At 47.3% G+C, this 72,089-nt stretch overlaps 1 long non-coding RNA gene across 1 annotated transcript; it reads right to left on the reverse strand.

The window, feature by feature from the left end:
- Positions 1–23,035: 23,035 nt before the first annotated feature.
- LOC147111514 (uncharacterized) lies at positions 23,036–44,736 on the reverse strand. Its single transcript, XR_015079704.1, has 3 exons — positions 44,540–44,736; positions 42,485–42,598; positions 23,036–25,475 (listed from the first exon to the last, which is right to left on the reverse strand). It is a non-coding gene; the product is annotated as an uncharacterized LOC147111514 (long non-coding RNA).
- Between the last annotated feature and the right edge of the window lie 27,353 nt (positions 44,737–72,089).

Genomic DNA, 72,089 nt, shown 5'->3' on the forward strand with positions numbered 1-72,089 from the left:
TCCATTGACTGGGATATGTTTCGGAATGCCTCGGACAATGACATCAACACATATACAGATTCAGTCATTAGTTTCATAAACAAGTGCATAGACGACGTTGTTCCAAGGATTGTTGTACGAACATTTCCCAACCAGAAACCATGGGTAAATGGCAATATCCGTGCTATGCTAAAAGCACGGTCCATCGCATTCAACTCTGGGGACATGGATGAGTACAAGAAATCAAGGTACGACCTCAGAAAAACCATCAAAAATGCAAAAATACAATACACGGACAAAGTGGAGTCACACTATCATAGCTCAGACGCTGTTGCAATGTGCTGAGGCGTTTGAGGTAGAGAATCAGTTGGGTTTCTGGACTCCACAAGTTGATCAGCATGTCGTCTGATTATGCCGTCCCCTGTATCCACTGTGTACATCAAAAGTCCCTGGCGGGCCTTTATCGTACCAGACCGCCACTTTTCATTTCTATAATCACGGGCCAACACTTGCTGCCCCACCTTGAAGCTCCGTGTCTGTCTGTCAGGAGCCCTACGAAATACTCGGTTTTCCACATCTCTCCGGATGTTTGGTCTGAGCAATTCAAGGCGAGACCTTAACCTTCTATTAAAGAACATGACGGCGGGGGCCTGGTTGGTCACCGTATGTGCAGCATTACGGTACGCAAATAGGAAATTGTCCACCTTGTGTTGCAGTGGCAACCTTTCCTCCCCCATCGCCTTGATGGCCTTTTTAAAAGTCTGTACAAAGCGCTCTGCCAGCCCATTTGTAGACGGATGATATGGTGCGGACATATAATGTCGCACTCCATTCCTTTTTAGGAATGCTTGAAATTCTTCTGCCACAAATTGTGGCCCATTGTCCGAACAGACTTGCTCGGGCACCCCGTTTCGGGCAAAAATGGTCCTTAAGACTGCGACCGTCTTTTCGGCTGTCGTTGATGACATCTTTATGACCTCCGGCCATTTTGAGTGGGCGTCCACTACAATAAGGAACATCGCATCCAGGAAGGGCCCAGCAAAGTCCACGTGGATCCTTTGCCACGGCGTAGTGGGGCTTGGGGTGGTACGTTCTGTACCATCTGGCACCCTTGGCACGCTTTTGCTACTTCCTCGATGTCCCTGTCAATGCCGGGCCACCAGACGTAGGCTCTGGCGAGGCTTTTCATTTTGACACCCCCAGATGACCTTCGTGTAAGTCCCGCAACACTTTATGTTGTAATTTTTGAGGGACCACCACCCTGGCTCCGCACATCAATGTGCCCCGGCAGACGGACAACTGGTCCTTTCTTGCCGAAAACGCCGGCAATGATGCGTCACCCTGTGCCGGCCAGCCTTTCACGGTCAATTCGTAAACCCTTGCCAGTGTCGGGTCGTTCTGTGTTTCCCGCTCGATACATTGGCTGGTGATGGGCAAGTGTTCCATAACAGCCATATGATATATTTCCACGGGGTCCTGTACTATCTCTTCGATCTCGGCAGGCAATGGTAGCCGCGACAGGCCATCCGCATTGCCATGCTGTTTGGTACCCTTATATTCGATAAGGTACTGGTGTGCGCCTAAGAACAGTGACCATCTCTGTAGCCTTTGGGCCGTCATCAGGGGCACCCCTTTTGTTGGATTAAATATCGACACCAACGGTTGATGATCCGTCAGTAGTGTGAAACGTTGCCCATGTAGGTAGTGGTGGAATTCTTTTACACCCCACACCAGACTGAGGGCCTCCCTGTCGATTTGCGCATAGTTTCTTTCGGCTGTAGTTAACGACCTTGAGGCAAATGCTATTGGCCTCTCCGTCCCATTGGGAAATTTGTGTGACAACACTGCCCCTATACCGTATGGGGAGGCGTCACATGCCAACCTCATTGGCATTTTTGGGTCAAAGTGTGCGAGCACTTCCTTTGATGTAATGAGTTGTTTACCCTTTTTAAAAGCAGCCTCACACACTTCGTCCCAATTCCAGGAGACTCCCCTTTGCAGCAATGAATTTAGTGGATGTAAAATGGACGATAAGTTCGGGAGGAACTTATGGTAATAGTTTATAAGGCCTAAGAATGATCGTAACTGAGATACATTCTCAGGGGGCGGGGCCTTCACTACTGCCTTGATCTTTTCCGGGGACTTATGCAGGCCTTCCTTGTCTATAATGTGACCACAGTATGAGATACGTTCCTGGAAAAACTCACATTTCTGCTTGTTCGCCCTGAGTCCGTATTGTTGTAACCGCAGAAGTACTCGCTCCAGGTTAGCGAGGTGGTCGTTATCCGTTTGTCCTATCACCAGGATGTCATCCAGGTAGCATTGCGTTCCTGGAATGCCCTGTAAGACCTGTTCCATGGTCCTCTGCCATATTGCCGGGGCGGACGCCACACCAAATACCAGGCGATTGTACTGGTACAATCCCTTGTGTGTGTTAATCGTTAGGAGCTTTTTCGAGTCCTGTTCCACCTCCATCTGTAAATAAGCTTGACAAAGGTCAATCTTCGTAAAGTGTCTACCCCCAGCTAACGATGCGAATATGTCCTCTATCCATGGCAGCGGATACTGTACCGTGTGCAGGACTGGGTTAATAGTTATCTTAAAATCCCTGCAAATGCGAACCTTCTTTGGTTCCCCCGGTGTGTTATTTGTAGATTTCTTTATAACTGGGACGATGGGCGTGGCCCACTCACTCCACTCAATCTTTGTAAGGACACCTGCACTCTCTAAGGCATCCAGTTCTGCTTCCACAGCTGGCCGAATGGCGTAAGGCACCGGTCTGGCCTTACAAAACTTGGGGTTTGCGTCTTGAGCAATAGTTATTTTTGCTCTAATGTCCTTTAAGGTCCCCAGCCCCTGTTGGAACACCTCTGGCGTTTTTGCCAATATTTTCGACAGCCTGCTTGTAATGGTTGTATCATCCTTGGTGGTCTCTACTTTTAACTCGTGTATCGACTTCCAGTCGAAATGGATTTTTCTTATCCATTCCCTACCCAAAAGTGGTGGTCCACCGTTTGGTAGGACGTATAAATAAAGTCCTGGCACTTTTCTGCCGTTGTATTTAACTGTTACTTGCATTTTTCCCTTCGGGTAAACTTTTTGTCCCGTACATGTTTTTAATTTAATTTCCGTATCCTTTAAGGGAATGCGTTTGAACAGCCTGTTATAATCTTGTTCATTAATTACTGATAGGGCTGAACCCGTGTCCAGCTCCATATTAACTTCGACGCTTGCTACCTTCATTTTAACCCACATTGTGCTGTGGTCCTCCGTTTTGTCTACGCCATATAACTTGAGACATCCCAGACCTTTAGGCTCTGCTTTTGTGCCTTCCTGTGACTCGTCTGAGCTACTGTCAGACATCTTATGTATTTTTGTCCTTGCCTTGGTACTGCTCGGACTGCCCCCACTATTGGGTTTCGTACCCGACCGACAAACTTTCGCTATATGCCCCTTTTTCCCACACTGCCGGCATATTTTATCACGAAACCAACAATTACTTTGGTCGTGGGTGGTTTTGCCACAACGGTAGCATTTACCTTTGTGAAATGTCACCTCATGGGTGTCATAGCAGGTTGTGTTTTGTCGCATTTGAGCAGCACCCTGTGCTGCTGCTTCATGGGCCAATGCTATTTCAATCGCCTGATCTAGGCTGAGCTGTTTCTTGGCTAGCAACCGTTTTCGTGTACTCTCATTTAACATGCCACAGACAAATCTGTCTCTGATCGCGTCCGCCAAAAAGGCTCCAAACTGGCAATGTTTGGACAACCTTCTGAGCTCAGCCAAATAGGCTGCCTGCGACTCATCATTCCTTTGGCCGCGTCTGTAGAAGCGGTACCTTTCCGCTTTAAATGGTGGCTTAGGGTTTAAATGTTCCCTTAACGTATCAACAATTTGGGCATACATTTTGTCTGCTGGCTTTTCTGGAGTAAGAAGATTCCTCAGCAGACCGTATGTTTTTGCCCCCATAAGATTTAATAAGGTTGCTGCCTTTTCGTCATCTTTCACCTTGTGTACTATGCAATAAAGTTCATGCCTTTCAACATAGGCATCCCACTCTTCTGTGTCCTCAACAAATTCTGACAACCAACCTTCTTTAGACATTTTAAACTGCTGAAGAGCTTTTCCCGCCTTTGTCCACTAGATGGCGTTTTTGTTATTTTTTTATTTTAAACTGCTGAAGAGAAAAAACTTTCCCCTTTGTCCACTAGATGGCATTTTTCCCGCCTTTTCTCCTGCTGCTGCTAACGACCTCTCTCCAGCGTCGTTATTTTTGGCCCTTGCTGCTCCCGTTATTGCCACCGCCGCTATTAACAACGACCTTCCCCTCTCGTGGCTTGCTAGTCCTCGTGGCTCCATTTGTTCCCCAGATCGCCTGCCCGTTCTGGCCCTTGCAGCTCCCGTTCCCTGGGAAGGATTTCAGTTTACCTGGCCCTGGGTGGACTTTTGCCCCATGGCTGGAGCGTCCATTCAGCCTCTTCTCTCAGCTGCTGCAGCTTCTGTTGGAACCCTCTCTATCTCTCTCTGTTGCTGCTGCTCCTCCCGAACCTGGAGTGCTGGGCGGTTTCCTTTGGTCGACGCTGGACTCTGCAGGCTGGCTGGTAAGAAGCCTCTCTCCTTCTCTCTCCGTACTGCTGCCGTTCCTTTGTTGCACCGTGTACTGGTGAGTTCGAACCTTACTCGTCGCCAGTGTAAAGTATGTGTCTATACTTAATCCAATAATGAAGAGACAGCTTGGAAGATTCAACGTAGGTCTTTACTTAATACCAACAGGCGGGAACTGAGGGGAGATCAGTACCCACAGTACTATTTATACCCCTATGGCCAGGAGTGGTACTATGGTATCACTACGCCCTACAAAGTAGTGCCGCCCTGGCCATAGGTTTAAAGTAACATACATATTACATACACAACAATGTGGAGTGGACTACAATCTATTACAGACTACAAAGGGAAACCCAACTGTGTCATGCCCAGCAATGCCTCTCTCCCGGATGAGCTTAACACTTTTTACGCCCGGTTTGAGGCCAACAACAACTGGCCTGTTACAAGGGCGCCCGCGGCTCAGGACGACCGGGTCTTCTCAATCTCTGTGGCTGACATGAGCAAAACCTTTAAGAGAGTGAACACCCACAAAGCACCCAGTCCAGATGGAATCCCTGGGCGTGTCCTTAGAGCATGCACTGACCAGCTGGCAGCCGTGTTTACGGATATATTCAACCGTTCACTGTACCAGTCTGTAGTCCCCACCCGCTTCAAGGTGACATCAGTTATTCCAGTCCCCAAAAAAACAAAAGTAACCTGTTTAAATGACTACCGCCCCATAGCACTCACTTCTGTCATCATGAAGTGCTTTGAGAGGCTGGTCAAAACCCACATCAACTCCTTACTAACTGACACACTGGACCCACTCCAATTTGCCTACCGCCCAAACAGATCTAGGGATGATGCCATCGCCACTGTACTGCACACTGCCTTATCACACCTGGATAAGAGGAACACCTATGTGAGAATGTTGTTCATTGATTATAGTTCAGCATTCAATACCATTATCCCCTCCAAGCTTGTCAACAAGCTCAGTGAGCTAGGACTTAACACCTCCCTATGCAACTGGATCCTGGAATTCCTGACGGGAAGACCCCAGGTGGTGAAAATAGGCAGAAACACCTCCTCCACACTGATCCTGAACGCGGGAGCTCCCCAGGGTTGTGTGCTCAGCCCCCTTCTGTACTCCCTGTTTACTCATGACTGCGTGGCCACGCACAACTTCAACTCCATCATCAAGTTTGCTGATGACACTACCGTTGTAGACCTGATCACAGATGGCGACGAGACAGGCTACAGGGAGGAGGTAAGAGCCCTAGGAGAATGGTGCAAGTACAACAACCTCTCCCTCAACATCAGCAAAACAAAGGAGATGATCGTGGATTACAGGAAGCGGCAGGGGGAGGGACACACCCCAATCTACATCGAAGGAGCTGAGGTGGAGAGGGTCATCAGCTTCAAATTCCTGGGTGTATTCATTACGGAGGACTTAACGTGGTCCCATCACATCGATGTTGTAACCAAGAAGGCATGCCAACACCTGTTCTTCCTCAGGAGACTGAAGAAATTTGGAATGGCACCCCAGATTCTCACCAACTTCTACCGGTGCACCATCGAGAGTATCCTGTCAGGCTGCATCACTGCCTGGTATGGCAACTGCACCGCCACAGACCGCAAGGCTCTACAGATGGTAGTGAAAGCTGCATAACACACTATAGGAATTAAACTACCTGCTGTGCAGGATATCTACCCCGAGAGGTGCCGGGGGAAGGCCCTGAGAATCATTAAAGACACGAGTCACCCCAGCCACAACCTCTTTGCCCTGCTCCTGTCCGGTAAGAGATACCGAAGCATACCATCTCGTACCAACAGGTTTCAAAACAGCTTCTACCCCCAGGCCATAAGACTCATGAACAATTAATTTATTATTATTTATTACTGTTGTTTTATTTATTATTACTGTCTTTCTATTAGTATTTCTATTAGTATTTTTATCATTGTTATGCCATATTTATTCCAATGTTGGGAGGACTCGTAAAAATCAACATTTCATTGTGCAGTACACACGTCTGCTGCATATATGACAAATAAAAATTGAATTGAATTGTAATTGGAGAGTAAAGAGATGAGTTAAATATGCCATATCAAGAATGGATACAGATACAATTATGCACATGAAGACCACTCAATGGCTGCAATTAATGCGAGGAGCATTCAGAATAAGGTGGATGAATTCGCTGCGCAAATAGAGGTAAACGAATATGATATGATTGGGATTACAGAAACATGGCTCCAGGGTGGCCAAGACTGGGAACTCAATATCCAGGGGTATTCAATATTCAGGAAAGATAGGCAAAAAGGAAAAGGAGGTGGGGTAGCATTGCTGGTTAAAGAGGGGATTAACACAATTGTAAGGAAGGATATTAGCTCTGATGATGTGGAATCTGTATGGGTAGAACTGAGAAATGCTAAGGGGCAGAAAACGTTAGTGGGAATGGTATATAGACCTCCAAACAGCAATGCGGAGGGCGGGAATGGCATTAAAAGGGAAATTAGAGAAGCATGCAATAAGGGCACAGCAGTTATCATGGGTGACTTCAATCTACATATAGATTGGGCTAACCAAATTAGTAACAATACTGTGGAGGAGGAATTCCTGGGGTGTATACGGAATGGTTTCCTGGACCAATATGTCGAGGAACCAACTAGAGATCAGGCCATCTTAGACTGGGTATTCTGTAATGAGAAAAGATTAATTAGCAATCTTGTTGTGCGAGGCCCCTTGGGTCGGAGCGATCATAATATGATAGAATTCTTCATTAAGATGGAGAGTGAAGTAGTTGACTCAGAGACTAGGGTCCTGAATTTAAATAAAGGAAACTACGATGGTATGAGGCGCGAGTTGGGTAGGATTGATTGGGGAATGTCACTCAAAGGGTTGATGGTGGATAGACAATGGCAAACATTAAAAGATCGCATGGATGAACTACAGAATTATCCCAGTTTGGCATAAAAATAAAACAAAAAAGGTGACTCAACCGTGGCTAACAAGGGAAATTAGGGATAGCATAATATCCAAGGAGAGGACATATAAATTGGCCAGAAAAGGCAGTAAACCTGAGGATTGGGAGCAATTTAGGATTCAACAAAAGAGGACAAAGGGATTAATTAAGAGGGGGAAAACAGATTATGAGAGTAAGCTTGCAGGGAACATAAAAACTGACTGTAAAACATTTTATAGATATGTAAAGAGAAAAAGATTGGTGAAGTCAAGCATAGGTCCCTTGCAATCAGAATCAGGGGAATTTATAATGGGGAACAAAGAAATGGCAGACCAATTAAATACATACTTTGGTTCTGTCTTCACAAAGGAGGACACAAATAACCTCCCAGAGATGTCGGGGAACATAGGGTCTAATGAAAGGGAGGAACAGCTAGAAATCAGTATTTGTAGGGAAATGGTGTTAGAGAAATTGACGGGATTGAAGGCCGATAAATCCCCAGGGCCTGATAATCTACATCCTAGGGTATTTAAGGAAGTGGCCCTAGAAATAGTAGATGCATTGCTGGTCATCTTCCAAAATTCGATAGACTCTGGAACAGTACCCATGGATTGGCGGGTAGATAATGTTACACCACTGTTCAAAAAAGGTGGTAGAGAGAAAACGGGGAATGACAGACTGGTAAGCCTGACATCAGCAGTGGGGAAAATGCTAGAGCCCATTATAAAAGATGTAATAGCAGAGCACTTGGAAAACAGTGACAGGATCGGGCAAAGTCAACATGGATTTACAAAAGGTAAATCGTGCTTGACTAATCCACTGGAATTTTTTGAGGATGTAACTGGTAAAATAGAAAAGGGAGAACCAGTGGATGTGGTGTATTTGGACTTTCAGAAGGCTTTCGATAAGGTCCCACATAAGAGATTAGCGTGTAAAGTTAAGGCACATGGGATTGGGGGCAAGGTATTGACTTGGATAGAGAACTGGTTGGCAGACAGAAAGCAAAGAGTTGGAATAAACGGCTCTCTTTCCGAGTGGCAGGCAGTGACTAGTGGGGTACCGCAGGGATCGATCCTTGGACCCCAGCTATTCACAGTATATATTAATGATCTGGACGAGGGAACTAGATATAATGGCCTAGAAATTGAGTTTTGGCGCAGCCAGGGCTTTAGCGCCGGAAGTTAGTGCCGGAGCTAAGTCGCGCTGGTCGGGCCCAAAATTCAATAGTTCTGCGCCCAAACGGCTGCCGGCGCTGCTGAGAGGTGTTTGCGCCTGAAAACTGGCGCTACGTGCTGAATATCGGCGCTATTCCGGCGCTGCGGCGCCCGCTGCGGTGCGGCAGGTTCGGGAAGTGCAGGCCTCCTCCTTCCCTTAAGGAGGAGCTGCCTGCACCCGGCCGCGGCCCGCGAAAATCGTTCTAAAAATGAGCCCGGCACCTCGGACAAGTGCCGGGCTTGCTTCTGTTCCGGGGGGGGGGGGGAAGTCCAGGGAGGGAGCTGCGGCCAGGCGGCCGGCGGGAAAGCGGCCGGCCGCCGCAGGGCCTTTAATGTGCCGGCGCAAAGTCAGGTAAGACTCTGTTGCCAGAGTCTTAGTTGCGGCTGCCACGGGCGAGGCGGCCGCAACTGAATTTTGGCGCTGGGGCCCGTCGCCATGGCAACCGGGACGCTGCGCACACCGATGACGTCATTGGTGCCGGCGCAGCGCTACCGGTCTAGCGCGGCGGAAAGGCCCCAGGCAATTTCGGCGCCGGCGCCAATTGCAGCGCTAGGCCCTCTAGCGCCGCAAAAGCGGCGCTAAGGCAACTCAATTTCTAGGCCAATATCTCCAGGTTTGCAGACGACAAAAAGCTGGGTGGGCGTGTGTGCTGTGAGGAGGATGCTGAGAAACTCCAGTATGATTTGGACAGGTTGGATGATTGGGCAGAAGCATGGCAGATGCAATATAACGTGGATAAATGCGAGGTTATCCACTTTGGTGTCAAAAACAAGAAGGCAGATTATTATCTGAATGGCAACAGACTGGGAGAAGGGGAAGTGCAACGAGACCTGGGCGTCCTTGTGCACCAGTCGCTGAAGGTAAGCATGCAGGTGCAGCAGGCAGTTAAGAAGGCAAATGGCATGTTGGCCTTCGTAGTGAGAGGGTTTGAGTACAGGAAAAAGGATGTCTTGCTGCAGTTGTACAGGGCCTTGGTGAGACCACATCTTGAATATTGTGTGTAGTTTTGGTCGACTTATCTGAGGAAGGATGTACTTGCCATGGAAGGAGTCCAGCGAAGATTCACCAGGCTGATACCTGGGATGGCAGGAATGACGTATGAGGAGAGATTGGGTCGATTGGGCTTGTACTCGCTGGAGTTTAGAAGAATGAGAGGGGATCTCATTGAAACTTATAAAATTCTAACAGGACTAGACAGACTAGATGCAGGAAGGATGTTCCCGATGTTCGGGGAGTCCAGAACCAGGGGTCACAGTCTAAGGATAAAGGGGTAAGCCATTTAGGACAGAGATGAGGAGGAATTTTTTCACCCAGAGAGTGGTGAACCTGTCGAATTCTCTACCACAGAAGGCAGTAGAGGCCAATTCATTAAATATATTCAAGAAGGAGTTGGATATATTTCTTAAGGCTAAAGGGATCAAGGAACATGGGGAGAAAGCAGGGACAGGGTACTGAATTTGGATGATCAGCCATGATCGCATTGAATGGCGGAGCAGGCTCGAGGGGCCGAATGGCCTACTCCTGCTCCTATCTTCTACGTTTCTATCAGTCCCCAAATGAGTGACTGCTGTATGCCACGTAGCTGTATGATATGCAATTCTGTCACCATGTTGCTGAGATATCCCTCTCTCTCCGTCTTCCACCTCCAGCTGCTTGGCGAGTCCAGATACTTCTAAGGCAGCCTCCTCTGCTGTTGTAAGGGTGGCCGATGGTGGAGGGCGACCTCTGGTTCTCGCCCTCTCCCTCTTATTGTGGGCTCTCTGTTCCTGCAAGGAGTGAAAGAAGCGAAGGTTGAATGTGTAAGATTTGCAAAATTTCTGCATTTCCCAGAAGGCTGTTATTAATAAACGGGACCCTGCGTGGACCTAAAAGGTCCCCACGGACGTCCCAGCCGAGAAAGCCATGGTCACCAGCCCTCCAGTTACCAAGGGCCGCCCCTCAAGTCAGGGCGAGGTCCAAGGACACAGGTCCTCAGCCAGCAGCCACGGGCTGCGAGGGATCAACAGTGAAGGACGGTGCGGTCACACCGGGGGTAGCGGCGAGCTGCAGTCCGACCAGGGATTAGCCTGGCCGCCCAGAGCCGGGCGGCGGATGTATATAGTTTTAGTTTAAGTTAAGGTTTTAAGTAAGTGTAATTATTTAGCTTAAGTTTGGGTGTTTATAATTTAAGTTAAATAAGGTGATGGGTAGTTTTATGTAAGTAGTCTGTTAAGAGTGTATCTTTGGGTCGAAGTCGCGGGACCTGACCATGCTTCACCAAGCCAGAGAATCTCTTAGGGACCTGGCTGCATGTTCTTTTACATCTTTTTGCAGAATGATTTTCAGAATGGAATGGATCGTAATCCTATTCGCCCTGTTCAGGATGAATGCGGAGAGGAGGGGCGACGTCCAAGACTCCCACATCTATGGGTGTTCGGGAGACAAGGCGCCCCTGGCGATCGATGGGAGCGGTGAACGGGATGCGGAGGAGACCGCCGTTTACTGCCACGAGGGAAGGTGGCCAGGATGGCTGGGGTCCAATTCGTCTCAGTACTCCAGCCAAACTGGATTCACGTACGGGGAAGCCTCCCTCTTGTGCCCCAGGGTACGAGTCGTTACCACGAGGGTCAGCGTCACCGTTGGAAAGCGAATATGTTTGACGTGTAAAGGACACATTCCACTGGATAGGTGGTGGTGGCTCAGGAAGTTGAGCAAGGACATGAGGAACCCTGAAGTCGAGTGGGAACGGTTGGGGAACAACACCCATCGGACGATTACCGGGACTCATGGAGGACTAAGCGTGTGCTGGGACAGGTGGTGGGAACCGGATCAAGGGATTTACATCTGTATGTGGGGGTCAGAGACGGTCTGCCCCGCAGGCATATCCATCTTTTTCCACCGACAGTGGCAAGATGCCGGGGAGGGGATGAAGTGGGATACCAGCCTGAAGGCGTGCGCAGTCTCATACTCTCCGAGCCCAGTCAATGCCACCGAGCTGGTAACCCGCCCCCATAAGCCCTTGCCCACGGCGCAGGTGGCGAGGTTTCCCAGGGAAGGTTGCCCCACCGCCACCAAGGGACCAGGGAATGGGTTGGTACTAGTCCCCACCGATCAGATGCTGTACCAGGGGATGCACTACGCGGTAGCCTCCATGATTTTAAATCTCACCGAGGTACATTTACCGGAGTGATGCCCCAAAGAAACAGAGCAGTTATACTAAGCCGTATTAAAAGACATGTTCAAGAAATTTTACGAGTTCGATTTTGCCCACGTGGACAAGACCGAACTCTACACCACACACCGAGAATTTTTGGGTAATGCAGGGAGACAAAGAAGGGGAGTATGGAATGATGTTTTTACTGCGTTTAATACTGGGTCCTCTGTCATCAACAGCTTGGATGACATAGAGCTCAGACCCAGATAAACGGTTTAAAAACACGGTTAAAAAGGATATTACTGGATGAGAACAAGGTAGCGGGCTCGGAGCTGCATGAGGACCAGGCCATGACGGTCCATTTAAAGGAGATCATAGCCAAGTTGGAAAGGCACGCAAAGACGGTAAATGCTCTCATAAGGGAGGACAGAAATGCTTCTGACCAGGCTGCGCAGAATGAGGTGTGCGTGTTATACGGGACGTGGTTACTGGGCAAGGGCCCCAGTAATCTGGAGGATTTAAAACAGGGTTTGGTCCCCTCCTGGATTAGCAACAAGCACCTCGCAGCCCTCCACCCTTTTGAGAATGCATTGAGCCCATGCCAACTCTGGCTAGCCTCCGAAGCCTATCCAGTCGCTGTGGATTGTGGGCGGTCCAACCACACAATCATGGGAGTAGTAGTTAGGATGCCGGTCATGGGTAGGACAGCCCGACCCGCACCGGGATACAGGGTGGAGAACATTGTAGTCATTCAAGGGGCTGCACACATTCGTTTCACAGCGGTCCTGCCTTATGTCATTAAGTGGGAGCATGCTATGACAGGTATTGTTAATTGTTATTTCTCTTTAAATCATTCTTGATAAGATTACTTCAGCAGTTTAAGTAAAGGGGAAACGTTAAGTATTTGGGATTCTGTTGGTTTAAGAAGAGTAAAACAAGGTTACACTGCAGTAGGAGTTAATTGGCACAGCAGGCAGTGAAAACCAGTTTTCTAACCAATCAGCAGGGGTGACTCATTTGGCTGTAAACAGACAAACAGTATAAAAAGACCATTGCTAGTGCGAGCAAGCACTGAGTGCGAGGTCATCAGAGAGTGCTGTGAGTTTGGGTAAGTGTGAGTTAGGGTAAGTGGGGTGTTAGGTGCTCTTTTCAAACTTTAACTCTGTGGGTTGTAGTTAATAAGGCCTTTCTGCTGCAGAGTGACTGTTGGTAAACCATTTAACTGGTGTAATTAGAGGGATTGATTTAATTTAAATCCAATTAATTAAAGGGGATACTAGCATCTAAAATCGGGCAGAGGGTGTCCATAACTAACAATAAAAAATTTAATTAATTACATAGAATGGAGCAGGTGATGTGCTACTGTTGCGAGATGTGGGAGCCGGTGAACCCCATTGAGGCTCACGGTGATTACGTCTGTGACAAGTGTCTGCTGCTACAGGAACTCCAGCTCCGTGTTGATGAGCTGGAGTCTGAGCTCAGACACTGCGACGCATCAGGGAGGGGGAGAAGTACCTGGACTCTGTGTATCAGGAGATGGTCACACCTATGAAGTTAAGTAATTCAGATGTAGCCCCTGGTCAGGGACAGGACGGTGTGACTACAAGTGAGGCAGGTACGGGGATCCAGGAGGTAGAGCTGGAGGAGCCGCAGCCCTTGCTCTTGACCAACAGGTTCGAGGTTCTTACTCCCTGTGGGGACAGGAGCAGGGATTGCAGGGAGGATGAGCAACCTGGCCACAGCACCGTGGAACGGGGGGCCATTCAAGAGGGGGGAGTAAATAGAAATGTTGTAGTGGTAGGGGATAGTATTATTAGGGGTATAGATATTCTCTGCAGCCGAGAGCAAGAGTCCCGAAGGCTGTGTTGCCGACCCGGTGCCAGGGTTAAGGACATCTCCTCTGGGCTGGAAAGAAACTTGCAGTGGGAGGGGGTGGATCCAGTTGTCGTGGTCCATGTTGGTACAAACGACGTAGATAGGACTAGAAAGCCGGTTCTGTTAAAGGAGTATGAGCAGCTAGGGGTCAAATTAAAAAACAGAACCTCAAGGGTAATAATCTCTGGATTATTACCTGAGCCACGAGCGAATTTGGCTAGGACAAATAAAATTAGAGAGCTAAATGCGTGGCTCAAAGACTGGTGTGGGAGAAATGGGTTTTGCTTCCTGGGACACTGGCACCAGTACTGGGGCAGGAGGGAGCTGTTCCGTTGGGACGGGCTTCACTTGGCCAGTGCTGGGACTAGAGTCCTGGCAGATCATATAACTAGGGCTGTAGAGAGGGCTTTAAACTAACTAGTGGGGGGGAGGTTCCTAGAGAGCAAATAATAAAAATGACAACAGAGAAGGTCATAGACTTAGGTAGCAGTGGGGAAATTAAAAACCAGAGCGTGTCAGGAAGGGGCAGAAGGTATGGAGTAAAAGTAATAAAAAGGGCAAAAGCAGGAACTAAGTGTCACAAAACATATTTGAAAGTTCTCTATCTGAATGCACGTAGCATTCATAGAAACATAGCAGATAGGAGTAGGAGTAGGCCATTCGGCCCTTCAAGCCTGCTCCGCCATTCAACGAGATCATGGCTGATCATCCAAACCCTAGCAACCTGTCCCTACACCGACAGCCATCGCACCCAAGCCCTATACCCGTAACCCTGTAACCCCACATATTTAATCCCCCCTAAAACTAAGGGTCAATTTTTATCATCGCCAATCAACCTAACCCGCACATCTTTGGACTGTGGGAGGAAACCAGAGCACCCGGAGAAAACCCACGCAAACACGGGGAGAATGTGCAAACTCCACACAGACAGTCACCCGAGGCCGGATTTGAACCCGGGTGCCTGGCGCTGTGAGGCAACAGTGCTAACCACTATGCCACCATGCTGCCCTATTCGTAACAAAATAGATGAGTTAATGGCACAAATAACTACATATGGGTATGATATTGTGGCCATTACAGAAACATGGCTGCAGGGTGACAATGCCTGGGAATTAAACATACCAGGTTATTTAACGATCAGGAAGGACAGGCAGGAAGGAAAGGGAGGTGGGGTGGCTATGTTAATAAAGGAAGGAATCACTGTAATACAGAGAAGTGATATTGGGTCAAAAGATCAGGATAATGAAACAGTTTGGGTGGAGATAAGGAATAATAAGGGGGGAAAAAACACGAGTAGGTGTAGTCTATAGGCCTCCGAACAGTTGCAACTCTGTTGGACAGAGTATCAGTCAGGAAATAGTTGAGGCTTGTAATAAGGGAACATCTATAATTATGGGGGATTTTAACTATCATATTAATTGGACAAATCAAATTGGGCAGGGCTGCCTTGAGGATGAGTTCATTGAATGTATTAGGGATGGGTTTCTTGAGCAGTATGTAACTAAACCGACCAGGGGGGAAGTAACCTTAGATCTGGTCCTGTGTAACGAGACAGGATTAATTAAAAATGTCCTGGTAAAGGATCCCCTTGGAATGAGTGACCATAACATGGTTGAATTCCATATTCAATTAGAGGGTGAGAAGGTTGGATCTCAAACAAGTGTGCTAAGCTTGAATAAAGGAGACTATGAAGGTATGAGAGCGGAATTGAGTAGAGTGGATTGGGAAAATAGATTAAAGGGTAAGGCGATACATGATCAGTGGTGTACATTTAAGGAGTTATTTTACAACTTCCAAAAAATATATATTCCACTGAGAAGAAAAGGGTGTAAAAGAAAAGATAGCCATCCGTGGCTAAGTAAAGAAATTAAGGATAGTATTCAACTAAAAACAAGGGCATATAAGGTAGCCAAATCTAGTGGGAGGATAGAGGATTGGGAAAACTTTAAAAGACAGCAAAAAATAACAAAAAGATTGATTAAGAAAGGGAAGATAGATTATGAAAGTAAATTAGCAAAAAATATAAAAACAGATAGTACAATACAATACAATACAATACAATACAAATCGCTTTATTGGCATGATAAGGTACATCGTATGTTGCCAAAGCATCAAAATACATTTATGGTTGAACACATAAACGCGGTTCCATTCATATAGTGTATAAACAGGTATATCCCTGAGTTTATAAATATATTTTCGCCTTGTTTATATATTTATATAAAAAGAAAAAGCGTGGCTAAAGTAAATGTTGGTCCCTTAGAGGATGAGACCGGGAAATTAATGGTGGGAAATATGGAGATGGCAAAAACACTGAATGAATATTTTGTATCAGTCTTTAAAGTAGAGGACACTAAGGATATCCCAACACTGGACAAACAGGGGGCTATAGGGGGGGAGGAGCTAAACACGATCAAAATCACTAAGGAAGTGGTACTCGGTAAAATAATGGGACTCAAGGCGGATAAATCACCTGGACCGGATGGCTTACATCCTAGGGTCTTGAGGGAAGTGGCGGTAGGGATTGTGGATGCATTGGTAATGATTTTCCAAAACTCCCTGGACTCGGCAAAGGTCCCGGCAGACTGGAAAACTGCTAATGGAACACCCTTATTTAAAAAGGGCAGTAGACAGAAGGCTGGAAACTATAGACCGGTTAGCCTAACATCTGTGGTAGGTAAAATTTTGGAGTCCATTATTAAGGAGACAGTAACAGGACATTTGGATAATCATAATTTAATAGGACAAAGTCAGCATGGTTTTATGAAGGGGAAGTCATGTTTGACAAATTTGCTGGAGTTCTTTGAGGAAGTAACATATAGGGTGGATAAAGGGGAACCAGTGGATGTAGTGTATTTAGATTTCCAAAAGGCATTTGACAAGGTGCCACACAAAAGATTATTGCTTAAGACAAAAAATCACGGGATTGGGGGTAATATTCTGGCATGGATAGAGGATTGGCTATCTAACAGAAGGCAGAGAGTTGGGATAAATGGTTCATCCTCAGACTGGCAATCAGTAACTAGTGGTGTTCCGCAGGGGTTAGTGCTGGGTCCCCAACTCTTTACAATCTATATTAACGATTTGGAGGAGGGGACCGAGTGTAACATATCAAAGTTTGCAGATGATACTAAGATGGGAGGAAAAGTAGTGAGTGAGGAGGACATAAAAAACCTGCAAGGGGACATAGACAGGCTAAGTAAGTGGGCAGAGATTTGGCAGATGGAATACAATACTGGAAAGTGTGAGGTTATGCACTTTGGCAGGAAAAATCGTAGAGCAAGTTATTATCTTAATGGCAAGAAACTGGAAAGTACTGAAGTACAAAGGGATCTGGGGGTCCTGGTGCACGAAACTCAAAAGGTTAGTATGCAGGTGCAGCAAGTGATTAAGAAGGCCAATGGAATGTTGGCTTTCATTGCTAGGGGGATAGAATATAAAAATAGGGAGGTATTGCTTCAGTTGTACAAGGTATTGGTGAGACCGCACCTGGAATACTACGTACAGTTTTGGTGTCCATACTTAAGAAAAGACATACTTGCTCTCGAGTCAGTACAAAGAAGGTTCACTCGGTTAATCCCGGGGATGAGGGGATGGACATATGAGGAGAGGTTGAGTAGATTGGGACTCTACTCATTGGAGTTCAGAAGAATGAGAGGCGATCTTATTGAAACATATAAGATTGTGAAGGGGTTGGATCGGGTGGATGCGGGGAGGATGTTCCCGATGATGTGTGAAACTAGAACTAGGGGGCATAGTCTTAGAATAAGGGGCTGCTCTTTCAAAACTGAGATGAGGAGGAACTACTTCACTCAGAGGGTGGTAGGTCCATGGAATATGCTGCCCCAAAAAGCTGTAGAAGCTACATCATTACATAAATTTAAAACAGAAATAGACAGTTTCCTGGAAGTAAAGGGAATTAAGGGTTACGGGGAACGGGCAGGAATTTGGACATGAGTCTAGGTTCGGATCGGTCATGGCCCTGTGGGTAGCGGAGCGGGCCCAGGGGCCGTGTAGCCTGATCCTGCTCCTATTTCGTGTGTCTAATTCTGTTAGATTCAGGAGATGGTTCTGTGATAGTAGATTGGCGGTTAGGATCAGATCAGCCATGATCTTATTGAATGGTGGAGCAGGCTTGAGGGGCCGATTGGCCTGCTCCTGCTCCTATTTCTTATGTTCTTATGTTCTTATGTACTGACCTCTCATGGTGCCGGAGCCGAGGAGCACACATAAGCCTGTGTCCCCAGCACTTGAATGCCTTTTCAAAACCACAGTGTGGGTTCAGAGCTGCTGACACGAAGCCTATAAATTATACCATGGAGGCAATGGCACAAGGCCATGTTCCCCCGCAGGTAGCATATATAGGGGATGGGACATATTGCGTCACCACCGGCGCATCCCACTACCAGCATGGACAGCATAGTTGGTGTCCGGTTAGTGACAGCAGTTTCTGTTTTAAACCTGAGGCAGAAGTTCAAGTGGCCCAGGAGCGAATTGTCCCCATTCCTGAACCCTCCACTGTTCACCTCACTGTGAAGGAGAATTTTACAGATTTGAAGAACTACGTAGCACACTTTGGCTACGAAATTCCCCCTCTCCCTGAACATCTTACCAAAATACTCAAAGCCGTTATATTTTCGCAGAAACATTTTTATACACTTGAACAGAAAACAGTAGAGATAGGGACTAAGATATTGGATATTGTGACTCCACCCTGGTGGAACATTTTTAGTAATATAGAGGTCCCTTCATGGATCAGACTGGCTTCCCACATTCTCGTGGTTTGCCAGTTAGGGATAGTGTTGTATTTAGTTTGTATTCAGTGTAAGGGAAAAGGTCGGTGGTCAGAATTCCGAAATCAGAGGATTTGGAAGGAACACTATGTAAAGGTGGAGGGAGAAATGCCGGTTTAAGTCTTTTTCCCTGTATTTTGATTAAAGGGTTGTCGTTTTTTTTGTGTTTATTATTTTTAATAAAGGTTTTTCTTTTGTTGTTTTTTTGCGACGCAGTTTAATAAAGATATGTGTACCAAGTGGTGCAGGGGTGTTGGGCCCCTCCATGCTTGGATGTGTGTGTAAAGTCTGTAATTTTACTCTCTGTATGCTGATGTACACTACATTTTCACGGAAGACCTCCGGAGGGAAGGCTCCTGAGGAAGACCGGCTGAAGAAGACCAACTGAGGAGACGAACTGAGGAGAGGCTTCGAATTTTCGGGCCTTCAGCCTCGGCCGACCTTCGAATATCTGTACACCAACTCAATCTGTCGGCTGTCGACGAAGAATCATCCCTGCAAGGTAAAGTGCCCAAACAGAGACTTTAACTTTGGGGTACTCAAACCTGGACAACGCCCTTGCAGTGCCCGGAGACCACGTGACGACGGCAGGCTCCAGAGAGCACCAAGAGCGAACCCCGAACCCAACTGCTGTTTTGAGTCTAACAAACCTTTTGATTGGTGAGCATGAAGTTCTGACCCCTCATAGCTTAATCTAGTTAGGTATAGGGGGTGGGATAAGGATAAGGGGATTGTTAAGATAGTTGTTTTCCCTCGATGTGCAGTGTGTTCCTCATTCCCTGTATAAGTATTATTATTATTCTTTTGTATTTTCGCCCGTAGAAGTGTACACGAGTAATTTTTCCATAAGATTGCATCAAGTTTTCCTCTTCAATAAAATCTTAGTTTTTGTTTACATCCAACCACCTGTCTACTCGAGTCTTCTCTGTACCGCCGCCTTGTACCTAAGTCCGGTGTCTAGAACCCAGGGGCGTGGGAGCGATTCGAACCACTCAGAAAACAGTCAGGGGCATAACTGACTGGGCGTACGTGCCAAACACCACCACCACACGCCACCCCCTACAAATGAGAGTAATGGGATGAGTGTAAGCAATGGATGAGTTAGATCTTTAAAGGGAGTCTACGATGGAGTGGGATGCCAATGCCAAGTGGCCTCCTTGTGTGTTGTTAGTTGGTATAATTGCATTAGGATGAGACTGAGTGTGAGGAGTGGCTAGTCAGATGGGGATGTGATAATGTAGATAGAGAGAGGGACAGGTGAAGGTGCAAGGTAAGTTGGTGTGAGTAAGGATGTGCAGAAGTAAGGTTGGGAAGGCAGAGTGATGGGGATGTGATGAGAGGCACAGCAGGATGAAGTTGAATGTGGCTTTGTAGTCACCTTTCTTGATCTAATGAAATCATTGAAACATTTCTGGCACTGCATCCAGGTCCTCCTGACGACATCCCTGCTGTTAACCTCCTCTGCATTTTGGAGCCAGGCTCTTTTTGTCACCTGGGGAGGTCTCTTCCACACATTCGAAGGGAAGAGGACCTCACTGCATGCTCTAACTCCCTCCACAAGCATATGGAGGGAGTCATCAGAGTACCTGGGTGCAGCCCTTTGTCTCTGTGCAGTCATGTTTGGCACTCTTTGCAGCAGTCGATTTGTCCAGTGTGCTGCCTGCACACTCCTAGATGAACCTTCAAGTGCAATGTGGCCATGGCTCCTTTAAATATCCCGGCTGAAAACACATCATGGATGACGTCATCAGATCCGCACCATTATTAGGGCTAGGTAACGTGCCTCTCATCACATCCCCATCACTCTGCCTTCCCAACCTTACTTCTGCACATCCTTACTCACACCAACTTATATTGCACCTCCACCCGTCCCTCTCTCTCTATCTACATTATCACATCCCCATCTGACTAACCACCCCTCACACTCACCCTCATCCTAATGCAATCATACCAACTAACAACACACAAGCAGGTCACTTGGCATTGGCATTAATAAGCCCCTATTAAGTAATGGGGCTTAATAGGCCCCATTAATGCAAAGTCGATTTCTGGAGCGGGATGGAAGCAACAACGGGGTCGCGACCCGCCATCGCTGTTTCACCTGGAAGGGTCCCAAACACCCCTTCCAGGTGAAACAGCGATTTACTTGTACTTCTCGCAATCTAGTATACTGTATTCGCTGCTCACGATGCGGTCTCCTCTACATTGGGGAGACCAAACGCAGATTGGGTGACCGCTTTGCGGAACACCTCCGTTCAGTCCGTAAGGGTGACCCCGAGCTTCCAGTCGCCTGTCATTTTAATTCACCGCTCCATTCCTACTCGGACCTCACCGTCCTTGGCCTCTTGTATTGTTCCACGGAAGCTCAACATAAACTCGAGGAACAGCACCTCATCTTCCGATTAGGCACTCTGCAGCCTTCTGGACTCAATATCGAGTTCAACAATTTCAGATCATAACCTTGGCCCCATTACACATTTTTTCTTGTAATTTTTCCACTCCTTTCCCCCCCCCCCACCCTTTCCTTTTGTTTCTCTCTCACACCTGGCAGCTATCTCTTGCCCTGCCAGTACACTTTACACCTAATCTCAGCCTATTACCATCTCGTCTAGCTCTTTTGTTTCTTTCACTTCTTTTGTCCGATCGCAGCCCTGCCTTCGATCTATTTTCTTTTCTTTCCAGTTTTGAAGAAGGGTTCGACCCGAAATGTCAACTCAAATTTCTCTTCACGGATGTTGCCTGACCTGCTGAGTTTTTCCAGCATTTTCTGTTGTTATGTGAGATTATAAATACAAGGATGCAAATTTTATATTTGAAGCATTGTGGGACAAAAAGCCAATATAGGTCAGTGCAGACAGATAAATGGCAACCGGGACCTGATGCAGGATGGGATACAGGCAGCACAGTTATGAATGGGCTGAAGTTTGCTGAGGGCAGAGGATGGAAGGTAGACCAGAAGAGCATTGGAATAACTGAGTCAGGAAGTGACAATACATGGATGAGGGTTTCAGCAGCAGATGGGCCAAGGTAGGAGTGGAGGTAGATGATGTTACAGTGATGAAAATAGACAGTTTTTGTGATGAGAGAATATGGGGTCGGAAGCTCAGCTCAGAATCAAATAGGATGCCAGTAGTCTGGTTCAGCCTGAGAACATGGGCAGTAGGCAGGGAGGGATATTAAGTCAGTGGTGAGGATATAGGCCTGAATTTTAATGGGGAGGCAGGTGGGAGCAGGGGGCGCTCTGAAGCAGTCGGGAAACCCAAACTTAGTGACAGGGCCTGATTCCTCTGTTTCCCACCCACAGCCAGCCAGATTGAGAGGCTGGCTGGCTGCAGGCGCGTTGTGGCACTAGTCCGCAGACACGAGAGAGGGAGGGATTGTGTGGGGATCGGGGATGGCCGGATGAGCATGGGAAAGGCCAGAGGAGCAGGGGGGTGGGGTTGTCGGGAATGATCGGAGGCCGGAGGAGCAGGGGGTGTGGGGGAGGAGAACTGGGTGGGGGGGGTGGAGGTGTTGGTAATGTTCGTAGGCCAGAGCACAGATCGGGGGCCGGAGGAGAAGTGTGGGGGTTTGGAGCATCATCGGAGGTCCAGGAGGAGCACGGGGTCCAGGAAGAGCGGGGGCTGGGGGTGGTGGGGGGAGCGGAGGAGGGGAGGCAAACGACATCAGAGGGCCAGAGGAGCATGGTGGGGGAGGCCTCATGGGGGGAATCAGAGGCCTGGGAGGATTGGGAGGAGGATTAGAGGCCTCATGGGGGGGGTCTCTGATCGCAGGGGGGTGGTTTAGGCAGGGATGCTGGATCCAGGAGGTAAGTGTAAAGGCACTTACCTACTGGATCCAGCAGTCCTCACCTTACTTTAGCTGGTGGGCGTCACGAAGCCTGTAAAACCTGACCAGCTAAAGTTAAATTCAAAATGGAGGTTAAATCAGAGGCTTCCAGCTTCATTATAATATTTAAATGGACAACCCACCTCCCGGGAGCAGTTTGGCTGCCCGCTCCCCCATCCCGCCTCCATTAAAACTGGAAGTTGGCAGGTTGGAGACGGGTTCTGGTCGGGCTTCAGATTTTTAACACTTTAACTTCCCACATGACCCCAACCCACCCTTTTTTTTAGGTTAAAATTCCCTCCACAGTGTTTGCGACAGAGGCTGAAAATTAAGGCTTCAATCTTCCCAATGTTTAGCTGGAGGAAATTTCACCTCTTCCAGGATTGAATGCTGGACAAGCAGTCTGACAGCACAAAGTATATGAATCAAAAGTGGGGAGGTAGAGCTAGAATGTGAGATAGGATACAGGCAGCAGAGTACATGTGGAGACTGACCCCATGTCTGTGTCTATGAACAAAAGATGGTTTACTATGCTAATGTGTGTCAAGTGCAGAGCTATTGGTGTTATTATGGACAGTAGCATTCCTGTTTGCTGTTGCTATTAGATAAGTGTGGATGTCCTGCAATTAAAATATGAACTTCAAAGAATGCAAAAGACTACAGTAATCAGCAAATATCCTTTCTGAAAGAGAAAAGCAGTCATGTGGAAATTTTTAATAACAAATTCCATCTTTTTAGACCAGCTTGAAACTGACTTTTTTATGACCAGAGCAAACTAAAATTATTTTTGGATGTATATTTCACAGCAATCTCTCATGTAGCAACAGAAAAGGAAGTAACAATCGTCATAGTTCCTATGAATTACCTGGTTGTAAATGATAAGCAACATCTAAAAATTACTGCAGGATAGTAGACCACTCCTCATCTGAGAAAAATACAAAGACAAGTACCAATAACAATCCACAGCGATGGTGATTTAAGTGACTCCCTTTCTATTTTCTCTGTTGCTCATTGATCTCCTGTGGCATTGCACATGGAGAGTCAAGACGAACAATAATCTTCAGGTGAAGCAGTGTCATCTGCAAACTTGCAACTGCCTATTCCTTCATCCAAGTCATTGATATATATGGTGAAAAGTTGAGGCCCCAGTGCAGATCACTAGAGAACACCACTTGTCACCAATCAGAAAACATTCTTTGCACCTTTACTCTCTGTCTCCTACCTCCCAACCAATTACCAATAGATGTCACAAGGTTATCTCCAAGTCCATGCGCTTTCATTTTTGCTAAATAAGCTCTTGTGCAGAACCTTATCAAATTGAAAACAAACCTGCGCTACTTGCACTGGCTCTGAAAGATGAACATTTTAACAGTATTAAGTCTATCAAATAGTTGATCCAGAGTTGGGAAATCTGCGAACCAGACATCAAGACTGAAACTATCTAACATTGGTAAAAGAAAAATGTGACTTTTCTTCATTCCACGTGGCTGAGGATATCACAACAGAATGAATGTTACCAATGCAAATCAGACTTTTTAAATAGAACAGAGCTGTAGCTGAATGGAAACAGAGGAGTAGCTTTGTTCTCTGTGCTTTTGAATTTTACCAGTTCTATGTTGATGTGCTAGTCTTTGTACTTAGTTGAGAAACACCATTGCAGTATCTTTGAAGATTATGCATGCTTCAAGGCATGCTTAATTATGTTAATTAAGGCTGGAGTATGGCTTGCAATGACTGGATATAGAGGGGCCAGTTGTCAAAGTGGCATCTGTAATAACTATAAATAACTATATTAGTATGTCTGCAAAACATGTGAATGATGGCTATACTTTAAACTAAAAATTACATGTATACAGTTATAAAATAACACTGTACACTAGATATGTGATTGAGTATGCTACATAAACAAATATTTCATTTCTACATATGCAAATTATGTACTATTTTATGTATAATGGACAAACTTGACTTTAGTCAGATATTTAAATGACCAGACATAGACTTTCCTTCTAGTCATTCCACACCATTTTTTGGGTGACTGTATTAATTTTGCCCAGTTTTAGGCAAGGCTGTACAATCCTTGCAAAGTGTAGTTGCATTATATATGAAACTCAAAACATACTTCATGCTATTTGAGGACTTCTTTCATCAGAGCATCAACCTTTGCTTCAAAAGCAAAGCTTTCTGACTTGCACTTACCCTGCCATTTTTAGTCTTTACTGTTAAAATAATTTCCAAAAGGTAGTGGTATGTATCTGGGTCATTTAAATGTGCATTTGATTAGATGGTTGAATTCATCACTACACTGAAAAGTTTTTTTAAATGTTAGAAATTTGGCAATAAATTGATATGTGATGTACTGTTGAAGTGCCTCTAAGAACCACCAAGAACAAAATTCAGACATATATTTTCTTCAAACTTACTGAGCTTCCCCAAAATAATTTTGGTTCTACTTGATTATTAATAGGGTTCATTTTTAGGTCACAATCACAGTTTGTGAGAACATTTACATTTTATTTTATCGGATCAAAACAAACAGCAGGTAAAGAGTACACAGTTAAAAGAACCACCCCTAAAAAAATTGGTGATGACAGGGACTGCATTTACACAGATGCATCGTATGTGAAAGCCAACATTCTATGATTCTATAATAATCAGGTCAGTAGCATTTCTTCAGAATCCTTGATGGCCAGGTTTTATTAAAGGATTTCTATACAAAGCAGATTGAACAAGAACATCTTTACCTCAATGAGCAAGAATGTGATTGATCAAATAATCATTGATCAACCAATTAAAGTCAGTTAGGTTACCTGTGTGACCTGAATACAATTTTACCAGTGGCTGTCAAAGTCACCACTGCCCTCAACTTCTTTGCCTTTGGATTCCTTCAGGGCTCTGCTGGAGACATTTTCAGGATCTCGCAGATGGCGACTCACTAATGTATAAGACAGGTGACTGAGGGCTTGTTTACCAGGGCTGCCAATTATGTCAACTTTGCCTGCGGTGACGCCAGTCAGAAGTCGTAGGCGCTTGGATTTGCAGCTCTGGCTGGCTTCCCATAGGTGCAGGGCATCATCGTATGCACACATGTGGCAATTAAGGCACCTATAGATAAGAACATAAGAACATAAGACATAGGAGCAGGAATAGGCCACTGGACCCCTCGAGCCTGCTCTGCCATTCAATAAGATCATGGCTGATCTTGGGCTCCAAGCCGCTTCCCCGTCCACTCCCCATAACCCTTCACTCCCTTATCTTGCAAAAACCTGTCTATCTCCAACTTAAATGTATTTAATGACCCAGCCGCCACAGCTCTCTGCGGCAGAGAATTCCACAGATTTACGACCCTCTGAGAAGAAATTCCTCCTCATCTCAGTTCTAAAAGGGTGACGCTTTATTCTGAAACTATGCCCCTGAGTTCTAGATTTCCCCACGAGGGGAAACATCCTCTCTGCATCTACCCTGTCGAGCCCCCTCAGTATTTTATATGTTTCAATAAGATCACCTCTCATTCTTCTAAATTCCGATGAGTATAGGCTCAACCTTTCCTCATAAGTCAGCCCCCTCATCTCTGGAATTAACCTAGTGAATCGTCTCTGAACTGCCTCCAATGCAAGTATATCCTTGAGATCAACCAGGAATGTTCATCAACCGCAAGGGCTTCCACTCCATCAATGTGCAGCTGGTGTGCAACCACAAAAAGATCTTTATGCAGGTGTGCGCAAGATTCCCAGGCAGCTGACATGATGGGCCCGATTTTCTGGATCGTGCGGGAAATTTTCGGGTTCCCCGAATGTGGGGTTCCGACCCGAAAAAAAATGGGTCAGCCAGCTGCACGCAATTTTCCCTCAAGTGGCCAATTAAGTTCCAGCGTGTGGGCAGCCTTGTTAATTGTCCATTTCCAGTCAGAAAGCCCCACAGTATGATGTCATAATTCATGGTGCTTTTAAAGTGTCCAGCAAGCTTCTCCACCTCTGCAGGCTTCTCAACCACTCTTGCACAATGGCAGAGGAGCCTGCACCAACTGCTGCCAGCGGCAGAGGCCGAGCTGCCGCCAAATTCAACGAGACGTCACTGCAGACCTTGGTGGATGGGGTAAGGGCCCACAGGGAGGTCCTCTACCCTCGCTCAGAGAGGAAGAGGCCTCCCAAAGAGTCCAGGGCTGCCTTGATGGAGGTGGATGCAGAGGTAAACTCTCTGGGACTCACCCGTCGCACCTGGATGCAGTGCAGAAAGCGTTTCCATGATCTTCACCGCACAGGGAAAGTAAGTACGAAGTTTCCATCATCCTCAACCTGATCCCCATTGCCTTTCCCCAACAGCACTCAGCTTCAGCAATCTCTTCCTCCACATCCCACTTCACAGTCACATCCATGCACCCTTACCCATTCCCTATCTCTCTATGCTCACATTCACATAACTATTCCACCATCCAGCCCTCACACTGCCTCTCACTCTGATGCTTGGAACACAACTGACAACACACAGGGAAGGCCCTTGGTCTTGCAGCCTCACAAAATATTTGTCTCCTTCTAAGCATCTATGCTATGCAATCTCTACACTCACTCCTGCACTCTCACTCAAACTCCACTTGTCTCTCTCATTGCAGGAAAAGAGAGCTCACAATAGATGAGAGCGTGCGAGGACTGGAGGAGGGCCACCCTCATTCGCCCACCTGACCCCCTGGGAGGAAGCGGCGATCGAGATTGCTGGGGCTGACGTGCCTGTGGATGCTGGGGCAGGAGAGACAGGAGCAAGCCCGCAAGCTGGTGACAGAATAGTTCCCCATCTCTCTCATTGATATAGCATGAGTTGCTGATATGATTCTGAAGCCACATCATTTGGACTTATGAGCATATGCCAAATCCAATGTGCAAGTAGCCTTGCCATCACATCTCTAACTCTTTCCTTTACTCCCACAAAGGACCATCCGGTGCCCCCGTTGCCACTGCCGAGGAGGAAGAGGCTTTGCAGCCAGACTCCTCAGAGGAAGCTCCAGCCTCTGAGGGCACAGCATCAGCAGAAGTAAGCGCACCCAGCACCAGCACAGACACTCACACCTCAGTGGGACCTTCAGGACATAGAGTAGAGTTGTCACCTGGTGTATCACACCTCACAAGTGAGCATCAGCAGATTGTGGAGACAGGGACAGCAGTGGAGAGTCCTTGTCGGAGGGCGCAGGGCTCTGCCAGCTCAGCTCAGCTGCATGTCAACCCTATGCCTCTGGGTCCATCCGCAAGACAGGAGGTGATGGATCTCCATGCACAGATGCAGGAGTCTCTGGGAGGTTTTGTCTCCAGGGTCGCTGCGAGTGTGGAGCGAATGGAGGAGTCCATGGCGAGCATGAGCAGAGCCTTATTGGAGTCATTTGTAGGTTTCGCAAAATTGAACTTTATATTATAAAGGGTCGAATGGCAGAAGAGGCCATGATTTTAAAGACTATTTTAAAAGAAGCCTAGGAAAAAGAGGCATTCAAAATGGCCACCAGACCATGTGACCAACTTATTGGGACACTTTAAAATGGTTCCTGCAGTCCTCAGACAGCTTTGTGGATTCAGCCCACAGTAAGTTCTGGAAGCCGTTTCTGAGAGAACGAAACCAAACACCCACATATACATATAGATTGGATGCAGATCCAGTCAAGATCGGCCTGTAGATAAAGGCCATCTAAATGTTTACCCAGACAAAAGGGAACAGTTTCATATTCATGAGAAGAGCATCAAGGACCCGTTAAGGACATCACCAGGACATTAAAAACAATGAAGGTCATTCCAGACCAGAGATGGCCCTTTACCGGCCATCCCAAAGTATTTTAAAATATAACAACTACCCCGCTGTGCGATAAGCCCGCCAAAAGTTAAACAAAGACTAACCTGATTTGGGCGGGAGAAAAAGGCTTCTCCTGAGAAGTATATCTGGGGAACCCGGGGGTAGAAACAAAAACAGCCATCGTGGTGCTACCATCGTATTCGGTGGCATCATCGCTTGAAGAAGGGGAAGAAGACGGTTCGAGCCGGCGTCCTGCCCCGGGGTAAAACATCGGGAGATCATCGACCTACCCCAGGCCGTTTGACGAGACCAAGGGCCGTAGTCCTAAGAAACCTATATGAAAATGGTCAAACAGATGGTCGTCCTCCATACTGGTGTCCAGGCCCGCTGAGATCCGGCCTGCTCGTGACCTTCGCATCGAGGAAGAGAGCAGTGTGGCGCAGCCCGCAGCGCCCACCACGAGGAGACAGGACGCCTGAAGGGATCAAAATGCAGACCTGTTTCAAAACCTTACACTTCCTAGTTGGATTGGTGAGCATGTTTCTGGCCCTTCATAATCAGATCTAGATAGGTTTAAGGGGGTGGACATTTAAGGGTATAATTAACATGAGTTGTTGTCCCTCGATGTTCCATGTGTTTCCCCATTTCATGATGATCTTTGTAGAGTATAATATGCCTGTATTTGCCTTAGTTAGTATTGTGTCGTTGTGATTTGTTTGTGTTTTTCCCTCCCATGCACCCTCTTATTTGCTTGCATTTGATTTGTTTTACATTAGCAATAAAATTTCATTTCGTTTCATCAAACTTGGTCTATAAGAGTTTTCTCTACATTGTAGTTCCTGCCCCAAAGTCCAGAGTACAGAATCTAAGGGGCGAGTGGGTCGAACCACTCACGGTTTTACTGTGCGAGAGAGAGGCCTCTAGAGAGAGAAACCTCTGCGATCTAAAACCCCTTACACATTGGTGCATCAAAGCATCACCACGGAAAGGATGGCTACCTCCATGACAATGCTGGCTGCAGTCGAAGAGAGGAGGGCTGCAGCAGAGGAGAGGAGGGCTGCAGCCGAGGAGAGGAGGGCTGTGGCCATGGAGGAGCTTAGTCGCCAGGGTGTCGAAAACATGGTGAGTGCTCTGAATAGAATGGCATCTCTTGAGGAGCAATGGGCATCTATTGAGCACTGAAACCAGATCTTCATGGAAGTCCCTCTGAGCAGGACTTCCAGTGCTGAGACGGGTCCCCATGGCCCCCCTGATGTGCAGCAAGGTGCTCTCCAGCCACTTGCAGGCGCTGAGGGGGAGCTGACCCATGAGAGGGAGGTTGTTGGCACACCTCAAGGAAGTGGGGGCTCCTCTCCATGCGCTCACACTTCCATGCCACTTCAGAGCCCTCGGTCAGAGGCCCACCGGAGTCCACACCCCAGTGAGATAGGAGTCTCAAGCCCTGCACAGCCGCAGGAGCAGCAGACTGCTGGCGAGCCCTCACAGGCTCGCCACCCAAGAGGACGCCCGCCAAAGGTGTTGAGACAGGCACAGCAGGAAAGTGAGTAAGGGGCCTCCACATCTGCTGAAGCCACAGGGGTAGCACTACGTAGGAGCACGCGTAAGAGAAAAATAAAGCACCACTAATCACAAGGGTAGTCACTGGGTGAAAAGTCTTGTAAATAGTTTTAATGCCATCATTTTCCTGTACATAAAAAATCTGGTGGCAGCTGCTGCAGTTATGGCGTCTGTCATTTGGCAAATGGGGATATCACATAGAGGCCTTAGGATAACTTGCAGATGTCACCAAGTTGGTCAAATAGGTAGGAATGTCTAGGCATGGGCCACTGTCCATGGTCAGTTAATAAGCAGTGAGGCTGCAGTGTTTGATGTACCAGGCTACGCAAATCTGCCCAGGATGAGTGCGTCCCTTGCATTCCGCCCAGCAATGTTCTCACGCACTGGTGCCGCTGGTTGGCAGGCCTCTGCAGGATGCTCGTTTCCATCCTCGTCCTCCTCCTCCTCCTCCTCAGCATCATCCTCATCTGAGGCGGCTCTGTGAGGAGCCTCTTGGTCCTGCGGAATTGGCAAGCCATGACGCTGTGCCATGTTGTGAAGCACACAGCATACCACGACGATTTTAGAGACCCTGGCTGATGAGTACTGTAGGGCTCCACCTGCTCTATCGAGGCATCTGAAGCGCATCTTCAGCAATCCGATGGTTTGCTCGATAATGCATCTGGTGGTAATGTGGCTGGAGTTGTAGCGCTCCTCAGCTTCGCTGGCTGGTCTCCTCAACGACGTCATTAGCCAAGAGCGCAGGGGATATCCCTTGTCTCCAAGTAGCCATCCTTGAAGTTTGCTTGGTGGACTGAATAGCGGAGGCACAGTAGACTGGCGCAGTATGAAGGAGTCATGGCAGCTGCCAGGGTACCTGGCACAAACATGCAAAATCACCTTCTTGTGGTCACACACCAGCTGAACGTTAAGGGACTGGAAGCCCTTGCGGTTGACAAAAACTCCTGGATTGCGGTTGGGTGCCCGAAGGGCCACGTGTGTGCAGTCAATGATGCCCTGCACCCTTGGAAAGTCTGCCAGCTGAGCTAATCCAAGCACTCGCGCCCTCACACTTGCGCGATCCCTGGTGAAATGGATGTGATTGTGCACGAGGGCAAAGAGGGCATCGGTTACCTGCGTGATGCAAGTGTGTGTGGCTGCCTGGGAGATGCCGCTGATGTCTGCTGCTGATCCCTGGAAAGAGCCTGAGGCATAAAAGTTGAGTGCGGTGGTGACTTTGATGGCCACTGGTAAGTAGTGTGGACCTGGTGCTCTGGGCTCCAGGTCTGGCTGCAGCATTGCGCAGATGTCAGTCACAACCTTTCGCAAAAGTCGGAGCCACCTCTGGCACTGCTGCTCAGTCATGTTGAGGTAGCTGACCCTGTGTCTGTAGACCCTGTTTGGGGGGTATCTCCTGCACCGACGGCCTTCCATGCGCTGGCCCCTTCTGGCCTGTGCTGCCCCAGGTCGCTGAGCCGCAGCCTGCCGCTCCTGCTGGTGCTGCTGCTGTTGCCGGTGATGCTGTTCCTGGAATTGCTCCAGCCTCCTCTGCTGTTGGAGATCCTCTAATGCCAGGAAGGGAAGGAACAAAAGGCCTCCCATGCTTCTGGCAGATGCCTCCGTTGAGGAGGCACTGAGTTAAGGTGGTGAGAGGGGCTTCCCAGGAGCTCACACTGGAGAAGTGTGTGAGGCTCCAACCTTCCACAGCTGTGCCTAAGCCTTCAACAAGTTGCCCCAAGCCTTCAGCAACAAGGTCCTGTAGCCTGCAAATGCTGTCTGATTAAATCTCTTCAGTCCTGATTGACCTGCAGCTGAAAGCAAGCAAGCCAACTCTGTTCACGCCAGGTTTCATCAGCGGTGTTCCCACCAGGCGTGTTTTACGTGGGGAAAGGCAGGAAATTGCAAGGGCCCTTGAAAATAGGATTAAACATGCCAATAATTGATCATTAGGCTCCCGCCGACCATTCCCGCCTGCAGCGGGCGGGTCTGATTCGGGTCGCGCTGAAACACGGGGCCGAAAGTCGGGCAGGGTGGGGAATCAGGCAGGGGGTTCGCGACCCCCTATTTCTGCGATTTTCGGCCCCCGCCCGCCTGAAAACCCGCCCGACGGCTGGGAGAAAATCGGGGCTGATGGTTTCATCCTGCAGCAGTCCACCCTTCCAGATGTCTTCACACCTAGAAGCAGAGTTACCGGCTGGGTGCTCAGAGGCAAGGGATACCCACTTAAAACATGGCTGATGACACCTCTCAGAAACCCAAGGAATGAGGCCTAGGAACGAAACAATGAATGTCGTATGTGTAATGTATGTACCTTTAAGGGGGAGAACTACTTTTTACAGCTCCTGTATCCTGTAGTACCGGCAGTGACCACACCTGTATATAAACCCTGAGTAGTGATCTGTACAGTCAGTTGCAGTTTGAACCCTCATTCAGTAAACACCTGTTGATCATTCCCTGCAGTCTGTTGTCTGATTATTGAAGGACACAACATTAAGATACATGGATATAACATTGGCGACGACGCAGATTCGAACCTACCTGCAACTCTGCATCACCTCCCAGGGATTCGCTCTTGGAGAACAGTGGAAGGAGGTCAAGTCCAGAAGCACGGGCGTCGACCACGGGCAACCGCCCAGTCATCCAGCGGAGATTTGAGCATCGCAGCGGAGGCTGTCGAGATCCAGGCTTAGCTTTCCAGTCATGGTGGTCCAGCGAAATGGGCTGGCAACAGGTACTGCGCAGACCCTTCCCGGACAGCGGCGGCTAGAGCCGACCGAGCGGCACAGAAAAAGGCCGAGCAACGTCGACGGGGGAGAGAGAGAGGGCAGAGCACACAGGGCACAGCCGGTGTTCAGGACCGAGCGGCATCAACGGGGAGAGAGACGAGAGAGAGCAGAGCACAGCCGGTGTTCAAAGGGCCGAGCAGCGTCAACGGGGGAGAGAGGCGCGCAGGAAAACGCGAGGCACTGCCATTGCCACGAGGACCGCAGAGAGCGGCATTGGCAGCAGCGCAGGAGCAGCGCACGAAACCCACAGGGCGTCGCCATTTGCCACGAGGACCGCCGAGAGCGGCGTTGGCAGCAGCGCGGGAGACGCCATTTTAAGCCGCAGCGGGGAAGAAAGGAAAGCGCGGGAGACACCATTTTAAGCCGAAGCGGGGAAGAAAGGAAAGCGCGGGAGACACCATTTTAAGCCAGTCTAACCACACCCAAAAATGCCGAAGAGTGGCAGTATCACAGCGTTCGACAATGAAGTCGAAGATTGGACGACATATGTCGAACGCATAGAAGTATACTGCAAGGCGAATGAAGTGCCAGATGACAAGAAAGCGCTGGTATTGTTGAATTCAATGGGTGCAAAAATGTATGGCTTACTACGAAACCTAGTAACCCCAGAGAAGCCAGAAGAAAAGGATTTTGAAAACATAGTGTCAATCCTACAGGACCACTTAAACCCCACACCGCTGCTGATAGCAGAAAGATTTAACTTTCACAAAAGGAACCAGCATGAAGATGAAAGTAATGCTGAGTATTTAACGGAACTGCGCAAGCTATCAAAACACTGCCAGTTTGGAACGGGACTAGCAGATACTTTAAGGGACAAGTTTGTGTGTGGGCTTCAAAGTGAAGGAACCCAGAAACGGCTTCTATCAGAAAAGGATCTTACGCTGGACAAGGCTTTCAGCATTGCAGTATCACACGAAGCAGCAGCACGGGGCGCTGCAGAGATACAACGGAGACCGCAAGAATATGGCACAAATGAAATGTCATACGGAACAGTGAAGTGCTACCGCTGCGGCAGAACAACACACGACCATAATGATTGCTGGTTCAAGGACAAAGTGTGCAGACAGTGTGGAAAAGTAGGACACATAGCAAGAGTCTGCAGGTCGGGAAAGAAAACCAGCAGCAAGAAATCTCCACAGGAGAAGTACAAGAAGGTACATAAGGTGACGGAGAGTAGTTCAGACGAACAGAAGAGTGATACAGACTCCGGAAGCAAGGAGCTGGATTGTCTGAAATGACATAATGTGATCAAAACGGAGGATCACCAAACTATCTGGGTCACGCTCAAGATAGCAGGAGTCCAAGTGAAAATGGAATTGGACACAGGATCAGCCCTAACAGTCATAAACCGAAGGGACTACAAGCGGCTATTCTCACATATGCCCTTGAGAGATACAAAGATTGTCTTGAAGACGCACACGGGGCAAAAAGTCTACCCCAAAGGAAAAATAAGGGTGAACGTGATATATAACGGCAAGGAAACACCAAAAATGGACCTATATGTATTGCCAGATGGAGGACCACAACTACTAGGACGTGAATGGATCCGGAAGATACAGCTAGATTGGCATTCCATAAAAGCACTGACTGTAGATGCCAAAAAGGATGACGACGTCACACCTGGACAACTGTCAAAAATGCTAACTGACGCACAAGAAGTCTTCCAGCAGGGACTCGGAACACTAAAAGGCATAACAGCGACGATCAAAATAGAGGAAAATGCAAGCCTAAAGTTTTTTAAGGCCAGACCGGTACCTTATGCGATCCGCCCAGCCGTCGAAGCAAAGCTGGAAGGTTTGGAACGTTCAGGAATACTGTCCAAAGTGGACTGGAGCGAGTGGGCTACACCCATCGTTCCTGTAATGAAGAGGTCGTTGAGTAATACGCCTGGGGAACCAAAGAAGGTTCGCATCTGTGGGGACTTTAAGGTGACAGTGAACCCAGTCCTTCACACTGTACAATATCCGCTTCCGCGGATTGAAGATATTTTCGCCTCGCTATCTGGAGGGAAACGCTTCACTAAGATTGATCTGGCCCAGGCGTACCTGCAAATGGAGGTAGAAGAAGCCTCGAAACAGTACCTCACGATCAACACTCATAAAGGTCTCTACCAATACAACCGGCTGGTGTTCGGGGTAGCACCAGCTCTGGCTATTTGGCAAAGGGCAATGGAACAAGTCCTGCAAGGGATTCCAGGGACCCAGTGTTATTTGGACGACATCCTGGTCACGGGCGAAAATGACAGTGATCACCTCGCCAACCTGGAGCAGGTGTTCACTAGATTGAAGGAATATGGGCTCCGAGCTAATCGCCACAAATGCGAGTTTTTCCAGAAGCAGATCTCGTATTGTGGCCACGTTATTGATAAAGAGGGGTTACATAAGTCCCCTGAAAAGATTGAGGCAGTAGTCAAGGCTCCAACACCGGAAAATGTGTCACAACTGAGGTCGTTCCTCGGGCTGGTGAACTACTACCATAAGTTCTTGCCAAATTTGTCTACCGTACTACACCCACTGAACACCCTACTGCAAACGGGGGTACCATGGAAGTGGAGTGACGAATGTAAACGAGCTTTCCAGAAGAGCAAAGCATTGATCACATCAAAAGAGGTGTTGGCTCATTTCAACCCAGCACTACCAATTCGGTTGGCGTGTGATGCATCACCCTATGGCATTGGAGCGGTGCTGTCGCACAAATTCCCGGACGACTCGGAGAGGCCAGTAGCCTTTGCATCTCGGTCACTAACCTCAGCCGAGCGTAACTACGCCCAGATTGACAGGGAGGCCCTCAGCCTAGTGTGGGGAGTGAAAAAGTTCAATCACTATCTGCACGGGCAGAAGTTCACCTTGCTGACTGACCACCAACCACTTGTCTCCATCTTTAATCCAAAGAAGGGCGTTCCGGTGATGACTGCGCAACGGCTACAAAGATGGTCCCTTTTTCTAGGGGCGCACCAATATGAAATCGAGTATAAGGGCACGAAACAGCATGGAAACGCTGATGGGCTATCACACCTGCCACTGCCTACTGCGGAGGAAGCACCAGCACTGGATCCTGTCGAAATATTTCATTCGACTATAATTGAATGCTTGCCAGTAACTAATGCTGGTATGGAGAAGGAGACCCGAAATGACCCGACACTGTCTCGGGTATATGATTTGACGGTGAAGGGATGGCCAGCACATGGCGACTCACTGTTGCCAGCATTCTCATCCAGAAGAGAACAGCTGTCAGTATGCCAGGGGACCTTGATGTGTGGATCCCGAGTGGTAATTCCACCCAAGTTAAGGGAGAGAGTGCTCAATGAGCTTCACGAAGGTCATCTGGGAGGGGTGAAAATGAAAAGCCTTGCTAGGGCTTATGTGTGGTGGCCGGGGTTCGACCAGCAAATCGAGGACCTGACAAAGAGTTGCTCAGGATGCCAGAAGGTCCAAAATGCACCACCACATGCCCCTCTACACCCATGGGAGTGGCCCTCATCTCCATGGCAACGGGTGCATATTGATTTTGCTGGTCCATTCATGGACTCAATGTTCTTAATAGCCGTGGATGCGCACTCGAAATGGCCTGAGGTGATCAAAATGTCCTCCACCACCACGGAGAAAACTATTGCAGTCCTACGGACCATTTTTGCCAGGAACAGCTTGCCAGAGCAGATTTGCTCTGATAACGGACCACAGTTTGTGTCCGAAGAGTTTCAAAGATTTATGAAAAGGAATGGGGTAAGGCATTATACATCTGCCCCGTATCATCCAGCCACAAATGGATTGGCTGAGAGGTTCGTACAAACCTTTAAAAAAGCAGTAAAGACCATGTGCGATGACGACATTCCACTGCAGCATAAGGTGGACAATTTCCTGTTAGCCTACAGAAAGGCGACACATGCAGTCACCAACCAGGCCCCGGCCATGATGTTCTTTAACCGAAGGTTGTGATCTCGTCTGGATTTGCTCAGACCAAATGTACGAAGGGATGTTGAGAGTAAGCAATTCCAGCACACCAATGAGAAGCCGACAAGGAGCTTCAATGTAGGGCAACCAGTCTTGGCCCGCGACTACCGAACAGAGAAATGGCAACCAGGAACGATATGCACACGGCAGGGGCCACTAATGTACACAGTGGATGTTGGGGAGAACATTGCGAGACGCCATGCTGACCAGATCCTAGAGTCACAGGAACGAGTCAACCCCATGTCTCGGCCATACGTACCTGGTGAGGAACCCAACGTACAGGTCGCATCTACCTCAGAAACAATAGCATTGGAAGCTGATGATCAACTGACGTCAGGGTGTTAGAATCACCTCCGCACCAAGAGCGAGACACTCGGGAAAGGCATTATCCAGAAAGAATCAGGAAGCCTCCCCAAAGACTGAATTTATAAATAGACTATTTTCAGTTAATGTTGCATGTTAAAAGTGTTAATTGTAATTAGTTTGATATTTAATTGTTAAATGAGTGTTATGGTACTGTTAATCTAAAAGGGGAGGAATTGTAATGTATGTACCTTTAAGGGGGAGAACTACTTTTTACAGCTCCTGTATCCTGTAGTACCGGCAGTGACCACACCTGTATATAAACCCTGAGTAGTGATCTGTACAGTCAGTTGCAGTTTGAACCCTCATTCAGTAAACACCTGTTGATCGTTCCCTGCAGTCTGTTGTCTGATTATTGAAGGACACAACATTAAGATACATGGATATAACAGTATGGCCAACAGATGTATAGTCAAACAAGCCATCAGCATGCTGAAGATGCATTTCAGGTGCCTGGACAGATCTGGAGGTGCCCTTTAGCACTTACCAGCCAGGGAATCCAGAATGGTGTGCTGCACTCAGCACAACATTGCCCAGCAGCGAAGTTTTGGACCTGCAGGAGGAACAAAGCGCAGAGCACAGAGCCTCTTCAATGGATTCCGAGGAGGAGGAGGAGGCCGAAGGTGATACGGGCAGTGCACCACCAGCGGCACACATTGCTGCTCGGGATGTCATAATTATTGCCAGGTTCACTTAGGTTACACCCATCCAGGAACCACGTGTTAAAGCCACTTTTGCACCCTAAATGCCACTCAAAAAGTAGTTCTGCAATCAGCCAAGCATCTCTTTCACAGACCCCCATTGGTCGCTGTAAATTCATGTCTTCCCATTCATCATCAAACAACTGAAACGCCCACTTGCCGCCCAGCAACCAAGAATGGGCAAAACAGAAAAGTGGAGCAAAAGAACAATATTTATGTGCTTCAAATACACAACAGAAACTTAACAATTTAACAATGTCTAACACATCCATGTGCATACCCTTGTGCAACTAAATATCTTTACTCTTCCTTTTCCTAGTGCTTCTACGTGGCGGAAACCTTGTAGCTTCAGCAGAGGTAGAGGCAGGCTGCTCAGATCCCTGCTCCGACTGTTGAGTTGCTCTTGGCCGACGTCTTCTGGGCTTTGGAGCCCTTGAGGGCCCCGCCAAATACTGCTCCACCTGCACCTGTGCAGTGGCAGACTCAGCAATCAAGACACAAGGCAGCATTGTCAGGTACTGGCTGGTGGGGGTGCACGGGGTGATGGTGGAGACAACGGGTGAGAAGAGGAAGCACTTGAGAAGAGGAAGCACTTCTGTGTAGGGCCCCCTCCAGTTACCTACCTCTCCCTGCTGTTCTCTGCTCTCTTCTCCTGCAAGGAGTGAAAGAAGAGACCAGTAATGAGTGAGAATAATGGCATGTGTTCATCCAATGGATGGAGAGCATTTGTTGAGGGTGACGATAAGGAATAGGCATGACATTGCATCGGGATGACGGTGAGTGTCAGTGCTGGATGGATAGATGGTGATGTGGAGAAGTGCATAGAGAGAGAGAAAGATGGGTACAGCTGCTAGGTAAGTTGGTGTGAGGAGTGATGTGCTGGAGTAGACTTGAGAAGGCAGAGTGAGGGGGTTGGGGGTGATACGCACATCAGGATGTATGGCAATGCACCCTTACTCTCACCTTTCCTGCCCTGCTTAGGGCATTGAAGCACTTCCTGCACTGGATCCAGGAACGTGGCACCATGCTCCTGCTGCTGACCTCTTTGGCAACCTCCAAACACACCTTCTTTGTCTCACCAGCAGGCTTCTGCCTTCCATTGCTAGGGAACTGTATCTCCCTCCGGGTCCTCACAGTCCCAAGCAGCACATTCACGGAGGTGTTGGTGAAGCTGAGCAGAGCCTTTGCCCATCTTGACTCCATTCCAACACTTCTTTCTCTCTCCATGACATCTCCAACTGCTTCAACTGGCATGTTTGGCGTGTCCTTTTAAATAATGGAGTTGAGATTGCATCATATGGGTCGTCATTATGGCCACTGACATTAACTGGACAGGAAACTTGAAAATCAGATGTTAATGAACAGACTGCGTAAAAAAGCCACTGACAGACGTGCTATACATATTTCTGGGTTTTCCACGTGCTATCGGGCCCCCACACCCCCCTCTCCCACCACGTCTCCGCATTAAATTAAAGTCAGTATGAGGACAAATATTGCCCAGTGTGTGTATGTCTATGGATTACAACAAATTGGGTGACAACATAAAGAATTAGCAAAATGTGACCAATAGCTTCAGAAAAACAACTGGCACTGTCCCCAAAAAGCTCACAAACCAAAATCTGCTCTGATGATAAGCATATGACAAGTAGTAACAAGAACTTGCATTTCTATAATACCTTTAACATAGAAAGACGTTGCAAGGTGTTGCAAGGTGCTTCACAGAGACGTATTCAGAAACAATTGATGCCGACGAAAAGATGACCAAAAGCTTGGTCAAAGAGGTCCATTTTAAATCCTCCAACGCCTCTCCACCATCGTCCAGCTGGGTGGGCCTGCACTCACCTGGTTCCATTCTTATCTATCTAATCATAGCCAGAAAATCACCTGCAATGGCTTCTCTTCCCACTCCCACATCATTACCTCTGGGGTCCCTCAAGGATCTATCCTTGGCCCCCTTCTATTTCTCATCTACATGCTTCCCCTTGGCGACATCATCCAAAAGCACGGCGTCAATTTCCACATGTATGCTGATGACATCCAGCTCTACCTCACCACCATTTCTCTCGACACCTCCACAATCTCTAATTTGAATCACTGCTTATCCAACATCCAGTACTGGATGAGCAGAAATTTTCTCCAATTAAATATTGGGACGACCAAAGCCATTTTCTTCAGGCCCCACCACAAACTCCATTCCCTAGCCACTGATTCCATCCCTCTCCCTAGCATTTGACTGAGGCTGAACCAGACCTTGGTGTCATATTTGACCTTGAAATGAGCTTCCAAACACATATCTGTGGCATAACTAAGACTGCCTATTTCCACCTCTGTAACATTGCCTGTCTCCGCCCTTGCCTCAGCTCATCTGCTGCTGAAACCCTCATCCATGCCTTTGCTACCTGTAGACTTGACTATTCCAACAAACTCCTAGCTGGCCTCCCACATTATACCCTACATAAACATAAGATGATCCAAAACTCAGCTGCCCGTGTCCAAACTCGCACCAGTCCCATTCACCCATTACCCCTGTGCTTGCTGACCTACATCAGCTCCTGGTTAAGCAACGCCATGATTTCAAAATTCTCATCCTTGTTTTCAAATTCCTCCATGGCCTCGCCTCTCCCCATCTCTGTAATCTCCTTCAGCCCCACAATCCCCCCGAGATATCTGTGCTCCTCAAATTCTGCCCTCTTGAGCTTCCCTGATTATTATCGCTCAACCATCGGTGGCTGTGCCTTCAGCTGCCTAGGCCCTAAGCTCTGGAAATCCCTCCCTAAACCTCTCCATCTCTCTACCTCTCTTTCCTCCTTTAAGATGCTCCTTAAAACCTACCTCTTTGACTAAGCTTTCGATCATCTGCCCTAATTCCTTATGTGGCTCGGTGTTAATTTTTTGTCTTATAATATTCCTGTGAAGCGCCTTGGGACGTTTTACTACATTAAAGGCGCTATATAAATACAAGTTGTTGTTGTTGTTGCTATCTTTTCCCTAGATTCTTTTAAAATGCGTGGATGTAATCCATCCGGAACAGGGGTATTATCCTCTTTGAGCTTCATTAGTTTATTTAATATATCTCCTAATTTTATTTTAAATGCAGTCATCTCATTACTAATCTCATCATCCGATGTCATCTCCACCTGTTCTATCTCCATGGTAAATACTGAAGCAAAGTAATTATTTAACATCTCTGCCATCTCTATCACTGCCTGTGGTACTATCCTGTCTATCCCTTAATGGCCTTATTCCCATCCCGACCTTCCTTTTTTTATTTATGTGCCTGTAAAATATTTTACTATTTTGTTTTATGTTCCTTGATAATTTAATTTCATAGTTCCTCTTTGCCTTCCTAATTTTTTTTACTTTTCCCCAAATCTCTTTGCATTCTCCCTTATCATGCTGTCCCCTGCTGTCCATGTACTTAATGTATGCCTCTTTCCTTGCCCTCAATTTTTCCCTTATGGCTTTATTCATCCACGGTGTCTCATTAGTGTTTAGTTTTTTTCTATTTTTTTAGCGGAATATATTTTTCCTGGACACTGTTGAACACCGTTTTAAATGTATCCCATTGCTGTTCTGTGTCACTATTTGCCAATATTGTCCATTTTTTTCCCCAAGTTCTATTCTCAGCCCCTCAAAATCAGCTTTTCTTCAATCTATTACCCTCGTCTTTGTCATACTTATGTCTTTCTCAATTATTATCTTAAAGTGTATTATATTATGGTCACTATTGCCTAGATGTTCCCCTACGTTTATTTCTCTTATCTGCTCTCGTTCATTCCCTATTACTAGATCCAATAGTGAATCCTCCCTTGTTGGGATTTTTATATATTGGGTTAGAAAGGAGTCCTGTACACATTGTAGGAACTCCATTCCCTTATCCCCTTTACCTACCTCTTCTGTCCAATTAATATCAGGGTAGTTGAAATCCCCCATGATTATTATTCAATGTCTTTTTACTCATTTCCCTAATTTGCATATTTCTTCCTTCACCTCCCTTCCACTATTAGGTGGTCTGTAGGCTACCCCTAATTCCCACACCATCCCTTTAGCCATGTGTTAATTCTCATGACCTGACTGTTTCTGTGCCAATTTGCAGGTGGCTCGGGCAATAATCCAGAGATTATTACCCTCGAGGCCCTGCTTTTTAATTTAGCTCTTAACTCCTGATACTCCCTCAGCAGGACCTCCTCCCTGTTCCTACCTAAGTCGTTTGTTCTGACATGGGCCACGACAACTGGATTTGCCCCCACCCTTTCCAAATTCCTCTCCAGCCACCACAAGACATCGCTTACCCTGGCATCAAGTAGGCAACACACCCTTCAGGATTCTCGTTCTTGGCTGCAGAGGACACTATCTATCCCCCCAATTATAGAATCCCCTATCACTACCACATTTCTATTCTTCCCTTCCCCCCTTGGACAGCTTTTTGAGCCATGGTGCCTTGGTTTGCACAGTGGCTGTCCTCCCTGCAGTCTTTCTCCTTGTCCTCACAAGTAGCGAGTACATCATACCTGTTGGACAGGACCAGTGTCTGCGGAGCCTCCTTCTCAACGCCTCCTAATTCCCTGCCCGGAGCCCTAACAGTCACACCCTCCCTTTCATGAACCTGTGCTTTCCTCTGGGGTGTGACTGTATTCTGGATAAAACTATCCAGAAATTCCTCCCTGTCCCTTATGTTTCGAAGTGCCTCTAACTTGCACTCCTGCCCAATGACTCTGAGCCGGAGTGACTGAAGGCAGAGACATTTCCTGCAGATGTGGGAATCCAGGACAGTCTCACGGTCAAACGATTATTTATAGTTATAGTTTGGAGAGGGAATTTCAGAGCATGGAGCCTAAATGGCTGAAGGCACAGTGGCTGGTTTTGAACAAAGGCAGAGTAAGATGCACAAGAGGCCAGAGTCGGAGGAACAAAGAGATTTGGGGGGAGCCTGCAGGGCTGGAGGAGGTTACAGAGATAGGAAGGGACGAGACCATGAGGGGATTTAAACATGAAGATAGGAACTTTACTTTAGAGGTCTGTGCTGGTGCTTGGGAGGTATGGCGTGCTTGATGGTGCATCCTCAAGAGAATTGTCCTCCTCTTAGGTGTCTTCTTCAGCAGGGTCCATGTACTGAAAAGGCTCTAGAGGGAAGAGAAAAGAGACAAGAATTAAGATGGTACTGAGAGGATATTAGCAGGTGATAGACTTGAGAATGCAGCTTGAAGTTCTGAGGCTTGCTGAATATTTGCTGAGATGTATGCAGGCACCTTGCCCAGATAATATGCCAGCCTTGATTTCCCTGATGCTCATTGCTTTGCCCAGGCTGCTAATCTCCACTGATTCGTGCTCCATTTGGGTGAGGACCATGAGTTTGGGTACATCTCACTAGGTCTTGGTCCTCTCCCTTGCATTATGTACTGTGTTGCCCTGTAGAAACAGTGGGCAAGAGTTAGTGAGTGGCTGTTGTAAAGGTAAGTGGAGATGTGTAGGGATTGTGCTTATAGTGCATATGCTGAGAGCTAGAGAAGAAACAAAATGAAATGAGGATGGGTAGCTGATAAGTGTTGTTGTTGTTATGAATGTCAAGCCAAATGTCTGGAATGTGGTGAGGAAGGAGTGCTGAAAGGAGTTGGTAGTTGTGCAATCATTTACAATGTCAGCTAGCATGGATGCCAGGTAGAGAGATTGGCTGATCAGCATTTTTACGGGAATGGGGACAAGAGGGCAGGAGGTGGATGTCATGGACAAGATGGGCTTAGAGAGGCATGGGCCAAGATAAGAGAGAAACTAGATCAGGGCTAGGACAGGTCTAGGGCCGGGTGAGCCTGAGGGGTGGTTTGTCTTGGTGGACAAGGAGAAGGGACAAAAGCAGCAGATGCAGCTGAATGGTTGATCTCATTCTTAGTGAAAAAGAAGTCCAAACTCTTTGCGTTTGTGGCTGGAGGTGAGACAGAGGGAACGGGTTCAGGTAGATGTTTGACATTGAAGAAAATAAGTTAGGTTTTATCTTTGCTCTCCTGGAATAGTGGGCAATTTTGGCAGTGGGGAGTGAAGCCTCATAGTGCTTGATGTGGTCTAACCAAATCTGGTGATGGATGGCTAAACCAATTGTATGCCAGATACGCTCAACTGTGCATCCCTTGGACTTGATTCAGATCTTGCTCATACAAATTCACTCAAAAACATAGCTAAAATGATAAGCAGATTGTTTCCACAGAAGAATGAATACTTAGTGCATCGCTTAGCACTGTTATAGATGAGTTTCTATCCCATTGTGACACATGAGGTCCATTGCATGATACTACATGCATGCAATTAAACATACTTAAAAGAAAATTGCTAATTGCCCACATCAAGCTGAAAATAATTTAATTAGTTTGATCAGAGGTGAGCTCATTTATTTTTGTACTTCTGAAGTAACACTGCCGTACTTTATTTCAAATATTACTGTGCAAAATCTTTCATATTGCCGGCATGGGCTGGTTGGGCCGAATGGCATGTTTCTGTGCCATATATCCTAGGTAATATTAGAGTCACCAAGTGGTTAAATATTGCTTGGTCATTTAGTATCATTATATTCACAGTGCTACAAATCCATCACATTCAACCCTGAGCTCAGAATAAATACTGCTGTGTTCACCAGTAGGTATATGATTCACAGTAATTAATATTTAAAATGTCAGATGACTTTACCAATGAATCAGATTAGTCCTTGCCTCAAACTGAGTACAGCACTGTAAAAACTATACTGTTACCACTGTCAGGTTAAGTTTCTAGTTGCCATTGTGATGCTTGGCAAGTCAAATATTTTAAAGACAAGCTGTATTTGATGCCAAACTATTGTGGGTTTTTTCATCATTTACTTAAAAAAAATCTAATTTCATCCTTCATCTATTTTAATAATGTTAAACCATATTTAATAATAATAAACCATATTTATCTTCAGGTTCCAATTACTACCATTTTAACAACATTTGCAAACAATTCTACCTTGTATTTTCTTGTTACTTCAAATTACCCCCACTTCAGTCATCCTAGATATACATTTGAATTAACTTTCACACTTTTAATTAAGATCATACTTAGGGAATCTGCTTCCTGTTGATTGTTCTTCTACCTAATTTGGTAAATCTAACATCCAGTTCTTGAGACATCGACCTTTGTGCAACAAAATGGAGCTAGACTCGAGACTAACTCCTGAAACGATATTTCAATGTTCCGTGCATGCACAGGACCCTTCTGCTAGCACTGTGAGCTTTTGAGCACTGTGTATACCATAGTAAACCTGCTGGAAATCTGATGCTGAGCTGCTTCCATGTGTCAGGGTGCTTATGTCATGATACCACTTTACATTATGACCTAAAGACGCTGGCATGCTGAACTGGATCAGCATGTTTACAAGATGAACAGGGAGCTCTAAATTTTGCTAGCCGATCAGAAAACCAGAAAAAACTGGAGCCTCACTGGCATTGGTCATTTTATTTTTTGGTGGTGCCATCAACTGTGCATATGTGTCTGGAGTTGAAGACAATACTGCAGAGTAAAATCACCTTTATAGTCAAGATTCTTACTGACATGTACAACTACCAACACTATTAAAAATAATGTAGTTAATTTGAGAGTACCTGCTGTAATTTAAATAAATATAAATCAGCTCAAGTTATATATAGACTAGTTAATATCCTGTGGCGTTGCACAGGGTGTGGGAGATTAAGACTAAGGTAAAGGAAGGTTAGCAGTTGGTGGATCTTGGAACCAGGGCATTTTAATATAATATTTCTCTGCAGTACAGGCTGAGCAGCAAGGAGGCATCAAACTGAAATGTTACAGCAGCACCACTGTGGGAGGGTGTAATTTTAGTGCGACAAGTTTAGAATTGTCAGTTTCCGTTATAAATATGGACACAAAATTTTACAATGGCAGAAGTTGACATAAGTGTGACAAAAACATAACAACAGGGAGGAAGGTAATGTAGACAGGAAGCGCACACAGATGTAAGATTTTTACAATATTATAGATGATATGGAATAAGTACAAGGATGTATGCAGTCCTGAGTATTTAGCCAAAACGTCAAGTTATCTACACGTCGGTCATTTAGCACTTCTATTACTTTTGCTTTAAATAAATTATATTGGGCAGTATTTTGTGACCCCTACGGGTGCATACGAGGTGTGTATGCGCCCGTAGGGGCCGCGCAAGTTCCGGGTTTAGGCATGCGAAGCACATGCGCTAAAACCCAGTACTTGCGATCTTGACAGATTCTCCGCATCCCCAGGAGATCTCGGGCCTCTGCGGGTGGAGAGTTGCGCTATTTGCACAACTTCCACCCGCTGAATGCCTGTCAAATTCTTACATTTGGTAAAAGCTTTTACCAGCATAAGAGTTTCAAAAAATAGAAAAATAAAATTTTATCACTCATTTATAAATTAAAAAGTCTTCAATAAGGTATGTTTATTTTTAGCCCTGTAAAAACATATATCTTTTTCAAAAAATTAAATGTTTGTTTAAAATATTTAATAAATGGCATTTTAATTAATTTAAAATATGTAATTTAAAAAAATTATTTCATGTGTTGGTGTATTTTTTAAGTGATCCCCATTCATACTTACGGGGTTTCTGTACGTACGGAACTCCAAAAAATATGAAAGGGGATTCCCTTCTTTTATTGGTTGGGCCGGCCCACGTGATCCCAGGGGAGCCTACGAGCCCTGGGATACGGGGACCTCTGCCCGCGCAGACCCAGAGAGGCGCTGGATCGCAAGCCTCTGTATCTCCCAGGCCACCAGGTACATTCGTAGAATTTTTGCAGGTCGGAGGCATCTGCCCGCGGGGAAGCCTCCGACCACAAATGTTGGCACAATAATTTTCTTAGCATTTTTGTGCTGTATTTCTAGCACAAATTAGCATTGTCTGTTCAAAACAGCACTCATCTACATATAAACGCTGAATTTACAGCACAGGAGGCCATTTGGCCGATTGCGCCTGTGTTAGCATAAAGGAACTATTTACCCTAATTCAATTTCCCTGCATTCTCCACATACCTTTTTATATTCCTCCTTCTAAAATACTTTTTCACTTTTGAATTTATTTTGTCACTTCCTCAACAGTCACCTCTGATACAGTATTAATAAACCTCTGTGTAAAAAATGTCTTCCAACTTCCCCCTTCATTGTTCTTGTGATAATCCTGAGTCAATTTTCTCTAGTTACTGATTCACCAATCTATGGAAACAATCTGTCACTATTTAGCCTCTCAGAATTTTTCAGAATTTGGAAAACCTCTATTAGGTCCTCCCACAACTTTTCTGTTCCAATATTTTGGAAAAAGCTCCAATTTTTTGAGCCATTCATCATTATTCCTGGTATAATTTTCGTGAATCACTGTACACTTCCCACATACAAAATTTCACTCTCCACTTATCCCCAACACGTCTAAAATTTTCCACCACAAGTGACATTGGCATATAATGCGTACACCTAAATATGGGTGTATGTACTATAATTACACACAAATGACTGGAATATGACATATGTCCTGTTATTTGCATTTTGCAAAACTGGCCACAAGGGATTTATTGTGTCCCTGGTATTCAGCATTGCTACAAGCAAAGAGAATGAAGTTGATTCTGCGATATCAATTCAATTCCCCACCCTGTGATTAGATTTTTATTTAATTTCCCACCTCTTCAGCTGCCCCATAGGCCACCAGCCGCACTACATTGTGACAGACTCCCTAGGTCTGCCACAGCTAATCTCCCCCGTCCCCACCTCTTCCCCCCTACCTTCCTGCTGAACTGAACAGTGGAAGTCAATCACTTCAATTACGCAAAATAGCCTGTCCCCAGAAAATCAACCGTAGTCAGAGCAAGCGGAACTTCCACCCTATCAAAGCTAAGATTCCGCAATTTACTCATTACTGAGCTGAGACTAATTTCTAATTTCCTAGCTTACCCTTTTCCCATTTCTTGAACAGGGGTGTAACATTTTCCACTCTCCAACCCTTTGGTATAATTCCATAATAATAAAAAAAATTATGGTTAGTGTCGCGTGACTCCAATATCTCAACCCCAACCTCCTTCATTATTCTGGAATGCATACAATCTAGACCTGGTGACTCTTCTATTTTTAGTTCCTATAAGTGGCCCCATCGCTGCCTTAATAGTTTAAATATTAAAGCAGTGCTCTATTTACCCTCTCATTAACAACATTGGTACCAGTTTGGTTTAGGTGAAACTCATACTCGTGGAGAGTTTCCCCCTGCCCCATAACTCATCCCATTGCCTAGAAACATGAAGCTCTCCCTTCTACACCTTCTACCTAGTCACACATTAACATCGAAAAGCTGTCTCTCCCAAAATTGGTCTAACACGTGGCTAAAACAGCAATCCTGAGGTTACTACTCTGGATGTCCTGCTTTTTAATCTAACACCTAACTCCTTAAACTTCCATCTTGTTCTTAACTATATTCCAATGTGAACAACGACTTCAAGGCTACTCACTTTCTCTTTCCAGAGTCTTCACCACCAGTTCAGTTATGTCTAGGGTTGCCAATTATGGTTGGGTGTATTACTGGAGGTTTCATCACATGACCTCCCACCTCCAAATGCGCCGCCGCATCCCCCATTGATTGCCTGACACATCCATCCTCGTGACACGCTGCTTTTCCATTCAAATTGGAAAGCGCACAAACTCTTCCTTACCCGATGTGAATGGTTTTTGATTGTCAGTCAAGTAGCCTTTTTTTCCCTTCTCCAATATTTTTATCTATCTATATATATAAATAAAAGGATAGTGGTGTCTGTCTGTCTGTCCGGGCATCACTCAAAAGTTATAGAGCGTACCTACACATATGTTATATCAAAAGAAAGGTTATGATTAGGAGGGTGTCCTAGGCATATTTACTTTTTGGCCAGACAAAAATTGTTTGGACAGTAGACAAAAAACGTTCAAAATTCCGCTCATTAGCGGTTGGCCAATCATACGGGGGAAATCCGCTCATTAGCATTGAGTGACATGAAGGTTGACCAATCCTATGGGGGGAGCGCGCTGCGTCATGGGGGGCATTTCATGGTGTGTGTGGGCGGGGCCTAATCTTTCAAACTGCCGTTAATTCGGCCATCTTTACCTCAACTTTTACTTTTATTCACATTTTAACAGCTGCCACCTTCCTGTTCTATATGGCTTAATGCCAGATCATGTAGTGCAGTTGTCTTCTTAGCTATGGGGTGCTTAAAAACCTGAACTTTAATACAGGGAGCTAAGGAAAAGAACAAATTAATTCAGTTTTAAATAGTATTTAGGAACAGTTAGAAATGAAGTGAACCATTTCAAGTATGAAGGAACTCAGTTGTCTTCCAGGGAAGGTCTCCCCACCTTGTGGAGCTGGAGGCCCCAGCCGGGGACTTGGGCTTTCCCCCCCTTGGCCTGGTCCTCGGCCCCGTTTGCGGCCAGGGACTCGGGCTTTCCCCCCCTTGGCCCGGTCCCGGGGCTCGGCTCCGTTTGCGGCCGGGGACTCCGGCTTTCCCCCCCTCGGCCCGGTCCCGGGGCTCGGCTCCGTTTGCTCCGGTGGGCCGGGGACTCGGCCTTTCCCCCCCTTGGCCCAGTCCCGGGGCTCGGCTCCGTTTGCAGCCGCGGGCCGGGGACTCAGCCTTTCCCCCCCTCGGCCCGGTCCCGGGGCTCGGCTCCGTTTGCGGCCGCGGGCCGGGGACTTGGCCTTTCCCCCCCTCGGCCCGGTCCCGGGGCTCGGCTCAGTGTCCGGGCCTGAGGTGCTAGGGAGGGAGAGGGGAGGGAGGGAGAGGGGAGGGAGGGAGAGGGGAGGGAGGGACAGAGAGGAAAGTAGGGAGAGACAGGGGGAGGGAGAGAGAGAGGGGGGAGGGAGGGAGAGAGGCAGGGAGAGGAGAGGGGGAGAGGGAGGGAGAGAGAGAGAGAGGGAGGGAGAGAGAGTGGGGAGGGAGAGAGACAGGGGCAGGGAGAGAGAGAGGGGAGAGAGGGAGGGGCAGGGAGAGAGAGAGGGGAGAGAGGGAGGGGCAGGGAGAGAAAGAGGGGCGAGAGAGAGGGGCAGGGAGAGAGAGAGGGAGAGAGAGAGGGGGGAGGGAGGGAAAGAGTGAGGGGGTGGGAGAGGGAGGGAGAGCTCACCTTCTTCCTTCCTTCCTTCCTTTGCAGGTGTCCATCGGGCCAGGCCTGAGGTGTTCCTTCCCCCCTCTCACTCCAGGCTAATCCCGAACTAAATCCAGCAGTCTCTCTCTCTCTCTCTTCCCCCCCCGTCTCTCTCGTCTCCCCCCAGTCTCTCTCTCTTCCCCCGTCTCTCTCTTCTCCCCCCAGTCTCTCTCTCTCTCTCTTCCCCGTCTCTCTCTCTCTCTTCACCCCAGTCTCTCTCTCTCTCTTCCCCCAGTCTCTCTCTTCCCCCAGTCTCTCTCTCTCTCTCTCCCCCCAGTCTCTCTCTCTCTCTCCCCCCACCAGTCTCTCCCTCTCTCTCTCCCCCCGTGTCTCCCTCTCTCTCTCCCCCCAGTCTCTCTCTCTCTCCCCCCCAGTCTCTCTCTCTCTCTCTCTTCCCCCCAGTCTCTCTCTCTCTCCCCCCCAGTCTCTCTCTCTCTCTTCCCCCCAGTCTCTCTCTCTCTCTCTCCCCCCAAGTCTCTCTCTCTCTCCCCGCAAGTCTCTCTCTCTCTCCCCCCCAGTCTCTCTCTCTCTCCCCCCCCAGTCTCTCTCTCTCTCCCCCCCCAGTCTCTCTCTCTCTCCCCCCAGTCTCTCTCTCTCCCCCCCAGTCTCTCTCTCTCTCCCCCCCCAGTCGCTCTCTCCCCCCCAGTCGCTCTCTCCCCCCCAGTCGCTCTCTCCCCCCCAGTCTCTCTCTCCCCCCCATCTCTCTCTTCTCCCCCCAGTCTCTCTCTCGATCCCCGGGCCTCTCTCCCCCCGCCCCCCAGTCTCTCTCTCTCTCTTTCCCTCTCTCTCTCTCCTTCCCACACAAACAGACAAACTCATTTATATATATAAAAATTATTTCTACTTTTTTCATAACAACATGCCCTCAAAAAACCCTCGGCACCGCCGGGCACTCCAGCTAGTAACTAATAAACAGAAGTATTCAAAGAAAATGGGAAAAACCACACCATTTTCTATTAAATGCCCCTATGATTTTTCTTCCACGTTGCTCGCAGCTGTGTCCTGGAGATAATCTTTAATTCTTGGCGATTTCAGGACAATTATGGAGGGTTTGCAACCATAGTTATGTCACTTATGCTAGAACTTTGGAAATCACACACCTTTCTGGACCCCTAGTTTAAGCTGCAGAAATGATTATCTATCCTTCTAACGTTAGAATCCTCTATTTCTTGGTGCTATCACTTCTCCCCAGATAAATATTTGCTCCATGGCATTGTTTGTGATTTTCCTCCCAAGTTACTACCTTCACCTGAGTCACAGGTATTCCATAACAAGCAGACAACTGCAGAACCTCATGAGTTTCCTGCACTGCCTCTACCTAAGTACTTCTTGCACTACTCCCCCTCCCTGCCAGGACAAATGGTCAGCCAATTCCCTTTCTCTTCATCACTATTCCTCTCTAAATGTGACCACCTCTTGCAAAAGTTTATTTACTTCAGTGGTCAAGCAAGTCCAATCCAAAGACACTTCTTACACCTGTGGTTGTCCTAGACATTCATGGTTTTCAGAAACTCCCACATCACCTAACCTAAAAATAAAATTATAATATGCACCGACATAAAAACCTCAGCATTCACAAACAAATATTTAAATCTACCCATAGGTTTCCCCATGTCATATTGGAAATTCATCCAATAAACACTTGAGTTTCGCTCCATTCCCAAGCTTATTTTTTCTGCTGGGTCGTCCCTCCAAGTACTTGGAGCATCACTGCAGGCCATTCAGCAAGCTGTTGTAGCTCATTTAATTTAAGTTTTTTAAGATAAATTAATTAAAGATGGATTGAAGTATTCAACATTTCTAGAGAAGGAGCCATAGGAGATGTAGTTTTTATGCCTTAAATCAGAGCGTTTAAAAAATTAGTATCCAGCAACTCAGGCAGAACTTTCAATCCATCTAAATGAGAGAGGTCCATTTATGAGTTTCTATTTGTTTTCACAGAGAAAGGGACAATCTGTACGGCTTCAATACTGAGAGCCTTGTGTGTGTGAATGCCATTATGTGATTTCAGTTTCTTGTAACTGTAGATGTCTTATATCCACCCTTTCCCGTAGATCTGTTTTATAAAAGGTCTTCCTTGTCAGTTGTAAATATATGCATGTCATGGCTAATGTGTGTCTATTGCAAAATCAGAACAAGGAAATATTTCTTCTACAATAACATATTAACAAAGCTTGACTTCTAAAGGCTGGGTATTGCAAATGAGTCTTATAATGAAAATGGTAGCCACATTGAAATATTTAGCAAAGTATACAGCTTGAGGTGAAGGTGATTAACTTCTGCTGTTTTATTCTACTGTATTTTGCTGCCATCTGCCTGCAAAAGTGAAACTTCGAAATAATCAGCAGCTGCTCAATCTATAGGCTAGGGTCTAGATCCACAGACCATTTAATATTCAGTTCAACAACAACTTGCATTTATATAGTGCCTCTGACATAGTAAAACATCCCAAGGTGCTTCAGAGGAGCGTAATCAGACAAAAATAGACACTGAGCCAAAGAAGGAGGCATTAGGACAGATGACCAAAAGCTTAGTCAAAGGAGGAGGCTTTAAGTAACGCCCTAAAGGAGGAGCGAGGTGGAGAGACAGAGAGGTTTAGGGAGTGAATTCCAGAGCTTAAGGCATAGATGGCTACAGGCACGGCCACCAGTGGTGGGGCAAAGAATGCAAAAGAATCCAGAGTTGGAGGAATGCAAAGTTCACGATGATTGTAGGGTGGAGGAGGTTACAGAGATAGGGAGGAGCGAGGCCATGGAGGGATTTGAACATGAGATGAGAACTTTAAAATCGAGGCATTGGTGGACTAGGAGCCAATATAACGAGCACAGGTGTGATGGGTGAACCGATCTTGGTGCGAGTTAGGATACGGGCAGCAGTTTTGGGTGAGGTAAAGTTTATGGAGGGTGGAAGATGGGAGGTGTAATGTTATCTTAATAACGTAATTACGAGTCTCCCAAGGAGTTATGGTGGAGTGCCATTTATTCAGTCCTGACTCTGTGTCTCGTAGTACAGTACTTCAATCAAGGCCAAGATGGCGTCGGATCCCGCCCCCGGATATGACGTCAGCCGTCAACCAGCTGCCAATCAAACCCCACTGTCTTTACAACAGCTACGGTTATCCATACATCTTCCCCCTTCAATGAAGACATAACACAGTAACAACATAACATAACATAACACATAGAACACTTGTTAACATCATATAGAAACAGTCAGTGTAACTACACCGTTGAACTAATTGCAGGTAGGTATAAACCTTACCCACACCCAGGAGTCCATTAACTGTTTACAGTCTTATCAATCCCTGTCTACAGGTCAAGTTTAACTACAGGCTTTCTGGTGCGCTGTGACCTGCGTGGCTGAGCGGGTGTTTGCTGAACCACCCCAGTTGTATCCCTTAAGTTCATGTCTGTACCACACAGGTCCCTTGTCACATTATCACTACTGTGTCCTTCGTCACTTTGTGGCATTTCCCTCATCTCGTCTCTTTGTGACATTTCCCTCATCTCATCATCTTTCCGTCCTCCTGAGGCTGAAAGGTCTCTGTGGTTTTCAGTAGGTGCCTCCTGTTTCTGCGAAACACATTGCCGTTCTCTGTCATGACACTGTATGACCTGGGGGCGACCTGTTGTGGAACGGTGGCTCTTTTAGGCCATGACTCAGGCCCTTCAATGCGAACTATATCATTCTCCTGTAGAGGCACTAGTGTAGTGGCTGTGCTGTCATGAAGTGTTTTTTGTTTCTGTTGTAGTTTCTGAGCCTTGTCTGCCCACACCTCATCTCTGTGGTCAGGTGTGACATAACTGGGAAGTCGTGTATAGATTTTCTGACCCAGTAAGAGCTCAGCTGGAGACTTGCCACTTGCTAGCAGGCCCGCCCTGTACGACATCAGGGCCAGATATGGGTCAGTGTTGCTGTGTGCTGCTTTCTTTAATAGTCTTTTCACAATCTGTACCCACTTCTCCACTTTTCCATTAGCCTGAGGATAGAGCGGACTGGAGGTTACATGATTAAACTCATACTCTGAAGCAAATGACTGAAACTCATGACTAGCATAGGGAGGGCCATTATCAGAGACCAGGGTTAGAGGGATGCCCTGCCTGGCAAAGATTGACTTCAGGTGAGTTATCACAGCTCTTGATGTGGTACTGGACAAGAGAGCCATCTCCGGATAATTGGAATAATAATCAATAACTAACAAATAGTCTTTTCCTTCATAGTGAAATATATCAGTTCCGACCTTTTCCCAAGGTTGTGATGGGAGCTCTGTGGTAATGAGGGGCTCTTTTGTTTGCTTGTAGTGATACTCCTGACATGTAGCACACTCGCTGATCATCTGGTCAATATCAGAGTTCATGTTTGGCCAGTAGAGTGCCTCACGTGCTCTCCTTTTTGACTTTTCTGCACCCAGGTGCCCTTCATGTATCCTGTTGAGCATTTCTCATTGCATCGAGGTGGGCACTACTATCCTGTCACACTTAAGCAGTAGTCCATTGACCACAGAGAGCGCAGACTGAATGTGATAATATTGTTTACATTGTGGCGGAGCCACTAAGGGACTCCAGTCAATTGTATATAATTCCCTTTAATAATATGTTGGCTGCAGCCTGAGTCTGTATCTTTGTTTTCACTGTTTACATGTACAGAGCGTGATCACTTTAATAGCGCAGGCAAACGCGATGACGTCACGCCGTTCATCACTTGATCCCCCACTGGCAGGAAAAACGTGATGGCGTCATGACATCAGCCACGGGACCACCCTAGCAGTCCTCGTGGAGCCTCCGAACTGACTAGACCTATATTCGATGTTCTCCTGTAATTATCCGTTAAACTCTTAGTTTTCATTAAACCTCGTTTATTTGATCGCCTGAGTGGACCTCAGTCTTTTGATAGGAACTAGACATTCCTACAACATGACCCTTCCAGCCCTCTTGAAGATTTCTCATTACTTTACTCAGGACTGGGTCCTTTGATGTCTCTGTGACTATCACTGATAGTTGTTCCTGTGTGGCAGGCAATGCTGCGTAGACCATATCTACATGAAGAGCCACATCCTCTTCTGATTCACTGTTTTGTGTGGCGTAAGGCGCAGCCCTGGATAGTGTGTCTGCAATGAACATTTGTGTCCCTGGCACATATGTTAGCTCAAAATCGTAACGTTGAAGTCTCATCATTAGGCGTTGTATCCGTGGTGACATGTCACACAGATTCTTCTTTGCGATCCTTAGCAGTGGCTTATGGTCCATTTCTAGGATAACCTTGGGAAGACCATAGATGTAGGTATGAAATTTTTCACATCCAAATGCCAAGCCAAGGCACTCCTTCTCGATTTGCGCATACCGGCACTCTGTAGCTGTCATGGAGCGTGACGCATACTCCACTGGTCGCCATTCTCCTTCATCTTCCTGTAGGACAGCCCCTAATCCATTCTTAGAGGCATCTGTGGACACTTTTGTCCTCTTTTTAGGGCAGAAGAACTTCAGTAGGGGTTCACTTGCTAGAATGTGTAGCAGCCCCTTCCATTCTCTCTCATGTTCATGTCCCCATTGGAACTCTGTCTCTTGGTGCAGCAGTTTTCTCAGATGAACAGTTCTCACTGCTAGATTTGGAATGAATTTTCCTCGGTAGTTAACCATGCCAAGGGCCTGCTGAACCCCTTTCTTGTCCTTTGGTTTCTCCATGTCATGTATAGCCTTTACCTTTGACTTGTCTGGCTGAATCCTCTCTGTAGAGATCTTGTCTCCGAGGAATGTGATTTCATTGACACTGAACTGACATTTGTCTTTATTTAGTTTGAGTCCTTACTGCTGTATTCTCTGAAGTGTTTTCTCCAGTCTGGTGTCGTGCTCCCCCTGAGTGGAGCCCCATACTACCAGATCATTCACGTACACCCGCACTCCCTCCAGGCCCTTGATGATTTGCTCCATTGCTCTGTGAAAGATTTCTGGGGCGGAGCTAATACCAAAGGGCAGACGCTGGTAGGAGTATCGACCAAACGGGGTGTTAAAAGTGCACAGCTTAGCACTTTCTTCATCAAGTTTCAACTGCCAGAAACCATGCGAGGCGTCCATCTTGGAGAAGACTTTCGCTTCTGTCATTTCACTGACTATTTCCTCTCTCTTTGGAATTTGGTAGTACTCTCTTTTGATATTGGCGTTAAGGTCCTTGGGATCGGTGGTATATGTGCCTTTAAGAGCCCCTGTGTACTGTAATGCCGGTAGTGGCCACTCGGGCTATATAAGCCTGTATAGTGTCTTGTATCTTTTAGTTCACCTCCAGACTTTGTTCAGTAAACACCTGTTAAACCAACTCCTGCATTCCGTGTCTCCATTAACACACGGATACAACAGTGGCGACGAATTGGAAACGGACTTACCTGCAATTCGGCAGCACCTCAAGGAGATCGATTCCTCAGACGAAGGTCGAAGAAAAAAAAAAAGTAAAAACTGTGGTTTCACCAGCTAGCCGGGCTGGTGGCAGGTACTGCAATAATCCTTCCTGGGCGGTGGGCTGGGGCTCGATCGGCTGGCTCTGCAGCGGGGCCGAGCATCGAAGGCGGAGGCAAACAGAGACGGAGGGTGGAGCACTCGGGAGACGGCCAGCGCTGCAAAGCAGGTCGGCGTTCAGACCAAGCAGAGGGAGGGAAAAGTCCCAGAGAGTCCGGCGGGAACGAGTCTCCAACTATTAAAAATATCTGTATAAATAAAAACCACGGAGAACAGCGTTGTCAGCAGCGGCAGCGGCGGGAAAGCGCGGGAGGCGCCATTTTTTCTCGGCAGGGAAGAAAGGAAAGCGCGGGAGGCGCCAATTTTTTCTCAGGATGCCTAAGACTGGCAATATTACTGTTTTCGATAGTGATATAGAGGATTGGACCACATATGTGGAAAGAGTGAAGGTATATTGCACAGCGAATGAAATAGAGGATGATAAAAAGGCATCGGTACTTCTAAATCTAATGGGCGCAAGGACATACGGGCTGTTACGAAACTTAATCACTCCAACCAAACCGATGGACAAGAATTTTAAGGAGATTGTTGATACCGGAGCACTTAAACCCTGATAGCGGAACGATTCAAATTCTTCAAGAGTAATCAGCACAAGAATGAAAGTAACGCTGATTACCTCACCGAATTAAGGAAGCTGTCAAAGCACTGCCAATTCGGGGCAGGACTGGCAGATTCTCTTCGAGACAAATTCATCTGCGGTCTCCTAAGTGAAGGAACACAGAAAAGGCTACTTCTGAGAAAGATTTAACACTGGACAAGGCTTTCAGTGTGGCTGCATCATACGAAGCAGCAGCAAGAGGAGCTGCAGAGATACAGCAAAAGCCACAGGACTTCGGCACCCATGAAATGACACAGGGTTTCGAGAGATGTTATCGCTGCGGCAGATCCACCCATGACCAGAGGGACTGCTGGTTCAAGGACAAAGCATGCAGGCAATGCAGAAAGATGGGACACATTGCACGTGTATGCCGATCTGGAAACAAAAAATCCACTGACAGAAAAAAAATCAATAAAGAACAGTACAGAAAGGTACAAATGATGACGGACAGTAGCTCCGAAGACCAGAAGAGCGATAGCGACTCCGGAAACAAGAGACTAAGCTATCTCAAATTACATAATGTAATTGCCAAAGAAGATTACCAGACCATTTGGGTAAACCTCACGATAGCAGGGTCCCCAGTTAAAATGGAGCTAGATACAGGATCAGCTCTGACCGTCATAAGTCGACGGGATTACAAGCGGCTATTTCCGCATATACCTTTGAAAGACACATCCATTATCTTGAAAACATATACGGGGCAGAAAGTATACCCCAGAGGGAAAATAAGGGTGCCTGTTGTATACAATGGCAAGGAAATACAGAAGTTGTATTTATACATTCTGCAAAATGGTGGTCCACCGCTGTTGGGACGTGAATGGATCAGGAAGATACGTTTAGACTGGCACTCCATTCAGGCACTGACGGTGACCAGTAAGAAAAAAAATGATGATGACGTCATACCTGAACGATTTAAAGACATCTTGGCCAACGCCAAAGAAGTGTTTCAACAGGAACTAGGAACCTTGAAAGGCATCACCGCCTCAATAAAAGTGGAAGATGCGGCAATTCCCAAGTTTTTTAAGGCAAGGCCGGTGCCATACGCAATTCGTCCAGCAGTCGAGGCAGAGCTGGAGAATTTGGAAAAGGCAGGCGTGTTATCCAAGATAGATTGGAGCGAGTGGGCAACACCCATCGTCCTGGTCATGAAGAAAACGTTGAATAATGATAAATCTGAAGAACAGAGAAAAATTCGCATCTGTGTGGACTTCAAGGTGACTGTAAACCCGGTCCTTCACACGGTACAGTATCCTCTTCCGAGGATAGAAGATATATTCGCCTCACTATCCGGAGGGAAACGTTTCACCAAAATTGACTTGGCACAGGCATATCTACAGATGGAGGTTGAGGAGGCCTCTAAAAAGTATCTCACGATAAACACACACAAAGGCCTGTACCAGTACAATCGACTGGTTTTCGGAGTAGCATCAGCTCCAGCTATCTGGCAAGGGATTCCGGGGACTCAATTGAACTCAGCTGAGTGTAACTATGCCCAGATCGACAGGGAAGCACTCAGCCTGGTATGGGGAGTGAAGAAATTCAACCATTACCTACACGGACAAAAATTTACCTTGTTGATTGACCATCAACCCCTCGTCTCCATATTCAACCCTAAAAAGGGCGTTCCCATTATGACAGTGCAAAGGCTACAGAGGTGGTCCCCTTTCCTAGGGGCACACCAATATGACATAGAATACAAAGGATCAAAACAGCATGGAAATGCTGATGGTTTATCACGCCTACCGTTGCCAACGGTAGAAGAGGCACCTACAGTGGATCCAGTGGAGATGTTCCACTCAACCATAGTGGAATGTCTACCAGTAACAAATTCTACCATTGAAAACGAAACGAGAAATGACCCGACTCTCTCACGAGTCTACGATTTAACGGTGAAGGGATGGCCAGCACATGGCGAACCACTGTTGCCAGCATTCTCGCAAAGAAGAGAACAGCTGTCAGTGTGCCGAGGAACCTTGATGTGTGGATCCAGAGTGGTGATTCCACCCAAACTCCAGGATAAAGTGCTAAAGGAGCTTCACGAGGGGCATCTGGGTGGAGTGAAAATGAAGAACCTAGCCAGAGTGTTTGTGTGGTGGCCAGGTATCAATGGAGACATCGAAGAAATGACCAAGGGCTGTCTAGGATGCCAGAAGGTCCAAAACGCCCCACCACAAGCCCCTCTACATCCATGGGAGTGGCCCTCATCTCCATGGCAAAGGGTACACATCAACTTTGCTGGTCCATTTATGGACTCAATGTTCTTAATTGCGGTTGATGCACACTCCAAGTGGCCGGAGGTAATAAAGATGTCCTCCACCACCACGGAAAAAACCATCACAGGATCAAGGACCATATTTGCCAGGAATGGGCTGCCTGAACAGATCTGTTCTGATAATGGACCGCAATTTGTGTCCGAAGAATTCAGGAAGTTCTTAAAAAACAATGGGGTTAAGCACTACACGTCCGCCCCATACCATCCCGCCACCAATGGATTGGCTGAAAGGTTTGTCCAGACCTTCAAGAAGGCCATAAAGGTCATGGGTAATGAAGACATAAAACTTCAGCATAAGGTAGATAACTTCTTGTTTGCATACAGGAATGCAACACGTGGTTACAAACCAAACTCCCGCCATGATGTTTTTCAATAGAAGACTAAGATGCCAGCTGGATTTGATCAAGCCAAACATCAGAAGGGACGTAGAGAACCGGCAATTTCACGGCATGAATGAAAGGCCAACTTGAACCTTCCAGATGGGTCAACAAGTTTTGGCCCGGGACTACCGTACCGAGAAATGGCAGCCTGGAACTATTTGCACACGACTAGGACTGCTGATGTATACCCTGGACATTGGAGAAAGCATAATAAGGCGCCATGCTGACCAGATCATAGAGTCATCCGAAAAGGGACAACCTACACCACAACTCTATACGCCTAATGATGAAGCAGAAAATACCCATAGTATCTACCTCCGATCCGGTGATACTGGAACCAGATGAACCCGACACTGGCATTCAAGCCGAATCAACCTTGCCAAAAGAACCTACTACACCACCGAAAACTACTACACCACCGAGGCGTTATCCGGACCGAGTCAGGAAGCCTCCAGAGAGACTGACTTATAATTGATTAACTGCAGCAAATGTGTAGATTATTGTTCTTGTAAACATGTTAATTAATGATTACTTAAAATGTTATGTACTGGTTGTCTAAAAGGGGAGGAATTGTGGTGTATGTGCCTTTAAGAGCCCCTGTGTACTGTAATGCCGGTAGTGGCCACTCGGGCTATAAAAGCCTGTATAGTGTCTTGTATCTTTTAGTTCACCTCCAGACTTTGTTCAGTAAACACCTGTTAAACCAACTCCTGCATTCCGTGTCTCCATTAACACACGGATACAACAGGATCCATGCAGACACGCAATTTATCAGTTTTCTTTGAATTGACGCAGACCATGGAATTTACCCAGTCAGTCGGTTCCTCAATCTTCTTTATGACAGCTGGTCCCTCCATGCGGTCTAGCTCTTTCCTCAGTTTTTCACGGAGAGCCACTGGAACTCTCCTGGGTGCGTGAATCACAGGTTGTGCATCCTCTCTCAGTTTGATGGAGTATGTAAAGGGCAGTGCTCCAAAACCCTGAAATACATCTGCATATTTGTGTGCTATAGTCTCATGAGTCAGATTTGTACTATCTTGGGGAGCACTCTGCACACAGTTCAGTTCATTGATAGTATAGACTCATTTTACCAAGCCCAAATCTACACAGGCCTTATCCCCCAACAGTGACTCATGTCCTTGAGGCACTACAACAAAGGTCAAACAAGGGAAATTAGGGATAGCATAAGATCCAAGGAGAGGACATATAAATTGGCTAGAAAAAGCAATAATCCTGAGGATTGGGAGCAGTTTAGGAGTCAACAACGGAGGACAAAGGGATTAATTAAGAAAGGGAAAATAGAATCTGAGAGTAAGCTTGCAGGGAACATAAAAACTAACTGTAAAAGCTTTTATAGATCTGTGAAGAGAAAAAGATTGGTGAAGTCAAGCGTAGGTCCCTTACAGTCAGAATCAGGGAATTTATAATGGGAAACAAGGAAATGGCAGACCAACTAAATACATACTTTGGTTCTGTCTTCACAAAGGAGGACACAAATAACCTCCCAGAGATGTCGGGGAACATAGGGTCTGATGAAAGGGAGGAACTGAAAGAAATCAGTATTTGTAGGGAAATGGTGTTAGGAAAATTGATGGGACTGAAGGCTGATAAACCCCCAGGGCCTGATGGTCTACATCCCAGGGTACTTAAGGAAGTGGCCCTAGAGATAGTAGATGCATTGCTGGTCATCTTCCAGAACTCGATCGACTCTGGAATGGTACACATGGATTGGAGGGTAGCTAATGTTACCCCACTATTCAAAAAAGGTGGTAGAGAAAAAGCGGGGAATTATAGACCGGTAAGCCTGACATCGGTAGTGGGGAAAATGCTGGAGTCTATTATAAAAGATGTAATAGCAGAGCACTTGGAAAGCAGTGACAGGATCGGACAAAGTCAACATGGATTTACAAAAGGTAAATCATACTTGACTAATCTACTGGAATTTTTTGAGGATGTAACTGGTAAAATAGATAAGGGAGAACCAGTGGCTGTGGTGTATTTGGACTTTCAGAAGGCTTTCGATAAGGTCCCACACAAGAGATTAGCGTGCAAAATTAAGGCACATGGGATTGGGGGCAAGGTATTGACTTGGATAGAGAACTGGTTGGCGGACAGAAAGCAAAGAGTTGGAATAACCGGGTCGTTTTCCGAGTGGCAGGCAGTGACTAGTGGGGTACCGCAAGGATCGGTCCTAGGACCCCAGCTGTTCACAATATATATTCATGATCTGGACGAGGGAATTGGATGTAATATCTCCAAATTTGCAGACGACACAAAGCTGGGTGGGAGGGTAAGCTGTGAGGCGGATGTCGTGAAACTCCAGTACGATTTGAACAGGTTAGGTGATTGGGCAGAAACATGACAAATGCACCATAATGTGGATAAATGTGAGGTTATCCACTTTGGTGGCAAAAACAGGAAGACAGATTATTATTTGAATGGCAATAGATTGGGAGAAGGGGAAGTGCAAAGAGACCTGGGTGTTATTGTGCACCAGTCGCTGAAGGTAAGCATGCAGGTGCAGCAGGCGGTTAAGAAGGCAAATGGTATGCTGGCCTTCGTAGCAAGAGGGTTCGAGTACAGGAACAAGGATGTATTGCTACAGTTGTACAGGGACTTGGTGAGACCGCACCTTGAGTATTGTGTGCAGTTTTGGTCACCTTACCTGAGGAAGGCCGTTCTTGCCATGGAGGGAGTGCAGCGAAGATTCACCAGACTGATACCTGGGATGGCAGAAATGACGTATGAGGAGAGATTGTGTCAATTGGGCTTATGCTCACTGGAGTTTAGAAGATTGAGAGGGGATCTCATCGAAACCTATAAAATTCTGTCAGGTCTGGACAGACTAGATGCAGGAAGCATGATTCGGATGGCCGGGGAGTCCAGAACCAGGGGTCATAATCTAAGGATAAGGGGTAAGCCATTTAGGACTGAAATGAGGAGGAACTTCTTCACCCAGAGAGTGGTGAACCTGTGGAATTCTCTGCCACAGAGGGCAGTGGAGGCCAGTTCATTAAATATATTCAAGAAAGAGTTGGATATATTTCCTGAGGCTAAAGGGATCAAGGGATATGGGGAGAAGGCAGGGACAGGGTACTGAATTTGGATGATCAGCCATGATCTCATTGAATGGCGGAACAGGCTCGAAGGGCCGAATGGCCTACTCCTGCTCCTATCTTCTATATTTCTATGTTTCTATGTTTCAAAGGTTGAATGTGATTTTTTACCTTAACATTCAGCCTACACGTTCCTTTTGTTTCAAAGCTTTGTCCATTGTATGCCTTCAAAGACACTGTCTTGTTCAGTATTTTAGGTCGCACTTTGAGATTCCGTGCATCACTCCAACTTATGAGGTTTGCCTTAGCACCTGTATCTAGGTTAAAGGGAACAATGGTGCCATTTACCAGCAAGGGAGCTATCCAAACTTCAGTCTTTGGTCCTACAGAGTGCACTTCATTAGCATTTTTGCCCTGTTTTGACTCATTTCTCACTTTACGTGTTCCAGAGCTAGTCGAAGCGTCAATCGCTGTGAGGTAGAGAAGAAAGCGTTGCTTGAAGACACGCCAATTTTCATCCACATTTCCTTCTACTTGCAGGCTAGCCAGAGGTTTTATTCCTTCCATTTTTGTAGTATGTCCTTATCGTGAGTTCTATAAATCCTGGTACCATGTAATGTTATCTTAATAACGTAATTACGAGTCTCCCATGCAGTTGTAGTGGAGTGCCATTTATTCAGTCCTGACTCTGTGTCTCATAGTACAGTACTTCAAGCATGGCCAAGATGGCGTCAGATCCCGCCCCCAGATATGACATCAGTCATCAACCAGCTGTCAATTAAACCCCGCTGTCTTTACGACAGCTACGGTTATCCGTACAGGAGGCTGGCCAGGAGAGCATTGGAATAGGAAGTAAAAAAAGCATGGATGAAGGTTTTAGTAGCAGATGGGCTGAGGCGGGGTGGAGATGGACAATATTACAGAGGTGCAAGTAGGTGGTCTTTGTGATCGACAGAGTTTGTGGTCAGTCTGGTTCAGCATAAGACAGTGGCCAGGGAGGGGGATGGAATTGGTGGTAAGGGAACAGAGTTTGTGGCCGGGGCCAAAGACAACTGGCTGTGGTCTTCCCAAGGTATAATTGCAGGAGATTTCGGCTCATCAAGGACTGGATGTTGGACAAGCAGTCTGACAACACAGGCACAGTGGAGGGGTCGAGAGAGTTGGTTGTGAGGTAAAGCTGTGACATTGGCCGCGATTTTACGAACCTCGGCGGGTCCGTGATGTCAATGGCAGGTCCCGACCCCACTGCTGGCTCCATCCCGGCCTCTGAAATGAATTTCCCCTGTATGGGCTTGTTAAGCCCGCCCAGCGCATTTCCCGACCAATTAGAGGAAGACGGTCTGGTGACGTCATTTGATGACGCGTCATCAGCCGGTTCCTTTAAAGAGACCATGTCCAAATTTATTTTGACATTTGTGCTGTCAGTGTTCTACAGCATTCAGGTGCTGCCAAACACTGACAATCACTGCACAAAGGCACAGGGCTGCACCGAGGCTCTCCCAGGACTCCCTCCTTATGCTTATGGAGAGAGTCACAGCATGCAGAGAGGTCCTCTTCCCTTCCCATGGGCGGAAAAGACCTCACCAGGAGATCAACACAGCCTGGTTGCACATTGCAGAGGAAGGCACAAGCTGGGATGGCGTCAGGAGGACCTGGGTGCAATGCCGCAAACATTTCAATGATCTCAGTAGATCACGAAACATAAGAACATAAGAACATAAGAAATAGGAGCAGGAGTAGGCCAATCGGCCCCTCGAGCCTGCTCCGCCATTCAATAAGATCATGGCTGATCTGATCCTAACCGCCAATCTACTATCACAGAACCATCTCCTGAATCTAACAGAATTAGACACACGAAATAGGAGCAGGATCAGGCTACACGGCCCCTGGGCCCGCTCCACTACCCACAGGGCCATGACCGATCCGAACCTAGACTCATGTCCAAATTCCTGCCCGCTCCCCGTAATCCTTAATTCCCTTTACTTCTAGGAAACTGTCTATTTCTGTTTTAAATTTATGTAATGATTAGCTTCTACAGCTTTTTGGGGCAGCATATTCCATGGACCTACCATCCTCTGAGTGAAGTAGTTCCTCCTCATCTCAGTTTTGAAAGAGCAGCCCCTTATTCTAAGACTATGCCCCCTAGTTCTAGTTTCACCCATCATCGGGAACATCCTCCTCGCATCCACCCGATCCAACCCCTTCACAATCTTATATGTTTCAATAAGATCGCCTCTCATTCTTCTGAACTCCAATGAGTAGAGTCCCAATCTACTCAACCTCTCCTCATATGTCCATCCCCTCATCCCCGGGATTAACCGAGTGAACCTTCTTTGTACTGACTCGAGAGCAAGTATGTCTTTTCTTAACTATGGACACCAAAACTGTATGCAGTATTCCAGGTGCGGCCTCACCAATACCTTGTACAACTGAAGCAATACCTCCCTATTTTTATATTCTATCCCCCTAGCAATGAAAGCCAACATTCCATTGGCCTTCTTAATCACTTGCTGCACATGTATACTAAACTTTTGAGTTTCGTGCACCAGGACCCCCAGATCCCTTTGTACTTCAGTACTTTCCAGTTTCTTGCCATTAAGATAATAACTTGCTCTACGATTTTTCCTGCCAAAGTGCATAACCTCACACTTTCCAGTATTGTATTCCATCTGCCAAATCTCTGCCCACTTACTTAGCCTGTCTATGTCCCCTTGCAGGTTTTTTATGTCCTCCTCACTCACTACTTTCCCCCCCATCTTAGTATCATCTGCAAACTTTGATATGTTACACTCGGTCCCCTCCTCCAAATCGTTAATATAGATTGTAAAGAGTTGGGGACCCAGCACTGACCCCTGCGGAACACCACTAGTTACTGATTGCCAGTCTGAGAATGAACCATTTATCCCAACTCTCTGCCTTCTGTTAGATAGCCAATCCCCTATCCATGCCAGAATATTACCCCCAATCCCGTTATTTTTTATCTTAAGCAATAATCTTTTGTGTGGCACCTTGTCAAATGCCTTTTGGAAGTCTAAATACACTACGTCCACTGGTTCCCCTTTATCCACCCTATATGTTACTTCCTCAAAGAACTCCAGCAAATTTGTCAAACATGACTTCCCCTTCATAAAACCATGCTGACTTTGTCCTATTAAATTATGATTATTCAAATGTCCTGTTACTGTCTCCTTAATAATGGACTCCAAAATTTTACCTACCACAGATGTTAGGCTAACCGGTTTATAGTTTCCAGCCTTCTGTCTACTGCCCTTTTTAAATAAGGGTGTTACATTAGCAGTTTTCCAGTCTGCCGGGACCTTTGCCGAGTCCAGGGAGTTTTGGAAAATTATTACCAATGCATCCACAATCCCTACCGCCACTTCCCTCAAGACCCTAGGATGTAAGCCATCCGGTCCAGGTGATTTATCCGCCTTGAGTCCCATTATTTTACCGAGTACCACTTCCTTAGTGATTTTGATCGTGTTTAGCTCCTCCCCCCCTTTAGCCCCCTGTTTGTCCAGTGTTGGGATATTCTTAGTGTCCTCTACTGTAAAGACTGATACAAAATATTCATTCAGTGTTTTTGCCATCTCCATATTTCCCACCATTAATTTCCCGGTCTCATCCTCTGAGGGACCAACATTTACTTTAGCCACCCTTTTTGTTTTTATATAACTATAAAAACTCTTACTATCTGTTTTTATATTTTTTGCTAATTTACTTTCATAATCTATCTTCCCTTTCTTAATTAATCTTTTTGTTATTTTTTGCTGTCTTTTAAAGTTTTCCCAATCCTCTATCCTCCCATTAGATTTGGCTACCTTATATGTCCTTGTTTTTAGTCGAATACTATCCTTAATTTCTTTACTTAGCCACGGATGGCTGTCTTTTCTTTTACACCCTTTTCTTCTCAGTGGAATATTTTTTTTTTGGAAGTTGTAAAATAACTCCTTAAATGTACACCACTGATCATGTATCGTCTTACCCTTTAATCTATTTTCCCAATCCACTCTACTCAATTCCGCTCTCATACCTTCATAGTCTCCTTTATTCAAGCTTAGCACGCTTGTTTGAGATCCAACCTTCTCACCCTCTAATTGAATATGGAATTCAACCATGTTATGGTCACTCATTCCAAGGGGATCCTTTACTAGGACATTTTTAATTAATCCTGTCTCGTTACACAGGACCAGATCTAAGGTTGCTTGCCCCCTGGTCGGTTCAGTTACATACTGCTCAAGAAACCCATCCCTAATACACTCAATGAACTCATCCTCAAGGCAGCCCTGCCCAATTTGATTTGTCCAATTAATATGATAGTTAAAATCCCCCATAATTATAGATGTTCCCTTATTACAAGCCTCAACTATTTCCTGATTGATACTCCGTCCAACAGAGTTGCAACTGTTCAGAGGCCTATAGACTACGCCCACTAGTGTTTTTTTCCCCTTATTATTCCTTATCTCCACCCAAACTGTTTCATTATCCTGATCTTTTGACCCAATATTATTTCTCTGTATTACAGTGATTCCTTCCTTTATTAACATAGCCACCCCACCTCCCCTTCCTACCTGCCTGTCCTTCCTGATCGTTAAATAACCTGGTATGTTTAATTCCCAGGCATTGTCACCCTGCAGCCATGTTTCTGTAATGGCCACAAGATCATACCCATATGTAGTTATTTGTGCCAGTAACTCGTCTATTTTGTGACGAATGCTACGTGCATTCAGATAGAGAACTTTCAAATATATTTTGTGACACTTAGTTCCTGCTTTTGCCCTTTTTATTACTTTACCTTTTACTCCATACCTTCTGCCCCTTCCTGACACGCTCTGGTTTTTAATTTCCCCACTGCTACCTAAGTCTATGACCTTCTCTGTTGTCATTTTTATTATTTGCTCTCTAGGAACCTCCCCCCCACTAGTTAGTTTAAAGCCCTGTCTACAGCCCTAGTTATATGATCCGCCAGGACTCTAGCCCCAGCACTGGCCAAGTGAAGCCCGTCCCAACGGAACAGCTCCCTCCTGCCCCAGTACTGGTGCCAGTGTCCCAGGAAGCAAAACCCATTTCTCCCACACCAGTCTTTGAGCCACGCATTTAACTCTCTAATTTTATTTGTCCTAGCCAAATTCGCTCGTGGCTCATGTAATCAGAGATTATTACCCTTGAGGTTCTGTTTTTTAATTTGACCCCTAGCTGCTCATACTCCTTTAACAGAACCGGCTTCCTAGTCCTATCTACGTCGTTTGTACCAACATGAACCACGACAACTGGATCCACCCCCTCCCACTGCAAGTTTCTTTCCAGCCCAGAGGAGATGTCCTTAACCCTGGCACCGGGTAGGCAACACAGCCTACGGGACTCTCGCTCTCGGCTGCAGAGAACTCTATCTATCCCCCTAATAATACTCCTACCACTACAACATTTCTATTTACTCCCCCCTCTTGAATGGCCCCCTGTTCCACGGTGCTGTGGCCAGGTTGCTCATCCTCCCTGCAGTCCCTGCTCCTGTCCCCACAGGGAGTAAGAACCTCGAACCTGTTGGACAAGAGCAAGGGCTGCAGCTCCTCCAACACTACCTCCTGGATCCCCGTACCTGCCTCACTCATAGTCACACCGTCCTGTCCCTGACCATGGGCTACATCTGAATTAATTAACTTCATAGGTGTGACCAGCTCCTGAAACGTTCGTACAAAGCCACACTCAACCTCATCCTGCTGTGCTTCTCATCACATCCCCATCACTCTGCCTTCCCTACCCTACTCCTGCACATCCTTATTCACACCAACTTACTTTGTACCTCCACTCATCCCTATCTACATTATCACTTCCCCATCTCAATAGCCACCCTTCACACTCACCCTCATCGAAATGCATTCATACCAACTAACAACACACAAGGGTAGGCACTTGGTTGTTTTATCCAATGTTCATGTCAAGTTTCTGTTAATCCGCTGTCAAACATTGAAAACTTTATTTTCACCACTTTGCGTTCTTGGGCAGATTTGTGTGTACCTTTGGAAGCGGCTTAGTGAGTTGCAGTGAATGGTGAGACATAACGGTACGCACCGCCGCACCCCGCCCACCCCCCCCCCACCCCCCCGCAATGGTGAGGAGTGTGAAAGGATTGGCTTGGCCATTGTAGGGATGCTTTATGGTGTTGGTGTGGGGTGGTGCCAACCTTGTGCATCATAGAAACATAGAAGTAAGGAGCAGGAGTAGGCCATTCGGGCCCTCGAGCCTTTTCCGCCATTTAATGAGATCATGGCTGATCATCCAAATTCTGTACCCTGTCCCTGCTTTCTCCCCATATCCCTTGATCCCTTTAGCCTTAAGGAGTATATCTAACTCCTTCTTGAATCTATATATTTAAAACGGTCCGTCTGTCTTTCCCTCTGTCTTTCCCTCTGTCTTTCCCTCTGTCTTTCCCTCTGTCTTTCCCTCTGTCTGTCCGGCTATACAATCAAAAATTATAGAGCGTACCTACACATATGTTATATCAAAAGAAAGCTTATCATTAGGGGGCTCTAATAGGTGTATTTGCTTTTTGGTCAGACAAACATTGTTCCGACAGTATACATAAAAGGTTCAAAAAACGGCATACAGGGGCTTAACCTGATGGTTGACCAATCAGTGCGTCACGGGGGGCATTTCATTGCATGTGTGGGCGGGCCTAATCCTTCTGAGCTGAGGTGAGTGGCCGCCATCTTGATTCCTAACGATTCATTTATTTTTCCCACTTTCTGCAGCAAAAAAAAAGTTGCTTTTAAAACACAATTAAATTGTTTTTAAAAAAAGTTAATTAATTTGTAAATATTTTCTCTAACCTCGTTAATTTTCCTACCTTTCACCCTTTTTTTTTCCTCTTGACTCGCTACCTCCGCCGGGTGCTGCAACCTTCCAGGATTACCCCGCCTGCAGGCCTCGAAGCTTCGGCCTCTCCTCCCCAGCCACGCCCGAGCTAGGCACCTCCCGTCCCGCTCAACAAGCGGCCCGCGATCGCTGCCTTCTTTGTAAAGGCTGGCGGGTGGGCCTGAGCTGAGCGTAGCCACCGCCACCATCTTTGTAAAGGCTGGCGGGGCGCTACGGAGATCCGCGGAGCCATCGCCAGCGCTGGGCTCGGGTGCTTTATGGCCTGCGGCCGAACGGCGGCTGCGGAGCTCGGGCTGCCCGGGGCGCTGGGCTCAGCTGGGCCATGTCAGTGCGGGTGCCCGAGGCCCCGGGGCCTAGCCGTCTCCAACTGCCACCAGCAGCGCAACTCTCAACACTGGCAGAGGGGAGAGCGTCTGCTGGCTCCCCCCTCCCTTTCCCCCTCCTTCCCCCTTCCCACCCCCCTTTTCCCCCCCGCATCCCCTTCCCGCCCCCCTATCCCCCATCCCACACACCCCCTTCACCCCCAACCCCCCTTCCCCCCCCACCACACACCCCCTTCCCGCCAACCCCCCCATCCGCCCCCACACCCCCTTCCCACCCCCCTCCCACACACCCCCTTCCCCACTCCCCCTTCTCCCCCTTCCATTCCCCTCCCCCATTCCCCCCTCCCCCTTCCCTCCCCCTCCCCCCTTCCCTTCCCCCTTCCCTTTCCCTTCCCGCCTTCCCTCCCCCTCCCCCCCTTCCCTCCCCCCCTTCAATTCCCCTTCCCTTCCCCCCTGCCCTTCCCCCTTCCCTTCCCCCATTCCCTTCCCCCCATCCCTTTCCCCCTTCCCTTCCCCCTTCCCCTTCCCTTCCCCATTCCCTTCCCTCCCCCTCCCCCTTCCCTTCCCCCTCCCTTCCCTCCCCCTTCCCCCCTTTCCCTTCCCCCCCTTTCCCTTCCGCCCCTTTCCCTTCCCCCCTTTCCCTTCCCCCTCTTTCCCTCACCCCCTTCCCTCCCCCTTTCCCTTCCCCCTCCCTTTCCCCCACCCCTTTCCCCTTTCTCTCCTTCCCTCTCTCTCTCCTTCCCTCTCTGTCTTTCCTTCCCTCTGTCTCTCTCCCTCTCTCTCTCTGTCTCTCTCTCCCTCTCTCTCTGTCCCTCTCTCATTCCCTCTCTCTCCTTCGCTCTCTGTCTCTCTCTCCTTCCCTCTCTCTCTCCTTCCATCTCTCTCTCTCTCTCCTTCCCCCCTCTCTCTCTCTGTCCCCCCCTCTCTCCCTCCTTCCCCCTCTCTCTCTGTCTGGCACAGGGTTCTGGAGTTCCCTCGGCACCGCCGGGCACTCTAGCTAGTATCTATCTATTATCTATCTATATATATAAATCGGTACTTCTGTCTGTCTGTCATTCTGTCATTCTGTCTGTCATCGCGTGTGCGTCTGTCGAGTATGCGCTCGAAAGTTACAGGGCGTACCTACGCGCGCGTTACCTCCAAAGAAAGCTTACGCTTCCGAGATGGTTTTAAGCGTATTTACGTTTCGGCCGGGCTAAAATCGCGCCCGCGGTATCCCAAAAACCTTCAACATTCCGCTCATTAGCATCTCATTATCCGCTCATTAGCGACAGAGTGACCTCGAGCTCGACCAATCGTACGCCGGTTGCTGGCGTGTGCCGCCGGGCCAATCGGTGCATGTGTGGCCGGGCCTTATCGTTCTGAACCGAGGTGAGTCGCCGCCATCTTGATTCCAAACTTTTCCTTTCTTTTTCCCGCTTTCTGCGTCTTAAAAAAAAACGTTGCTTTTAAACACATATTGTTTTTTAAAAAAATGATTTAGAAAGTTATTAACTTATCTAATCTCATTAATTTTCCTACCTTTCCCCGTTTTTCCAGGTAGGCCCAGAAGCCTCGGCGTCTCCTCCGCACCCACGCCCGATCTAGGCACCTCCCGGCCCCACTCGAAGGCTGGAGGGCCGAGCCTCAGCCCAGCGCCGCTAGGGTGCGCGCGCAGCAGAGCTGAGACGCGGCGTCTCTCTCTGGCTCGGCCGGGGGGCGGGGCTTGCTGAGCGTCAAGCGTTACACTGGCAAACTGGGCCCGCCGGCCGTCTCGCACAGCCGCAATCGGCGGTCTTCAACATCGCCGGGGGGGGGGGCCGCGACCTTCGGGGGGGGGGCCGCGACCCTCGGGGGGGGCCGCGACCCTCGGGGGGGAGGCCGCGACCCTCGGGGGGGGCCGCGACCCTCGGGGGGGGAGGCCGCACGCGCAGCAGGAGCAGCTGAGACGCGGCGTCTCTCTCTCTGGCTCGGCCGGGGGACGGGGCTTGGTCAGCGTCACGGTTACCCCTGGCAACCGGGCCCTCCGGCCGTCTCGCACAGCCGCAATGTTGAAGCCAGCTCGGGAGGCCGGTGCTCGGAAGATCGCGCCTCCGGAGTTCGGTGCTTGGTTGGTGGGGGGGGCGAGCCTCGGGGGGTGGGTGGGTGGTGGGCGAGCCTCGGGGGTGGGGGTGGGTGGTGGGCGAGCTGTGGGGGTGGGGGTGCGAGTCTCGGGGGGGCCAACCTCTGGAGTTCGGGGGGTGGGGATCAGGGGGTTCAGGAGTTTGGGGGGACGGGGATCGGGGCTCGTGGACTCTCCCCCTTCCCCTCCCCTCCCCCCTCCTCTCTCCTCCTCCCTCCTCCCCCCCTCCCTCCCCCGCCCCTTCTTCCCCCCCTCCTCTCTCCTCCTCCCCCCTCCCCTCCCTCCCCCCCCGCCCTCCCCTCCCCCTCCCCCCCTCCCCTCCCTCTCTTCCCCCCAGTCGCTCTCTCTCTTCCCCCCAGTCGCTCTC

The sequence above is a fragment of the Somniosus microcephalus genome, chromosome 10, assembly GCF_052327205.1.
Source record: "Somniosus microcephalus isolate GS21.2 chromosome 10, FLI_Smic_1.0, whole genome shotgun sequence".
In the NCBI taxonomy this organism is placed as follows: Eukaryota; Metazoa; Chordata; class Chondrichthyes; order Squaliformes; family Somniosidae; genus Somniosus; species Somniosus microcephalus.